The sequence below is a fragment of the Haliotis rufescens genome, unplaced genomic scaffold (genome assembly GCF_023055435.1).
Source record: "Haliotis rufescens isolate VD_foot unplaced genomic scaffold, xgHalRufe1.0.p SCAF_4, whole genome shotgun sequence".
NCBI lineage: Eukaryota > Metazoa > Mollusca > Gastropoda > Lepetellida > Haliotidae > Haliotis > Haliotis rufescens.
The window spans coordinates 24,824,357-24,896,445 of NW_025964112.1; the positions used below are offsets into that span (position 1 = coordinate 24,824,357).

The 72,089-nt window shown below is 40.4% G+C and overlaps 3 protein-coding genes and 1 long non-coding RNA gene across 11 annotated transcripts; 2 read left to right on the plus strand and 2 right to left on the minus strand.

Annotated features, from left to right (window-relative positions):
- Positions 1-8,486: 8,486 nt before the first annotated feature.
- On the minus strand, positions 8,487-38,243 carry LOC124121627 (alpha-1,6-mannosyl-glycoprotein 2-beta-N-acetylglucosaminyltransferase-like). Of its 8 annotated transcripts, none has more exons than XM_046484658.2 (4): positions 18,585-18,604; positions 16,895-17,084; positions 15,024-15,196; positions 8,487-10,651 (listed from the first exon to the last, which is right to left on the minus strand). In XM_046484658.2, the coding sequence occupies exon 4, from the start codon at positions 9,896-9,898 to the stop codon at positions 8,507-8,509; it is 1,392 nt and encodes a 463-aa protein (XP_046340614.2). In that variant the 5' UTR covers positions 9,899-10,651; positions 15,024-15,196; positions 16,895-17,084; positions 18,585-18,604; the 3' UTR covers positions 8,487-8,506. The 8 variants fall into 8 exon arrangements, with proteins under 8 accessions (XP_046340614.2, XP_048238361.1, XP_046340619.2 ...); XM_048382404.1 differs by lacking the exon at positions 18,585-18,604 and adding an exon at positions 18,524-18,544; XM_046484663.2 differs by lacking the exons at positions 16,895-17,084; positions 18,585-18,604 and adding an exon at positions 38,178-38,243.
- Positions 33,407-34,115, plus strand: LOC124121619. The gene is made up of 2 exons (XM_046484651.2): positions 33,407-33,592; positions 33,816-34,115. The coding sequence occupies exons 1-2, from the start codon at positions 33,407-33,409 to the stop codon at positions 34,113-34,115; spliced, it is 486 nt and encodes a 161-aa protein (XP_046340607.1).
- On the plus strand, positions 36,319-40,606 carry LOC124121628. The gene is made up of 3 exons (XR_006859062.1): positions 36,319-36,331; positions 37,079-37,170; positions 40,560-40,606. It is a non-coding gene; the product is annotated as an uncharacterized LOC124121628 (long non-coding RNA).
- A 6,926-nt stretch (positions 40,607-47,532) lies between these two features.
- Positions 47,533-57,445, minus strand: LOC124121629 (thyroid hormone receptor beta-like). Its single transcript, XM_046484667.2, has 7 exons — positions 57,158-57,445; positions 54,055-54,170; positions 53,137-53,278; positions 52,659-52,870; positions 51,270-51,389; positions 50,799-51,057; positions 47,533-50,509 (listed from the first exon to the last, which is right to left on the minus strand). Exons 1-7 carry the CDS (start codon positions 57,249-57,251, stop codon positions 50,253-50,255), a joined length of 1,200 nt encoding a protein of 399 aa, XP_046340623.1. The 5' UTR covers positions 57,252-57,445; the 3' UTR covers positions 47,533-50,252.
- Between the last annotated feature and the right edge of the window lie 14,644 nt (positions 57,446-72,089).

Below are 72,089 nucleotides of genomic sequence, written 5' to 3' on the forward strand. Positions count from 1 at the left end.
CTTCTCAGACGAGAGCCGTTACTGTATCTCATCAGCAGATTGCAGAGAGTGAGTCTGGCGACGCCTTGGGAAACGTTATTCGGATGTATATATTTAGATATGTATATATTTTCAGTATATATAGTCATTATATACTGAACAACAAAAGTTTCTGTGACATTGAATACGATTTAATGCAAAGTTATGTTTTTGACCAAATCAATTTCGGTTTGCAACAGATGGTTTAGTGGTTTAATTTGCCATGCTGACTTCAGAAAATGCGTGATTTCATAAAAAAAACATGAACATGCCAAAATGTCAATTTACAAACCAATAGCTTGTGTGTCCACCTCTGGTTGCGATGCAAGCAACACATCTTCCTCTCATGGAATGGACCAGGCGTCGCACAAAGTCCTCTGGGATATCTGTCCATATCTGCTGGAGCATGTTTCGAAGTTCCTGGAGTGTCTGTGGAACACGTGGTTGACGTTGAAGGCACCGATCCATCTCATCCCACATGTGCTGGATTGGTGAGAGATCAGGGCAGCGAGCCGGCCAGGGGATGACAATCACGTTGTTTTGTTGAAGAGAATTCTGAACAAGTCGAGCAATATGAGGCCGGGCGTTGTCAACTATCAAACGGGTTCTCTGTCTTGCCGTAATCCAACCTAATACCATAACGCTGCCGCTCCCGAACCGATCTTCTTCCATGACACAATGGTTGACGTAGCGTTCACCTCGACGTCGGTACACTCGAATCAGTCCATCGTTGTGGCTGAGGTGAAAACGAGACTCGTCAGTGAATAGAACTTGTCCCAACTGCATGGCCGTCCAGCGTAGACGCTGTCTGCACCACTGTAGACGTGCTTGACGGCAGTTTCCTGTCAAAATGGGACGTCTAGCGGGTCTTCTGGCGACAATCCCTGCTAATCTGAGGCGATGACGTACGGTTTGTGAAGATATTCGTCGAAGGTGCCGGGCAGCGGTAGTCTGACTTAGGCCAGCAGCGATAGCTGCTTTTGGAAGCATGGTAGTTGCCAAGCAATGGTGGCGTTTAAATATGCTACCGTGGGGGCCGGACAGCGGTAGCAGTTTCAGGCCAGCAGCGCTAGCTGCGAATCGTCCATGGCAACGGTAGCATTTTGGTATACACAACTAGCAGCTTAGTAGCCCACTAGTACCTGCACACCCTCGGCCACATGGCATTTACTATTATATTAGATATGATGTACTCTCGATCTCTGTGAACTTCTCACAGATAAAGAAATAATAATAAATAAATGCAAACCATGTTAACTCATTCAATGTTTGTAGCAATGTATGATTAACATATGGATCATGAATATAACATAAAATATTTCCTTTCATAGGAAGAAGTACATTTAATGAAATAAATGAATAAATGTAACTGTCTGGATTCCTTTCATTTGTCATGAAGAACTAACAACAACTTACTGACAACTTTTGCTGGGATAATAACTTGATGTTAATAATGGTAAGATCAACTGGGTCTCTAAAATCAAACACATTCTCTGTTCGTTTGGTTTTGGCTACAAATGGGAGATGCAATTTAGTAATAATAGTAGAAGTTTTATTTCGGAATTTGTAAACCGTTTAAAAGCCTCATCTGAGCAAGATTGGCATGCAGCGGTTTCATCTAGTACTAAATCCCAGAGTTACTCTCTTTACAAAATTTCATTTGGCTTTCAAAATTCAGAGCTGCACTTGCTCAGTTGAGATGCTCCTCCCATCGGCTGCGAATTGAGACCGGTCGATATATTAAGGAAATTAGAGAACAGAGACTGTGTTTGATTTGTAACCAGAATTTTATTGAGGACATATATCATTTTGTGCTTATATGCAATGCTTATAGTGATTTAAGAGCTGAATATATTCCTCCTAAAGATTTTACAACCCCTTCTAAAAATAAATTTAATGCTCTTATGTCATCCACTAACTTTAAAATCATACAAAATCTAGCAGTTTACGTTTACAAAGCTTTTCGACTTCGTAATAATTTGGTTTCTTAGTTAGTCACTATTCTTTTCATTGGAATGTTAAGAAGGTATGCTATAATTTAAATATTTGATTACAGTGCTTGATGTTAGCTGGAATTATTTTAATTCTCTTAAATCCCCAGAGAAGATTATCATCTGAGGTAATTTTTGTCCTATATATGTCACAAATTAGTGATAACTTATGAAAACTTAATTATCTGTTTCGAAAATTATGTACCGCATTATACGTGAGATACCAAATTTGGTATCAAGGTTGCTTGGCGCAAACCACCAACGATTGCCGAGTTTAATGATCTTAGAATACTCTTCGTATAAGGTCAAAGAGAATATTTACGTTAGTGACAAAACACTTTTCATTATAGATTTTCCATCCTTTCAATTTTGATCAAAACAGATATATTTCAGCAACAATTGATTGCAACAAATTTATTATACATTCTGATGCTCTTTGAAACTCAACAAGACATGCCCGAAGATACCGGATATTATTTGTGTATGCTTTGAATTATGATTTCGTGCCGTTATCATGATGGATTCTGTTTTTGTTGTTTGGCAAGGAGTTATTATCCCAGCAAAAGTTGTCAGTAAGTTGTTGTTAGTTCTTCATGACATATGAAAGGAATCTAGACAGTTATATTTATTCATTTATTTCATTAAATATACTTCTTCCTATGAAAGGAAATATTTCATGTTATATTCATGATCCATATGTTAATCATACATTGCTAGAAATTTATTTATTATTATTTCTTTATCTGTGAGAAGTTCACAGAGATCGAGAATACACAATATCTAATAGTATATGCAATGTAGGTAAAGAATATCCGCGCCCCTCTTTTGATAATAATAAAAACATTGTATATAATGTTATGTATTAAGTATTCTCCTTTCCCATGCATGGGAAATCTATGCTGCATTTGCTGACGACTGTTTTTTTTCCTTTGACATTGCACAGGAGATCTGTCACTCATTTGTTGTATTTGAATTCTTCGTCAAAATATAATGTATAAATACGATTGAATTGTCTTGTTTGTTTCAAGGAAACGGTCATGTGCTCCTTATCAAATTAAGTAAACCTCCAATGCAAATCGACATAATTTCAGGGTCCGGTTGCACAGAGCTCTCTTCGGTAACTCGTAACTCATTGTTATTGCAATGGACTCCTAGCTAAGCTACTATTGGATGATAAATCAATTAACCTATTTGTCGAATAGACGTACCTAATGTAATCCATCATTTTTAACCCGAGGATGGATCTTTGAGGTAGTCCTTGCGGGTTCACATGCCTACATGTACATCGCCCAGGACATTGTCATTATTTCCTTTACATCCTCCGAGCAACGTTAAAAAAATTGAAACTTGAATGATAATAAATTGATATAATGTATATGGAGATGTATAAATCAGCTTGCACACAGACTACTGCAGAATGACATGTCATCCATTTGCTAGTTTAGTTTAAACATATTTTATTCACAGAACAAAATGAGAATTGTATTGGGGACTAGTTCTTGCAACTTAGTAAACCCCTCCCCGCATAAAATATGTACAAATATACAGTTGCAAAATTAATAAATTTGCTTCAGTCAGTAAAAGTCAGACTTTCCACATTTACACATCAATATATTTGTGTAAGTTTGTTACGTTATAATTATTCCATTGTGTATATTACTACCTACTTTACCAATTGAAATATGATTCCATTAGGTTAAATTTGAACAATTATGATGAAAATCGTCAATAGGATATATTACAATTAAGTACAAAACACACAGAGTATTTCTCAAATAGATATGAAAACTAAGTTCATTGTAGTAATTAATCCTCTTCTAGACAACCATAGATATGAAATTCCAATGCGTTTATATATACATATAATTATACAACAATGTACGATAACGACCTCAATCCTCCCCCACACCCATACTTTAATGACGATTGTACGATAAACCCTGTACCAACCCTGACAAGGATAGGTTCTAGTCATTTAACGCCTTTGACACTAAACTTATAAGGTTATTACAATTTACGTAAAAGTTATTACATTTTACCGCAAGTTGAGATTATTACAATTTACGTCAATTTTTATTACAATTTGCGTATGACAATTTACGTCAAATTGTATTACAATTTACGTTGTTATTACAATTTACGTCAAAATTATTACAATTTCCTGCAAGTATAACAATTTACCTTTTTATTACAATTTACGTCGTAACAGGCTTGGTGTCGCTGATTTCTTGTCAATCTTGGCATGTGGTAGCAATTCAATGACGAATTAATGTTATCCGATCTGGATGGATTTTTATAGGGCAAGAAATGTAATGTTCACGCAATGTTACTTGGGGTGACTCTTCTTTTGCGGTTCAGTATATAAACGTCCACTGTTAAAAAGTCACGCGTGAGCTCTTCAGAAGCTATGCTCTACTCACTACGCGATCTTGGATGACAGAAAACAAAATTGCTGATTCATAATTGATACCACCTTTTGTTAACCATGCCGGTCTCTGTTGAATGAACATAGCATGTACGAATGAATGGTTACCTACATCACTGGCTATAGCGCTAAAGCACTATCCTCATGATTGCTATTGTTAACCTAAAAAAAACATCGAGGAACTTTTAATTCCTCCAAAATACTTGGTTATAAAGACCCACTATCTAATACGTATATCAACAATATCCTTGTTTAAAATGATACATGAAATATCTATTTAAAGACGCTAATGTTTGTTTTAGTTAGCTACACCAGTAATGCAGTCTTAATATTGTATTCAATAAAGTAAAACCAAACCACTCTTACAATGAATAAAATTCAATGTAATCCATGGTAGAGTGAGTGAGTGAATTGGGTTTAACGCCGCTTTTAACATTATTCCAGTTATATCACGGCGTGTCAGCTTAATGTGGGAGGAAAGCCCGAAGTGATGCAGGTCTCAGACGTTTACCACTTCGGTGAAACCCACGAGCACGGGTATGGTGCTGACAAACCTAGAAACATAATCGGGTTGAACCGGGATTCGAACCCACAATCATAGGTTTCTGGCGTGCCCAAGGGACGCAACTCTGCACAGCGAATCGCGGCGCCTTAGACGACTGGGCCACCCGTGCCCCCAATCCATGGTAGAAAGATTAACACATTACAGATGGCAATATTTAGCTATGCAATGTATTTCAAGTTATTAAATTCAGTTCATATTGTAATGTCTGGATTGTGGAGAAAACATTACAATCATTAGTAGAATATTTGAAATAAACACTTTTGTCAAGACTCATAAATGATAACATATCAGAATAAAACATCATAGATGTACAGATGTGATATTTGGTTTTTGAAACATCTTTTTATCGTCAGTTAAAACACAAGAACAGTAATTGCCCCATGCTTGCTTCAATGTTTTCTATGTTCTATTCACATGAATATCAGTCGTGAGTTTACAGTGTCCTATACATGTGATCAGAGGGCAGTGGTCCCTTTTTCCGGTGTTTGTTTGATAAAGTCACAATTAACTAATTTTTCAACGATGGAATACACATAGAAGAAAATAATACTCTCTTCAAATACAGTATGGTTGTAAAGTGTGACCTGGAAATTGTACAGGTTTCGTATGAAGCTCTATTCGCAATGTTATAAACAAGTAACTCAGTGAAACGTCGGACATATATTCTGGATCTGCATGAATGAATGTCGGCGAGATACATTCGTTGTCAACCGATCCCTCTGGGAATATGATATGATGCATCCTGTGTGTGAGCCTATGGAGATGCATAGAATCACACACAGAGTACATCACACAATGTATTAGTACCCCTTCAACTGGAGATCAGTTTTTATTGTGTCTTCATATTTGTTGATACAGTCTACACAAGTTGGGGATTTTCATAAGTTATGCAGTGATCATAATCCGTAGCAATACAAAAAGTATGTTGAATATTCTAAATATTAACAAATTAGATCAGATGCAGAAAAAGATGATGGACCAGGAAATAAACAGATGTAATATATATACATGAGTATAAATCAAGCAACACCTGATTCAAAAATATAATTCCGAAACATAATGACGAACCATGGATCTTTGAATAACGTCTGAGGAGACGTCTCGCTGACGTCATCCGTGAGAGGATGCTCCAGATGCTGCGGTGATTCCTCGGTTGAAATTAACGCCAAAAAATCGGAACCAATTGCTCGAGTCAGCTTCACTATTTGTGTGATGGTAGAGCCAGGCGTTTGTCGGTTCATGTTGTTGTTTCCAACAGTGAATCATACCAGTCATTTTGAATGTAGCACATATCCGAAAAGGTGGGTGGTGATTAATTAATGCTCAAGTATGACAACGCAGTAGAAAACATACCTTAAAAGACCATTTTTCTTTCCCTTTATGCTGTTGTTTACACGTGTTGAAAACGCACGTCGCTGAATGGTATGGTTTGGTTTGGTATATTTAACACGGCACTCAGCAATATTCCAACCATATGACGGCGGTCTGTAAATAATCGAGTCTGGACCAGACAATCCAGTAATTGACATCATGTATGGTATGGTATGGTATGGTATGGTATGGCATGGTATGCATTTACAGACCAAATAGGTATAAACAAGAGCTCAGTGAGTAATGAAAATGTGATAATTCAACAATGTGCTTCGAGACCTAATTTAATATTTAAAACCGCAAGCACACACTAAGTCATTTCTGGCAAATGGTTTACTGGTCAATGCACAATGTATGATTCAAAGAAAGAATTAGAGAAAATGTACTGCACATCTTAAATTTCTTCTGATCGGATGTGGTCTGGACATTCTATGTTTCACTGTCTCGGGAGTATTAACATCGCAGTGAGTCCATACAAAGGAGACCTCTTTATCAATGAAACTGTGCTTAGTATTTAACCCACAGTATCTAAGATGAAGTCTTGTAATAATGACTTTCTCCCGTGTCTTTCGATGACGAATTGTCTGCAAAACTGTCTGCAAAACTGAAGTCGAAATAGTTTGAAGCTTAAATTCAGACATCATTTCGCAAATTCATCTGCTGTCTCATTTATGGGCTGGAATCCACGCAATATCACAGGTAGTATTACAGTTCATATTATATCTGTATTTACATTGGTTGAAAAAAGGGTCACATGATCTTTTTTATGACTCAGTATTGCCCTGAGTCCCACCCTGCCGTGCAGGGATTAAAAGTGGCATTGTCCTGCGTGATAAAGCCTATGAACACAAAGGAGAGAAATGTTGTCAGCCAATGAGCGAGAGCGTAACGCAAGCCTTATTGTGAAGCAGCATCTACAAGGAAAGCTGTTCAACTGCGCGTTTCGCAGTCACTTGCGAAAATGAAAAAAGAGACGCAATTCGCAACTGAAATTAATATATTGCTGTGTTAATATTATGTAATAATACCATTCTTACCATAAATAGGACAGCATCATTTTTTATAGACCTTAGAAACTGAGTCTGATCTCGGCAGCTCGCCTCAGTCAGTATCAGTTTCTTGGGTCCATAAAACATGATATAGCCCTTTTAAATGGTCTTTAAGTGATGAATATACTTTGCGTTAAAAATGTTCATGATCATATTCACTAATCCACTTAGTAAGGCAGCAAAAACTGAGCTGGTCATACTTAGTACTTGCTTCTTATTCTGGCCTAGTTACGATCTACTCTGAGCTAGTTGCAACCTACTCTGGGCTAGTTACGATCTACTCTGGGCTAGTTACGATCTACTCTGGAACTTATTTCCTGCTTCTCTAGAACTTCTTACCAGCTACACTGGACAAGTTACCTGCAACTATGGAACTAGTAACCTGCAACTCTGTGCTAGTTACCTGATACTGTGGACAGGTTACCTGCTCCCAAGGACTTCTTACCTGATACGCTGGACTAGCTACCAGCTACTCTGGACAAGTTGCCTAGTGCTCTGGACAAGTTACCCGATCCTCTGGACAAGATACTTGCTCCCCAGGACTGGTTACTTGCTACTCTGGACAAGGTACCTGCTCCCCAGGACTATATAGTTACTTGCTACTCTGGACAAGATGCCTGCTGCTCTGGACAGGTTCCCTGCTGCTCTGGACAAGTCGCCTACTGCCCTGGACAAGTTACCGGCTCCTCTGGACAAGTTTCCTGGTACTCTGGACGAATTACCCGATACTCTGGACAAGTTAACTACTGTTTGGACTAGTTACCTACTGCTCTGGACATGTTACGTGACCGTCTGGGCTTGTTACCTGCTCCTCTGGACACGTGAGCTAAAATGATCTTCCGACTTTTGTAAAGTAACAATCAACGGAATACGTAGATTCACCATCTCAGTTTTTGCTTTATCTGAACTAAACAACTAAACACAAGGGCGCTTAATGAAGGCTGATAATGTTGCCTTCTTTCATGCGATCACTTACACAACACAATACTGGCAAACCTGCATTAAACTTCAATGCAGATGGAATATAGGTTCAGGTTTTCGGGAAACGCTTAGCTAGTCGAGATTGACTGACGACAAACATGTTCCATCAAGTGGTGATCACTTTATTTATTTGATTTAACATGTATACACCATCGGTTTTGTTTTCAAAGAATCTTAAACACAGCTCCTGATCACGCGGGTCGGACCAACCCCCAAAACCTTGACGAATTGATCTTGGTTTTGCTTTATTTTTAGAAGCTTTAAATTTGTGTGGAAAGAGATTTTTCTGGTACATGGATAATACTTTTTGTATGCTACTTTTTACCTGGTCTCTGTCGCATCCTTTGATGTTTCTATGGAAGCCGTGACAGGTGCCTATATGAAATACTCGCCCAGCCTTAGGTTTGAGTATTTTCATATCTTTGAAACAAGTGGATTTGCTGTGTTCGAGTGCCCAGTCCCAATTATAATCATCAAACTTACAGAATGACGTAGCACATGATTTAAAAGCTTCCCAGAAGTCTCTTCTAAAAGCCATGCCTCTTCCAATCCCGGTGAACCAGTTTGATATTACCACATCCCCCGTTTCAGAGATGTACGAGTTCGGTTTGAGCTGTTCGTGTTCGCCAAGAATGTACATGACACAAGAGGGACAGATTTTGGACTTTTCATCATTCATGAGCCTAATTACATGAATGATGTCCTCAGCCAAATAGTAATCATCGTCTAAACGCAGCAAAACTCCATTGAAGTCTTTCAGAATATGGACTCGATCCAAGACATAATGCTGCTTCCACACCCAATGGTGTTTGATCTGGGTGAACTTCCCTTCCCTGTAGTGCCCATACGTGTCCGGAAAATTGGCATTGTAACAACCTGTGGCCATAGCCTTTTCTTTCCCTATATCTCTCGGACAGTCACGAGGAATATCTCCGGGGAACTGCTTGTCAAAGAACTGTATGGCGTACGGATAAAACAGTTGTAGTACGGGACAGAAATCTATAGAAAAAACAAGTTCAAACGTTTCTGGAGAATAGTAGTCATGACTGAAGACGACGAGTGTCTGGTTGATGTATCGCACTGATTTCATTGATTCTATCATGATTTGTAGGTCTTCCAGTCTTTTATGAACTTGAATCAAGATAACAACAGAATTGTTATGAAAATGCAGTGGAAATTTCTCAATATTACGAATATGCTGTTCCGAGTTGAGTCTGAGCAAAGTATTCAGAGAGGCGTTTATATTGGCGGATATGTTCACCTTCAACAGTTCAATGTTGGTGAGAACAGGGGCGGGTGTTGACGACGACAATTTGGCCACAGTTAAATCCTTCAACAGTTTCCATGTGTTGAGGGTAGGAGAGTCCCGTGTCCCGTCCCCATTACGTCCCCAAGGCCAGACAGCGGCGTACATCTGCAGCCCGACGAATACCCCGAGCACGAAACAAAAAACACGGTGACATAAGCGCCGGGATGTGACAAGGTTAGAGGCCCGCATATTCACGAAAGAAATAATTACACACAATCTCAATATGTAGGTAAAATGAATCCCAATAAAAGTGATCAATCACAATCTTGATCTATTATAAACTGTGTAACGTGGTGTTGCAAGGTTGTAATGGCTAGCACAGCCATATGTACGGTTACAGATCATGTGACGCCACAGTCCACTCAGCTACAGTATACCAGACCACAACGGGCCATGGAAAGCTGATGTTCCGATGCCAGATGTATTGTTTCTATTATTCCCAGTTCAGACATCAGGGTTTTCAACAAACAATCTTCCTCCCATGATGCACGTCCAAATATGAATCACTCAGACATTGTCTACAAGGAGCAATGTAATTCAGAAAACTTCCAATGAACAGTTTTATTACATACCAAAACAGTTGACTTCCTTTCCTAAAGATTTCTGAGGATCGATTTAACACTGCAGTGTGAGTATGGTGGTAGCGTCTCGGGTATCAGCCCATGCATTATACATGCACCATCGATCTGCACTGCGTACACTGCCTGGCGCCCGTGATCCTTCAGGCCAATATCTTCATGTACTCTCTCACACACGATTGTAGACGGAGCTGTATACGTTTGGTTTGGTCTTGAGTATACTTTTCTGTTTTGCCAACTTTCGGCGACCACACTCTTACATCTGACAGAAGCAACAAGTTATGACGTTGACAGGATGGTGAGTGTCCCAGGTCGTCGTGCCGCCGTCAGCCACACAGCCTTGGGTCACAGCAGAGCCTGGTGGCTGCAATAAGGTCAACAACCTGAGTATTCAAACGACAAATACCAAACACAATGCTATGGAGATAAACTGTAGGAGGAGTATAAAAGACTGTCAAAACAATCTCATCAAAATCAAATCTTATATTCAGATACGATTCCTCTCTGCGATCTACCCAACCGACTCCACCTGAACCCACTGACATAAAAGGTCGCGTGAAGCGAACCCTGAGCATTCTTTGATCGTCCAATCTAAACGAAGGACGCGTGGTTTCTTTTGCACATTCAGCTTACTACAACAAGTCGACTTCATTTCTTTACCACCTCGATGTAGAAATTTCGATTTTCACAAAATAAAACCCACACAGAACACAAATGTTCCTTCGACTGTTCTACTGTTTTCGGTGTAGATGTTATGGCGCTCAGAACGGACGTGTCCAAAAATATAATGACTCAGCCTTTATTTTTTACGTTTGAAACTGACCGTTTTAGTGTGTTTTGGAGATAGCACGTTCGGTTTCAGCGTTCGCTCGTCATGCCAAAGGCCTGGGTTCCATGGGTTTAATGTATGAAGCCCAGTTTTGGTGTCCCCCGCCGTGATATTGCTAGAACATTGCTAAAAGCGGCGTAAAACCATACCCACTCACACACTCACTGAATGCTTCGCTACCTTGTACCGAACATTTGAAGCATCGACGCTGATTGGCTGATAAGGAAGTTCACCTAACGCAACCTCCGATCGAGATCTAATTTTGTTCTAATTTGCACATTAACCACCCTGTCAATGACATTGTTATATCCATTTTTACTATGGTAACGTATGTATCCGGAATCTAGTGACTGTATTTCTTGGGGAGCTCCATTGAAGCTTTACACCTTAGAACATAATTCAATACATTAAACATATATTTCGAGGCAGTACATAACTATTTAAGTTTAATGAAAGTCTTTATTGGTCAATTGTATTAACTGCGACGGGTACCGTAGGTGTCGTTTCGCTTACTTAAGAGGTCCTTAACAATGGCCTATACTGTACTGATATCAATATCGACGTGTTCCAAGTTGATATGTATCAATATACTATATTAGTTACATTTAAGTATCTTACATTGGAGTGATAATATTTATGGTAAAACGATCCGTGCACTGTACAGTGATAGTATAGGATAACTGCAAACACTCCCATCATCCAACCCCCTGACCCTCCGGGTTCGACTCCCCACATGGATTCTGTATGTGAGACCAATTCGTGTCCTCCTCACTCATATGACTGGTGTATCACAGAGTGGCGTAAAACCATACTCGCTCACTGCCCTTGAAAACACCGTACATGGTTTCTGAGGCTGTGTGAACAGCCCGGCCATCTGATAAAGTACTGCATAACCCCCCAGCAGGGCCATGGTCTAGGCGTTTGAGATTGGGTTTCAGTACAACAGCAACTCACATTACCTGCACGCACATAGAGTTATAATTGGTTAAAATCGTATGTCCCTAAGTAAAATGCAATATCAATCTTCCATCTTGTTTGCTATTTCGGGCAATGTTAGCTGGGAATAGGACACCTAACACACAGACCGAGGTCGGTTGAAATAACCCTGTCATTACTGAGTTAGACAACTTATTCACTGTACTCACCGATAAACTCTTAAACCAAAGGTCTGTCATCAGTGATCTAACGACACGCAGAGTTGACCCAAGTAGACATAAGGTAGGATAATGATAAGGTATAGCTGATTAACGTGTCACAAAGCGTACATTGAAAATGAACCAATCTATAAAATACAATATAAAAACACTTTCCAGTCATTATTGGTTGACACGACCAAAAAACGTTAAAATACAAGTTTAAAGAATAATTAGTTTGGAACACTATTTTCATAAAAGACATTAATCAAGAATACAAAAAATACCCTCCTTGAAGATGTGAATATTAATAAAATAAAAACTGAAAATATGATACTATAATAATTTAGTTATATTGTTTTCTTCGTTTAAATGAAGATTGACCATATGCCGCAAAGGAACACATAATTCTTTGCTTGACATAATAAATGTAAATTGTTCAGTGGGTAACATTACTGTGAACAGGGGCTTCATATCCGTAGCAAGGTCAAATACATGTTGCCTTACGTCTGAGTAATGAGTGAGCCATGTTTCAGTGAATGAGCACGACTTACTATGACTTTGTGACAATTCAATAAACAATATGTGTTTATCAATAATCGATCAACGGTGAGAAAGAGGAGTAAGTGACGAACGCACAGTGGCTGTGTGCCACGTGACGTGTGTATACGTTCACCACCATCTCAATGAATGGACATTTCACATTCCATTTGGCATTCTTCTTTTATCAGCGGACTGTTTTAATTAGTTCGACAACGACAGAAGCATGTGCATACATAACGCCAGAGTTATCGAAATACGTATTGTTCAAATCATACCTCCTCTTACCCTAGATTTAGTGCACAATCGCCGAGTCCATCCTGTTGGTATCCTTTACTGACCAGGCCTCCGGCAACATATTCCTAATTTGCATTAAAAGCCAAAAGCCCGTTGTATTTCAAAGGAATGTGCTGTGTTGAGCGTCGTTGTGATAGTGCAGACTGCTTATCAATCGAGATTACATATGGGACAAGTTACGGCGGAGAGTGATACTCGCCCAGCATGCCGAAATTGTGCGAATAGTACAGCCGCGAGGTAGACTCCGGCGCACGCCTTTTCTCATTCGGGTCATTTATTCGCCGTGAAATCTTGAACCTGGTCGTGTATAAACTTATCCTGCGTGGGACAGACCCCTGCAATTTCTGTTGTTCGCGACGCGGCCTTCCTTTTCCGAACGAACCCCTATCTGTCATAATACCTTCAATAGAAGGTGCAGGAGTTTACTCATGTAGGAAGGTCCTTGGACCCGGCTTTTTACTTGAGGTTCGAGGTTATTATTGTCAGAGAAGCGTCTGCGGCAATTTGTAACGAACAGATCAATAGTTCAGTGTAGGGGTAAAAAACGTATTACCTTCAGACATATACCCCTCTGCCCTCTAAATTTCAATAATAAATTGAAGTTTGTAAGACATACGCTGTAAATGTGTTTAGGTAATAGACTTATGCCATACATGTTTTACTATAAATGGGTTTAGGGTTGCGTTTAAATTCTAAACGGAAGATATGTTTTGCATATTTTATTTAAACACGTCTAGAATCTAAACACATGAAAGGGGGTAAAATATCATTATACATCCAACATATTTACTCTTTTACATTCCTACACAAGGGGAGTAAGAAATGTTGAATATTGGCTTAGTAGCATTTCATGGTTACCTTTCTTTCGCAAGTCAACATATTTACAGAATGAGAGAGTTGCGTTAAACGCCGCTTTGAACATTATTCAGTAAAGAGCCTTCGGGAGGTTCTTCGTCGGACAAAAATCCTTGGGAGGAAAGTTTTCAGTCCAAACATAACTACACATTATGCCATAGTGTGTGTGAGTTATTCTCCAGCGCTTGATAAATATCAGTAACACATATTCGAAACAAAATCTTTGATAAATAAACAACATTTAACAAATGACTTATTGAAGATTTTGTTTTAATTTCATAAACCTTTGTTTTCGAAGAAATGACCAAATTTGAATGAATCAAATATTTGTTATGGTTGTCTCATTATGTTTATTTCTACATTTTGATATATGCTGTAGTATTTATCATCTTGGCAGTGTCATGTTATGGAGGAATATGACCTGAGAGAATTATGTTTCAACCATTCAGTTCTGCATATGTTACAAAACATGAATCATTATATTATCTTGAATATCGCGAATCTGCTAAATGTTGTTTGTGTCGGGCAATGTAAACACGGGCATAAGGTGTAGTGTTCGTTATCTTTATGACTGGAGGCACGACGCAACCTAAATACTGGCTGTAATCTGTAGATTTAGGAGCCTATTATTGAGAGGTTCATGTGTCAGGTACGCGGCATGTTGCTGTGCTCGGCCACGTCAAACAACTCCTCGCGCGCATCGAATTACCCATGGCAAGCTGCTGGATGTAACAAAACAGACATTTGAAATAAAAAAAATGAAGGACAGACTCTACCACTCGACTATTTTGTAGCTTCCATTTGTTTGTATGTTTCTTGTCACGTGACAGAATGCCCTGGCGTTTTGACTTACATGTAACAGTTAGTGATCGTTTAAACGTAATTGACATGTTGATAAGAAGGGGAGAAGGCTAAAACGGCACCGTTCTCATCTGGCGAACGGGTACGGAAGGTCAAGCGAAAACAGTACCATATGTTTAGGATAGAGATAAGAACGATTAAAAGTAAAAATGCATGTTCACGTGCGTGTTTACAAGTTATTAATCAACCCCTTACTTGTATAGCACTTTGACTGGACTTACTTTGTTTCCCCGAATCTTCAACGTACTCGTATGATGTATTATCCGGTCCACCCAATAAACTGGTTGTTGGGGAAACGCCACAAGGTCAAGGTCATGTCATATGACTATGAAGTGGTGACAACGCAAATATCCACGTCGGAAGAGGGGTGACAAGGCCCGGGTACCTTTACTCTCTGAAAACATACACATATTGAAGTAACTCTGGGTACATGGCGTGTTGCTTGTCGATCATTATTCTTCACATTTTGCTTCCTGGAGAGAAACACTTTTTTACATTTGAACTGACGTTTCAACTGGTCAGTTGATGGCCTTTTGTGTTTGGGAGGCACAGTTGTACTGGATGTGAAGGTATTCATGACTAAAACAGCAATAACTTCCATCTCAAATATCCGTCTTTAATCACATAAATAGCACAAAGAGAGACCAATGTTGAATTACTCCATGAAGGGCGTCCATCGTGTCAAGTCAGGACGCAGTTGTTGAATAGTGATGCCACAAAAGATAAAGTACAATTTTGTCTTTTATCATGTAGATTATTGCAAGTCCTTCCCCTCCGTATCCCATGCAAATATCACCCACTATTGAAGACGTCCTGACGCGTGTGTTGATATTGTTTTGAATCAAAGCGATCAATATCTAAATTTAAACTTTAATCTTTTCTTGAAAGACGTCATCTTTGAATACGGTTATTGCTCATTGTTTGGTATCCATGTTTCGCTACAAAATTTGTTGATACGGAGGTATATTTCTCGTCCCTATCAACCTGCCGCTATCACCAGCGACACGATTCTATGCATGAAACACAAGAGTGAGTGAATGAGTGAGTATAGTTTTACACCGTTTTTAGCAACATTCCAGCAATATCACGGCGGGGACACCAGAAATGGGCTTCACACATTGTACCCATTTCGGGAATCGAACCCGGGTCTTCGGCGTGACGTGCGAACGCTTTAAGCACTAGGCTACCCGACCGCCCCTGAAACACCAGAGACCACGCTATGTGTGTTATCAATCTTAGCACATTCGTGTGTATGTACCGTGGTAACATATACTGTTCACACACAAGATAGTCATTTCCATATCTAGTAATATCAACTGACTCATCAGTGTGTACACCATCGCTGGCACGTATATATTTCAACACAGTTGTGTGTAAGCCAGTTTTCCACTCACGTCATTCTGGCTGTAATCCGATAATTGTCAAACACGGTCCAAAGTAAATGAGGTAGCCATTGACGTAGTGTTGTCATCGAACTCGCATGACACATCACTCGCATGACAGTACTTGCCACGACTGAAGTAAGGCAACGTGTATCCTATGCATATATTGGTAACATGTAACTTAGTAACTATAGGGGAATAACTACATGGCCAAGCGCTGAGGATAATCTGAGGATATTCTAAAACATAAGATCATCTTTTGTACAGAGCCAGCGTTTGAGAATTTTAAAGAAGACATTTTCATTATGTTGTCAAATGCAGATCTGTATTAACAATGAAGAGTCCGCTTGATTATGTTCCGTGAGCAAACACACATTTTAGAAATAATACATAAATACTATTCTGTAAATATTTTAAATGTCAACACATTATGTCATTGTTTAAAGACGTCAAGTCGTCTTACACCGTACCCCACTACAGGGTCATGTCGCTGGTCACAAAATTAACAATGAACAAATTTTTTTATTGAGACATGAAATATTACAAAACTAGTAGTTAGGTCAATGATTATTATTCGATAATAACCACCTTTCGTCGCGTAAGTGTGTGCTTCATGAAACATGATGTGTAACGCCGGGTGCCAAAGTGATGGTTGACGGACTACACCTAAACTTTGTGAACGCTGTGTCATAGAGAGGTGACCCAAATACCTGTGGGGACGGTTAGCCCAGTCGTCTAAGGTGCGGACGTTAGCTGTCCAGTCGTGCCATATTCCGATGGTTGTGGGTTCGAAACCCAGATTCGCCCTGATTAAGACTCTTCGTTTGTCCCGTTCTGGTGGCTATTGTCAGCGAGGTAGACGCCGGAGACTGTCTTACACGTCGTACTCTGACTGAAATTCTGTTCAAAGCGGCGATGAACCCAAGTTAATCACTTACTCACTCACTGTAACATATTAAAATTATTGTTTCTAATTTCATTTCAATTAACGACCGCCTCCGTGCTCTAGTAGTAGAGCTTCTGCCCGGAGACCGGAAAGCCGGGGGTTCGATCTCCGGCCGCCTCATACCAAAAGACGTTATAATATGGTACTTGTTGTTACCCTGCATGGCGTTCAACATTAAGGGGCTTAAACAAGGACTGGTCGGCTCGGAATCAGTATACTATGTATGAGTTGGGTATTCATGTTAAACTGCGGCATGGTATCTCAGTGTGCTGACACTATAAATTCAGCATTAGCCTGGACCAGTACAAACAGCCACACACACGCACACGCATACGTACACACACATGCACACGTACACATGCATGAACACCGCTATATAAGTGCAATGATCTTGAACGCGACTCTAAACCCCTTTTCACCTCAACTCATCTCATTTCTGTTCACGGATCTTCCAATCAGCAATGTTTGAATAAAATGAAGATTTCCTGATGATTGATTTATATTTAGTTCTATTTCCATCGCGTCTATTAGCATTTCAGCATTATTTCATTTATGACGGCGGCCTGTAAATAATCGAGTCTGGACCCGACAATTCAGTGAATGACATCAGGAGCATCGATCTACGCAATTGGGATACGATGACATGCATCAACCAAGTTAGCGAGCCTGACCACCCAATCCCGTTAGTCGCCTCAAGGCAAGAATGGGTTGATGAAGGCCAAATTTATCCCGGATCTTCACGTGTCTGACAGTATGTTGCGATAGTTTATTTCATTTCGACTGCTGACTCGTGTTTGGAGTATCCTTATACGTAAACATAATACCATCAACCATGTTTCCGCACATTTGTCCGTTGTTATGACAACATCGTGAACACTTGACATATTTCTAATATTAACATCCACGACCATGTCGATCGATCACAAGCTCGCGATTTGTTGGACACTGAGCAAATGGCTGATAGATACAGGAGATTGGTTCTGTTTTAAATAGCTAACGAGTTTTGTGAACTACCCACCAATGTTATGCACTAGTGAGTTGATCACGATAGAAGCTTGTCACGACAATAACATACACATTCGTAAACATGCTGATGATGGCTTCCTTCACGGTGTACTTTCTAACATAAGTCAAACTTTTAAGATAGAAATTTGCCGAGGACATATATACTTGTCTATGACATATAAACTTGCCAAGGTCATGTACACCTGCTTGGGTCATATCATTTACTTATGGCATTTTAATTTACCTATGACATATAAAACTTGCCCAAGACATACACACATTGCAGTGACAAACTTGTATAGAACATATACACATGCCTATGACATGTAAACCCGCCTGTCACGTAAACGATTGGCTATGACATGAATAATTTCCTAGACATATATACCTGGCCATGAAATGTACACCAGCCCTTGACAAATACACTTGCCTGCGACATGTAAACTTACCTGTAACAGGTAAAGGAACAAACTTATCGTGTGATCTGTGTTACGTAGCAACAACTGTTAATCACCAAAGAGGTCAGGGTCATACGCTGATGTCGGAAGAATCCATTGTGAACGAAAGGGGAACTAAAATAGTCAATATAAATACCTTCTTAAAACATACCAAACTTGAGAATTATTATAACATATCAGCTACGCACGGACCCTCAGGATTTCTTTGTCTGGAAATAGAGCTAGGCGATGATGAGGGTGATGATACACTTTGGCCTTCCAAGAAATGAAATATTCATTGTGACTGTATATAATCGAATTCAAATAACTACTCAAGTAACATTGTTGAACATGCCCTTGGATGGTACTTTCAGCTGAAATATAGAATTTAACCATTACTGATTATGTCTGGTGTACACAACTACGTCATGTCATTCAGTTCAGTTTACTGTACACAAGGCCATGATCTCACATTAAAATTATATATATACCAATTATGACAACAGAGGTACATGAAACATACTCTTATGTATCGAAACGGTTCAATCTACTCTACACCACCATGTCCGGGAGCTGTTCAATCTACTCTACACCTCTATGTTTGGTAGCTGTTCAATCTACTCTACACCACCATGTCCGGTAGCTGTTCAATCTACTCTACACCGCCATGTCTGGAAGCTGTTCAATCTACTCAACACCACCATGTCTGGTAGCTGTTCAATCTACTCTACACCTCTATGTTTGGTAGCTGTTCAATCTACTCTACACCACCATGTCCGGTAGCTGTTCAATCTACTCTACACCGCCATGTCTGGAAGCTGTTCAATCTACTCAACACCACCATGTCTGGTAGCTGTTCAATCTACTCTACACCATCATGTCCGGTACCTGTTCAATCTACTCTACACAACCATGTCTGGTAGCTGTTCAGTCTACTCTACACCACTATGCCTGGTAGCTGTTCAATCTACTCTACACCACCATATCTGGTAGCTGTTCAATCTACTCTACAATCTATGTGTTACTGTTTATTTATCTACTCTACACTAGTATATCTGACAGTTTATATATCTACTCTACACTAGTATATCTGACAGTTTATATATCTACTCTACACCACTATGTCTGGTAGCTGTTCAATCTACTCTACACCACCATGTCTGGTAGTTGTTCAATCTACTCTACACCACCATGTCTGGTAGCTGTTCAATCTACTCTACACATCTATGTCTGGTAGCTGTTCAATCTATTCTACACCACCATGCCTTGTAGCTGTTCAATCTACTCTGCACATCTATGTCTGGTAGCTGTTCAATCTACTCTACACCACCATGTCTGGTAGTTGTTCAATCTACTCTACACCACCATGTCTGGTAGCTGTTCAATCTACTCTGCACATCTATGTCTGGTAGCTGTTCAATCTACTCTACACCACCATGTCTGGTAGCTGTTCAATCTATTCTACACCACCATGCCTTGTAGCTGTTCGATCTACTCTGCACACCTATGTCTGGTCCCTGTTCAATCTACTCTACACCTCCAGGTCTGGTAGGTGTTCAATCTACTCTACGCCACCAGGTCTGGTAGCTGTTCAATCTACTCTACACCACCATGTCTGGTAGGTGTTCAATCTATTCTACAATCTATGTCTGACTGTTTATATATCCACTATACATTAGTATATCTGACAATTTATATATCTACTCTACACCACCATGTCTGGTAGCTGTTCAATCTTCTCTACACCACCATGTCTGGTAGCTGTTCATTCTTCTCTACAATCTATATCTGACTGTTTATATATCTACTCTACACAACCATGTCTGGTAGCTGTTCAATTTAATCTACACATATATGTCTGGTAGCTGTTCAATCTACTCTACACCACCATGTCTGGTAGCTGTTCAATCTACTCTAAATCACCACATCTGGTAGCTGTTCAATCTACTCTACACCACCATGTCTGGTAGCTGTTCAATCTACTCTACATCACCACATCTGGTAGCTGTTCAATCTACTCTACACCACCATATCTGGTAGCTGTTCAATCTACTCTACATCACCACATCTGGTAGCTGTTCAATCTACTCTACACCACCATGTCTGGTAGCTGTTCAAGCTACTCTGCACATCTATGTCTGGTAGCTGTTCAATCTACTCTACACCGCCATGTCTGGTAGCTGTTCAATCTACTCTACACCACCATGTCTGGTAGCTGTTCAATCTACTCTGCACATCTATGTCTGGTAGCTGTTCAATCTACTCTACACCACCATGTCCGGTATCTGTTATATCTACTCTACGCCACTATGCCTGGTACCTGTTCAATCTACTCTACACCACCATGTCTGGTAGCTGTTCAATCTACTCTACACCACCATGTCTGGTATCTGTTATATCTACTCTACGCCACTATGCCTGGTACCTGTTCAATCTACTCTACACCACCATGTCTGGTAGCTGTTCAATCTACCCTACAATCTATGTCTGACAGTTTATATATCTACTCTACACCAGCATGTCTGGTAGCTGTTCAATCTACTAAACAACACCATGTCTGGTAGCTGTTCAATATACTCTACACCACCATTCCTGGTAGCTGTTCAATTTACTCAACACCACCATGTCTGGTAGCTGTTTAATATACTCTACACCACCATTCCTGGTAGCTCTTCAATTTAATCAACACCACCATGTCTGATAGCTGTTCACTCTACTCTACACCACCATGCCTTGTAGCTGTTCAATCTACTCTACACCTCCATGCATGGAAGCTGTTACATCTACTCTACACCACCATGCATGGTAGCCGTTCAATCTACTCTACACCACCAACTCTGGTAGCTGTTCATTCTACTCTACAATCTATGTCTGACTGTTTATATATCTACTCTACACCACTATGTCTGGGAGCTTTTCAATCTACTCTACACCACCATGTCTGGTAGCTGTTCAATCTACTCTGCAAATGTATGTCTGGTAGCTGTTCAATCTACTCTACACCACCAAGTCTGGTAGTTGTTCAATCTACTCTACACCTCCATGCATGGTAACTGTTCATCTACTCTACACCACCAAGTCTGTTAGCTGTTCAATATACTCTACAATCTATGTCTGACTGTTTATATATCTACCCTACACCACTCTGTCTGGTAGCTGTTCAATCTACTCTACACCACCATGTCTGGTAGCTGTTCAATCTACTCTTCAGTGTTATGTCTGGTAGCTGTTCAATCTACTCTACACCAATATGTCTGGTAGCTGTTCAATCTACTCTACATCACCATGTCTGGTAGCTGTTCAATCTACTCAACATCACCATGTCCGGTAGCTTTTCAATCTACTCTACACCACCATGTCCGGTAGCTGTTCAATCTACTCTACACCACCATGTCTGGTAGCTGTTCAATCAACTCTACACCACCATGTCTGGTTGTAATATAGTCGCTTTTTACGGCAAGCATGGGTTGCTGATGACCTATTCTACCCCGGGTCTTAACGGCTAGTATATTCTATAGAAAGTCCCAGAGATTTTGTTTTGCGTTTGAACACAATCCCTAAATCACACACAACTATGCTCAAGGCAATATGCAGATTAAAAAGAAAAAGAAACGACAAATGTTACTTATATTTCAGTCGGATCGAATCTGCAACCTTTTGCAGCTGGGGAGTGGACCACTAGGCTACTGAAGAGCCACAAGACTTTTAAGAATCTAATTTTCCAGTCAAGTACGCTAACAAGATATATTTCACGTCCGTTTCCTAAAGTTACGTGGGTTAGAAACAGAAAATTGGTGATAAATGTTGTATTTTCATAAAAATAAACAAGAAATTGCTTTATTGTCTAGTTTTACATTCTCGCATTGAATGAAATAAAACAAACTGAATCCAAGAAACTAAGGGATATTTTAGAAGTCCGAATTTTGAACAACATTTCTCCCGAGATGGCTTCGTTAGAAATCCGAGTTATATCACTGTTGTTACTCGTGACGTGAATCTGCTGAACAAATGGGGTTCAATATTCATATCAGGGTGTCACATGCGAGTTATCCCCAAACAGTTATTAGCAGATGCACAGCTGACACTCATAGTTAATTGTCATCGTGTTCAGATCTATTTTCTTAGTAATTTGGGTGGTGGGGTGGCCTAGTGGTTAAAGCGTTCGCTCGACACACGGAAAGCCGGGTTAGATTCCATGGGCACAATGTGTGAAGTCCCAATGTTTGTTACCCCATGGGTAAAACAAATCAGGACACATATTTCAGATATTTGCACAATGATATTTCGCTTACCCCTAATGGAGAAAAAAATTAAACGTGAAACTATTATTTCAGCGTCATGATAGAAGTTACTTCCACTGTGTTTGGTTAAAAAACGTTGTAACCTTGACCTTTCTCTCAGTTGCTATATTAGTCTACTACGCACTTGTGCTTAGACAGGGTACTAGTTCATAGGGCGAAAATAACGAGAGAGTACGATCAATGTGATCTGTTATATGAGTGTTTCTCAGTTAAGATAAGGAGTTACTGCATTGTCAAAAAACTAATAAGGCCTATAAATTTGACAACAAGATCTAGATTTTTCGTGATACCGGTAATGGTGAAAAACTGAACGGGGAACTATTTTTACAGGGCCACGACATCAACTGTTTTTGGTGATTCCTAGTTCAAATTACATCTGTGGTATTAATAGAATACTAAACTCGATTCAATTTGATATGAAGTTTTTGCCCTTAGTGAAATAATCACCAGTTTGAGCTTGGTAAACTGAAAATAATTTCATTCGGGACAAAAACGTGATTTAGGAGGTAAACCTACTGTGTTTTGAAATTTGACTACATTCTCGGCAAGAGGCTTTGAAAACAGTGCTCTCTTGCAACGCATAACTACACAATGTATAAAGGTCAGCTATCTTAGAATATTCTGAAAACGGGTCACAGGTAGTTATATATGTAACAAATATTACTAAAGTTCAACATTAAAATGCCCATGTTCTAGGCTAATTCAAAATAAGTGTTCAAAACACCCATTTTTTTTAAATAAGCTGACAAATAACCCGCCAAAGTTAGTCCACGGATATATGTTTTTATTTCATCGCAACCTGCAATGCACTGTCAGGACTCACCAAGTCATTTCTTGGAAATCGAATATGCCATTTCCCATTGTTGGGGTGACAGGTTGTAGAAATAGTTTTAAAAAAACCCTGAACGAAGTTTATTTTTCCAACAAACTTTATTAATTAACATTCTACTAGTTATTTGTCAGTCTTATTAGTTAGTTAGCAATTACCCTCAAATTCAAAATAAATGCCTTTTCAGCCGAGATGTGGCACTACTTGACATACATCAGGGTTATTCAGAACTTTAAAGGGGGGCCAATGTTTTTGTTTACAATATCTGTGTCTCTGACAAGTTACACGAGAAGATGGCTACCCAATCTATAATGTGGTTGGACATTACGGTGAGCCTGATGGTACATGGTACAACGTGATTGCCAGGAACTGGAGCATGGCTGAACAGAGGAGCCGGCTTTTTGACACAAGGGATTAGAGTTGACCTGTCAATTTCAAGATTTCAGGGAATTTGACGCCAGCGTGTGAAAGAAATGTGACAGTTGTGGCCCAGAAACAGTGGTAGTGTGTGATTTGCTTAGTTGTGTGTGTTCTGAAATGAAATTCATCAAGTTTGATAAGTTGTTATGATCAAGTGCCTGTGTGGTGACTTCAGTGGTGCGGGGACATGGCATTTGGAAGGGACTAGTGTTTTCTTATGGACTTTCAAATACCCTCCTGCCAAATCACAAAACGTTTTGTAAACAACATGTTGTCATGAATAAATTTTTGTTTAAACACTTTTTAAATAATTTATTTAACTTTCATTGTCGGTTGTTTCAATGAGGAAATTGCCTGTTCGCCATCGAACACGTCTCTAACAGTTTTATAAACATTATCATTTTATGCAAAAGATATGACTTCATTAAGTCTTGTAATCTCATCATCGAAGACGTCAGGGTTACGGCCTTGAACGTTGCCAAGATCATCGCATATCAAACTACGTATTTCCTCTATTAAACGATGGGCTGTCTATTAATTTCGCGAGAGGCGTTGATCCGACGTGTATTAGAAACCTGACTTGTATCAGAGACCCAGCATGTAATAGAGGAAATATTGATACGTTTTACAGTTCCTATGAGTGATCGATCGGCAGTATTTTCTTTATTAATTGAAATGTAGGCCATTGATGTATTCATACACGCGTTTTGTGTGTGAAAAGTGTTAATGGATTTAAAAGAGGTTTCCGTAGCAAAAAGGGAGCCTCTTTTAAACCAATGAAACATTCTTCAATGTAAGGATAGAAATTTCATTGAAGCGCGTGTGATTTCCTGTAATTTTGTTACAGAATGTGCCAGTTGTTGTGCCAATTACATTGGCAAAACTTGAATGGAATTAAAAGACATTCATTGTCATATCAAAGTACATTTGATCATTTTCAGAGGAACTATTTCTGTTTTCCAATTCCAATAACGTAAAATCTCTTTACCCCCTTTCTTTCTATTATGTCCTCTTTTCTTTGTCAATTTCTAAATCTATCAGTTTCAGCTCTCTCCTCTTTTTCTCTTTGAAATATCCAATTCATCCAACACTCATATTATACTGATTTCATAAAAATCCCGGTTAAGGTAAGAGGACGTAAAAGTCCTCGAATCGTCCTCGTGTCGTTCTTATACAGGTGCAGCCAGCCTTCGGGAAAATATCGGGGGCACGGTTGTCCCAGTCTTTTAAGACAGCCGCAATTCGCTGTACAGATTTGCGCCCCTTTGGCTCGCCAGAAACCCTTTTTTGTCGATTCGATTCAATAAGGTCACGGTCATGACTATAGCCTGCCGACACCTACCATTTTTATCCTTCCCAAATTATCGAAAAGGTATGTTCTTTCACACTTCTTCGGCATGGACTCGGATAGAAATGTATTGTAGGTTATCGGCTCCATCGGTATGTGGATCGCTATCGCGATTAAGAACATTTCTGACGTTAAATCTTTGATGCGTTCTTCGTGTTTTCGAAGTGTCAATGTGAAGTACACAGATTAACAGAATGAAATGTCAATGTTTGGACGTAAAGCAGACTATTCGTTTGGCAAAATATCTATGGCTACGATTTCCTTACGATAATTTTGTGGCTACGATATTTTCGAAAATCTGGGTCCAGACTTCCCATGTAGATAAGTCAAGAGATATCTTACGGCAACCTCAGGGATTTGCTCCAAAATAAACAATAGGAAAAGAAAATTAAATATTCATCCTTATTCAAAAAAAATATTGTTTCTTGATATTATTGCATCCATACTTTAGGCCACATACGAGTGTAACTGAGAGCTGCCCCATGTTAGAATCTATGTGCACACACAGTACACGCACAGGGACACACACGCAATGTTCAAGCAAAAGACTATTGTTTAGTGAAAGGCAACAAGACGATGGATCTAGAAACAATACGTTAACCCAGAAATCTATACGCAAAGGAATTCAGTGAGAAACCAACACACAACCAACAAATGGTATAAAATTAACAATTGCATCATAAAATTAACAAGGTTTACAACTTAATAGAATGGCGGGGCGGTCGGGTAGCCTTGTGAGTAAAGCGTTCGCTCGACACGCCGAAGACCCGGGTTCGATTCCCGACATGGGTACAATGTGTGAAGCCCATTTGTGGTGTCCCCCGCCGCATATTAGTGAAATATTGCTAAAATCGGCGTAGAACCTCACTCACTCACCAACTAATAGAATGGCAGTACATAATAGAGTGGTACTACAAAATCCAAAGGCAGTACAATTACAATGGCAGTATAAAATACTGAAAAAAATGTCAGTTATAATAATATTCACCAAGCAGCAAAAGTGGCCAAGCTTACAAAATAGACCTCGGCTGGAACACAATGATCTACACACATCCGCTAGTATTGATGTAATGTGAGATGTAATGTGAGATGCGAGAGGCCAGTACTTGCGCCGTTATATAGGCTAAATATCTCCCATAAGGTTCTCTACAGTGCTGAACTAGCCGGACTTTTCCAGAGAATTCTAGATGAAACTTGACTCCAAAAAGCATCTAAATATACTTTAACGTAACTGCATAAGATAATAATTTGACAGTCCTGGCAACTAATTATTGTCAAAGCACAAAGCAATGAACGTACGCGTCTACTGAATCTGTCTACATTAATGACAACAATCCATATGATTATATATACAGTCACACTGTTCAATGTGTAGCCTAGCCAACATTGAAACAATAATCCAGAGATAGTGACACTACCACACACGAGTAGTCCATGTAAGATGAGTACTCGACATCCCGCGTAGGGAAATTATCCCAAATCTATAATGCTTGCGCAATAAAAATCACTATAGAAGCATGGAAGGCACAGCAAATAATCGATGATAACTGAGTCACTTGTGTGCGCGTTTGATTTCGTGTTTTTGAAATATATATCGCTGACAAATCCGAGTTTGTCTAGCTATCCGAGTTTGCCGCTTGGTCGGCGAGTCGGCGCTCGCCTATATTAATCGGTCGGAGGATGAATCGAACGCAAAGAGATGGTAAATTACGTGTTTAATGTTTACTATTTATGAAAAAGGAAACGCCAATGAGCCAGGAAAGTATAGATCTATTACATTATTGGAAGTTGCAGGAAAAATATTTGCGAAAATGATCTGCTCCAGATTAACATCATGGGCTGGTATTGAGGATAACATGATGAAGGAACAGTTGATTTTCGGAAAGGATTTCGAACCTCAGATAATAAACTGACAGATAAAGGAAACCTTACCATAGTTTGAAATTAGTCCAGTTTAAAAACCACAAAAGATATATGCATGAAGTAAAATGCATTGAAAAGATCAAAATCTCAACGAAATCAGCATGTAAAGTAACAGTCATACAACAACCGATATTGGCATATCGACAGTTGGCCGAATTGAGGTGGGGCAGCAAAAACAAGCTTTCATGGTAATGGACACACATCTAAAATCGCTCAAGTTCAATGACACGTCACATTATATTAATAGTGTGTATGACTACCCCCTGCTACAATACACGCACAGAAAAAGTCAGTCGTCTGATGACGTCACGTGAGATACGTCGCCAATGGCTAATCGTCTTGGAGGGTCTGGATCAGTTGTTTTGGTGGAGGATGTCTCTGTCGAACACGACGATCCATGACATCCCAGAGGTGTCTATGGGGCACACGGGGAGTTTGCGGGCCACGGAAACACGTTGGCGTTGTATGATTCGGGCCATATGAAATCTGGCGTTGTCATGCCGATAAAGGACACCACGTGGGAGTTGTTGTCGAAATGGTAGCACAATCGGGCAAAGAATGTTATTCATGTAACGCCAACTAATTCTTCCCTACACCACAAAACCCCCTCCACCATACGACACGACCTCCTGGACGCACAATGCCGTCGTTCGTCCTCCGTTTCGGCGGTAAACAGGCTGTCGACCATCAGCTCTGAACAGACAGTACCGGCTTTCATTAGTGAAGACGACCCTCTGCCACTCACGACGCTGCCAACGACGTACAGTCCAGGCCCATCTCAATCCCTGAAGACGATGTTGCGCTGTTAATAACTGTCCTCTGTGGGGTCTGAAGGTCCGAATTTCTTGAGCCCTGAGTCACCTGGCCAATGTCAGTTGACTAACCATATGCCCTAAGGCATTCGTCGCTGAAAACGTCACTGTAAGGAATCGATTCCGGAGATACAAAGTACGCAAGTGCCAGTCTTCATTGGGCGTAGTTACACTGTTGCCTGTTTGTGGCCTGTCCGATGTCTGCCCGGTCTGTCTGTAACGTTGCATCAGATTAGTCCCACAACACGGGATCAACCAAAAGTTCCAGCAATGTGGGTATGGATGGCTTGTAGCTTTTAGTATCACTAGATACTGGCTATGCCGATTATTTTTATATGCAAATAAGGATTACGGCAGGGCTTCCAAATGTCACTTTTTTTCTTTTTTCTTAATGATATTGTAAAACTTTTTAACACAAATGAATTACAATGGTTCTCTTGGAAATGTTTATATTGCTGTTAGCTGACGATATTGTCATGGTTTTCATTGGTTCATATGTGTGTTAATATATGTGTGACCTTCCATAGGAGTTCACGTGCATATGTAATAAGCTAAATATATGTCTGTGGTTTTCATTGGTTAATGTGAGTGACCTATCATCAGAGGTCACTTGCATGTGTAATCAGCCGAATAGTACGCTACATAATCTCACATATGAGAGCTGAACATGTTGGATTAAGTTTTTGTTCTATACTTTGGGTGTTTTTTCCAAGTTACCACCTTGTTATTCTTACCAGATATCCACACCTTTCTTGGATTCTAAAGTAATGCATTTATTAATAACAGTTACGTATACAGCCTTCACCTTCACCTTCACGGCGGGATAACTAGTTGCGGTTATCGTTCGCGTAGTATCGCTGGAAGCACATGCGTCTCTCTGGCTCAGCTGCAAATCAAATTTCTAGCGTAGCCCCAAGACACTTTGCGTCTAAAGAGTTGGATTCGTTTTGTTGGATGTTGTTGCATGCTGTTCCTGTTTGTTACTGTAACTTATTTTGCATACTATTATTCTTTTCAGCAACTGTTTTCTGCGTTTTCTCTCTCGTTTCAGGTCAGGACACGTTACATCTACAACGCAGTAATGGCGGTAAGAATTGTACCAGTATTAACTATATGCAGTGTTAAAGTACAGTTATATGGTTTACTGATATCCTATTCGCATTTCCTTGCAAAGGTTTATGTATTTAACTATGTTCAGACTCATAAGTAATATTATTTCATGTTCATTGCGTTACTAGGCAGGCGCGCGTGACAGGTGGCGCCCAAAATTCATGGCGGCTACAAAACGTTTAGAATCTACCATTATTAAAGGACTACATATTTCAGATGTTATTCCAATTTATATGAGCTGTGGGTTCTGGTGGAAACACAATTTGCAAACATTTGGTGCGTTTTTTGTCATATCAGGCAAAAATGGGGTTTATCATGAATACCCAGTGTAATTAACTAACAGTCGGGAAATGGTGATCATGACTTGTTATAAAGTCTATCAGCCTCTCTGCTATCAACAAACATTTACAAAACAATCACTTTCACCAGCACTTTGAGAATACCAGGGTCACGTGATTGTATTTTGGAGCATTTTAAGTTGTTTTGGACTTCAGAGCTTGAATAAATTTTCTGCCTCCGATGCATACTGCTGAAATGTAAACGAAATACGATATATATATATATATATATATATATATATATAATTATTTAACAACCACAGTATATTTCAAATGCCACTTCTACATCTAGAAAGCTAGCTGGTTACAGGCTGAAGTTGCTCTGCCGTAATCTTTTCATTTTGTCTGTTGAGACAGAGCCCGGCTTGCATACCGTCTATGTAGACTCGTTGACCAATGAAAATCAAAGACATGTTCCTTTGCCGTTAGCTAGTAGTAGCAGTAAATGTTAGTCTCCAGAGACGAAGTGACCGTCTTTGTACCTACTAGTCACAGCTCACAGTTGCTAACAAATCTGTGCTAGTAGTAGGTAATATTTCCTGGATCGGGTGACGCTGATCACTGTGTCGGATTAACGAGACTTTAAATGAGTGATTTCAGTAATTCGTTGCAAATTAGGTGTGTCGGAGTCGGAGTGCGAGACTGTCGGATTAAGGGGCTAAATAGCATTGATTTAATCGGTTCCTATCATTAGTGTCGGATAAAGCCGTTTGTCGGATTAACGAGTGTCGGATTAATGAGATTTGACTGTACTTAACAAGAGCCAAGAATATCACTTTTTTGTATTTGTAAGACAAAAAAAAAAAGAACTCTAAACATAACATCACACTATTGCAAGATGTCGGAGATAAGTGATTGTGAGCATTTCCGAGAAGGATCCAGGCCAAGCTCAGGGAGGATAACTGGATCAATTTTATCTACTCTGACACGCAATGTCAGTACACACAATGCAGAAGCATATTGCTACGGATTTATGATTCTGTTTCTTGATGTGTATGTCTTTCCATGTCTTGCTATATCAAATATGCAGATATTTAGAAGTCTGCTTCAAAATACCAGGGCCCGACTGTACTTTCAGTATCATTCAGTATTATAAATATTTCTCTTAAGGTCGTTCTGACGTGACCCGTAATGGGATGTCCTCAGATCTTTGTTGAGCGATAGCGAGAACTAAGATCTGATTTTAATGAGATTACAGATCTTTTAAATATGTTCACACAAACAAAAGCATAAAATTATTAAGGTATTATTATTAAATTATTATTATTATTATGAACTTCATACCTTGTAGCATGCAATGACATCGGTCCATATAATGAAGTATGCAGATGATTAAGCTGAAGATTGGAATTCTGAAGAAACTGCCTTAAACATACAAAACACCAATTAATACCACTTTGTTATTGATATGTGAAACAGTTTTGTTGATAGTGATATTGAGTAAGTAATACAAGTGATGGTCATGATTGTATAATGCACCTGTTTTGAATATAACTTGCATGAATAAATTCAACATGATGTCGACAAATTATGAAAGATGATTATGAAGGCAAGTTTTATCATTAGCAAAAATATGGTACATATTCTTGAAACACCAAATACATAATTAGGAAATAAAATTAGGACAATGATGTTTCAAATGAGACGCAACAAGCATACTCAACGAGCTATCAACATGCAGAATGTGCAAACATATTTTGAATGAAATATGCCTTACTGGTCCTTCACTTTTCACATCATTTGCACTGAATCAATTTATTGTCTTTATACGCGACTTGATTAAAGTTGAAACACGTTTTCCAGTATGTTAATATATATACATAAAATATGTTAGTGTTCGGCTACAAATTCCTTGGCGATTTATGAGATCGGACGGGCAAAATAAGCTAAATTAGTAAATGCCGCGTGTGGACGGCAACACGTGGGCGACAGTAAACCTGTAGACATGGTGAGATGACATTAACATTGAGATTGGGGATACTATTCTGCGATATAATAAATCAAAACTAAAAACAGTTAGGCTACAATAAGAAGAACATTATTGTGCATAGCCGAACAAATGTATAAAACGCCTTACGCTTTGACTGACGGAGCGCTGATCCTGGATGAGAAAGGAGAGGTGAAGGTCATGCCCAAGCGGCCCGGATTTGTTGCGAATAATGTTTTTTTCTAAGTGGCAACTCTTGAAAGCATATGAAACAGTTCATTCCTACTTAACAAAATTTAGTTGTAAATGAATACATGTTGTTGTTTTTTATGTAGTATTTCTAAACTGAAGCGATGGAATTACACGTCGATGTTAATACGGTTACAGGCTGCATAGGCTCTGCGATTATGTGCAAGGCGTAGAGACGAAGCACAGCCTATAACAGACAACAACCCAAACGACGTATGTAATTAGGTACACTGTGAGTGGTGCTCTATTTGTCTGCCATGTTCACCCTCCAATGTGCTGGAAAGACTGAGGATGATGGGATGTTAGCTGCCTTTGCCCATTTCCCAGTTGATAAAGTCAAGAGTTTCTTGGTCCGCTTTCGAACTCAGCCGCCATTTTGGTTTGATAACGAAGCGACCTCACTCAGCGATTGGTATGATTGCAAGCGGCTGAAAGTTAGCGTCCTGTTAGGCGAATTGCTGTACATCGCTTGCAAGCGATTGGCGCTTTGCAACGCCCCCTTATCCGTGATTGGAAAATCAGTTCTATTGTTATATGGCGTCATGCTTGGGATGACGTCACTACACATTGCCTGTGATGACGCCATGTAAGTTACTTACCGACAGACACAGCGATCAGTCGAAAACGATGGAGCCGGATACCATAGAAAATGAAGGTTTTCTTATGGGGGATTCATATCGGCAGAGGAAGAAACGGTACACATGCATTAAACCGGAAACCTACCTTCCATATTGGTTTAGATCACGCGATATTCATATCCTATGATAATCACGCGCAAAAAAAGGAGAAAACGAAAACGGAGAAAACTAGGTAAAAATTAACATCAAATTTTAGCTCTATGCACGACTTCTGGTCATTAAACTAGACTGTGTTTCTTTAATTCTGTTAAAATGGAATAAAAACGAAAAATGTAATGACTTTGTATGTTTTTCTTACTGTGGAATTGTGGCATGCTGAACATCGGACCGTCAGAAAATTCTGAAGGTAAGTGGTTCCTGATTGGTCAATTCAGTTCAGACGTCAGTGCATAGTAACTGCCTTATTTGGTAAAGCTACTACTCAGAGTTTACGATGAGCGTCTCTTTTACACGAAGCTGTTTGAACTATACGAAATAACGAGAGAAAAAGGAGACTTTTTGTGGTATTTGCGTGTAAAATTGGGACGGAAAAATTTGTGCCAAGTGCCGGATAGGGTGTCGTGCCTGGTTAGCGAAAATCCAATTTTCCCTAGTATCAGTAAAGCGAAAACCCAAGTTGGGGTATTTGTCCTACAAAAGCGAGAAATGAGTAATTGCTATAAAAACACCGTATAACCGTAGTTTAGACTAGCGCCCGTGCTGTTCAAACAGGAGAGGAGAGTAGAGGAGATTTACTAGAGAGTCGTTGCGTAATAATACAGTTGGATGTTTAACACAGGAGAAGAGATGATCAGTTTCTTAATTGAACAAACAATTAGTTTCTCAGTTGATATGGGTTATGATACCGATGAGTTTAGAGGAGAGTCGTTTCTTAAGAATACATACAGTATGTATTTGATGGTATATATAAAGTGTGCCACTGATTTATCTATGGTCAAAATGGCTAACGCACAAGTTCGAGTGCCCATGGTTGATACCGTGCGAGGTGGTCAGCACTTATTTTATGAGGGATTCAAGTTTCGTTGTAAGAAAAAGGTCCGTGAGAAGAAGTATTGGAACTGCGTTGTTGCTGCCTGCAGAGCGTCGGTGATCACTGAAAACGGCATTCTTCAAGCGGCTTTGCAGGTAAGAAAATAATGCACATGATCATGATGATAATAATCTTAAAGACATAGACTCAAATGACTTTGCTTAACAAACTATTCAGTTATTTATTTTACTTATTTATACTTATTTATTTTACTCTCTGCTCCCGAACAAGTCCGAAGATACGTACACCAGGACATTTGAACATTTACGTCTAATGGCTCAACAGCAGAATTGTTACTTCAATCCAAGAACTTTCCAGTTAGACTTTGAAATCGCTGCCCACAATGTTGTACGGAGTGCCTTTCCCAACACTTTGATCAGGGGCTGTTATTTTCACTTCACCCAGTGCATTTGGCGTCGAGTACAGAAGGAAGGTCTGGCTACGGACGACAAGAACGATGATGAAGTGCGACGACTGGTGAGAAGAGCCGCAGCCTTGCCTCTGCTTCCCTTGGACAAGGTCGACGACGTCTGGCTCCAAGCCATCGCTGACAGTCCCGCGGGTCGCAGGGTCGCAGCCTTCATGGACTACGTCACGACAACGTGGGTGGAATATTAAAGTATTAGAGTTATTAAATTTGTTAAATGTCAAGTACTTTTGTGCAACTATACTATAATTCAGCATCTAATAAATTACTACTGTAATTACGGTATACGCATTTCTGTGTTTTTCTTGTAATTTGAGAGTCCCGGTATAGCAATATCCCGTGTTTACTGTAGCGTGACCTGTCGTACTGTAGCTTCACGAAAGCGAAGATATTTTAGAGTTGATTATGGCTAGGTTTCGCTCTTCCGGCCCAGAACCCCGAAGCCATGGGACGAGAATCGTAGGAAGAATTAAGGAATTTAAAATAGATATATTGCAATGATTTGATATTTTCAACAGAAATTGTCAAAGTTACCGTCCTGTATGACGCCATGACTGACGCAAAATCACGCACAACGACAACGGTATTTATCGGAATTTCTGCCTATTTCTGTGTGTTTCAATGAAAATTATAACAACAAATAACAGTACATAGGTTGTCATTTTGTAAAAGTCGGTCACAGTTAGTGATGTCATACGTCAACATTGTTGTACATATTTGGTAATTTCTTTGAGGTGAAGGTCCTTGAATGAGAGTGCACACGATCATTGTATCATGCTGTTTACAGTTTCAGTTATGATGTAGATTTTGCATATCTTTTATACATTTTTTCACACAATTATTTCACTTTGGATCTTTTTTAGTGTTCAAAATGATATCATACATAAATATAGGCCACGACATGTATGAACGAATCTTTGATCATCTCCTGTTTGTTTGAGCATTGTTTACATAACAATTGATAGCTAGGTTTATAGTGCCAAATACGATATTTCTTTTCTTTGGACAAGTGTTACAAGATGAAGTATAAATGTAACTGCAGCATTTACGTATTTCTGGGGATGTGTAATAGTCAATATTATAAGTTCATATCACCAATGTCCATGAATAGCCGTTTCATTTTATTTTATAACTAAAACTGAATATATTACTTTAACAAAATGGATAATATTTTTCGGTAAAATATATGCACACATTTCTGAAAGAATTGTCTTGGTCTTGGAATTGTTTTTTTTATGTCGTTTGAACAGTGATATCTAACGATTCGCCAGGTGCGTGCGTTAGTCACAAACATTTTACGAATTATCCCTCTCGTTTTGCATTATATAATCAAAAGGTTCATTCTTTTTTCAATGTTGTGATCACAGGATAGGAAACATCTAATGGTAATATTATTTGAACACATGTGTTGTGAAAGATGCTTCTGAAGAGCAAGTTATGCATCCATACGCTCCTATGTCAACTCTCTTTTTGAGGATCTATTTTATTCCGCGATATAGCTGGTTGTTGTATGGCTGTCAGTGTAAACATTGAAGTCACACGTACTAAATAAAATTGTGTTAAGATCTTGGCCTACATATCCTTTGAGGTGTGAAATTGTGATGAAAAAATTATAAGAATTGACTTTGACTTTGTGTGAGTTCATTGGAGTATGAACCTTCATAGAGTGGGGGCCAAACTGTATGAACGTCGGAGCTTGCGACTCACACAAAGTGAAGGTCAATTCTTAAATAGATTCTCGCAAACTCTTAGAAGTGTCTTTTTATAAAACAGGTTTAATATTTGCAGTTAAATTTACACCATCTGACAGGAAATTTAATATTCCCCACCTCTGCGTAATTGTATAGCCAGAGGTAGATCTAGTGCCCCGTGAGCTCAATCCTACATTAGGAATAAACATTTAGCGAGCCTTGGCGAGCTGAATACATAGTGTTTATTCCTAATATAGGATAATTACCATCTTCGAACACACAAGCGTGATAACCTCTTTATCACATAATATCATTCATTAATTCTGTGCTTCAAAATCGCTTTCCCTCTCTCACAAACATTACCGAAACATTGCAATTTTTTCCTGGAATGTGCGCATTAATATTTATTACGTCACAGGGTGATGTGTCAGTCGGACAGTGACAGTAGCCAATATAGTTCCATGCAACTGAAATCTGTTTCTTATAGAGTGTTGAAGCAACATATATACGCAAAACAACAATTGTTTTTAATTGCATTTCGCGGCAATCCATCGGTCTGTCCGCAAGAGTAACAGCCCTTTGTCAAAGGGAAGCTACTCTAACCCTAGTCTATCTTCGAGACATCACGGCCACGTTCAGACGTTGCTGACAGTCGGTCTGTCCTGTCATAACTTTTAGAACTGTAGTCAGATGTAAACACAGCGACAAAACGAAAGGTAACAATTCAAACATATTTCTACCAAATCCAAATATTTTAATTTGTGGAAAAGGTTTTAAGCCGCAGAGGTCTACAAGCACAGTTATGGCTACGGATCCTGCTTGGCTAGGCCTAGTGCCCTAGCAAAATTGTTTCGGAATTTATATGTCCAAAGTTGCCAAAACTTATAAAATGCCTTAGCTACTTCACAGTTAGACCCTGATTTTCAGTATATTAGACTGTTCTTTTGATAATGATAGCAATTATCCCTGTAGTTTATCCAGAATCCCGATGGTTAATTCTGACTCGATTGCCGAATGACGAGGGCGACGCCATGTTTGTTTTTAAACAGCGAAAGTAGTCCCTACTTGACCTTTGATATTTGCATCTCTATTCGCATATGACCCCCAACGGATTTCGTTTTTATCCGTTGGCTTTATCCTGCCGAGAAACCTACCCATTATATGATAAAGAAACATATCAGACCAGGCACTACAATCCTTAGCGATTGTTGGAGAGCGTATACTTGTTTGAAAGACGAAGATTTTGAACATTTGACAGTAATTCACTCTCTCAATTTCAAAGACCCATTTACGGGCGCCCACAACAATACCATAGAATCGTCGTGGGGGAACTGAAGAGATCATTACCCAAAACGGGAACAACCACTGACATATATTGTTCATATTTTGAGGAATTTTGTGTGCGCCGAAAATATTTAGACCAAAGACAGGATAAATTTGAAGGTTTTCTTGAACTTATTCAGCTAAAGACGATGACATCATCATTCGCTAAAGGCCTCTAGCCGTTGTTCAAGACAACATGAACGACAGTTTAGACGATTTTCAACTATAAAAGGTAAGTAATTTTAAATAAGGTAAACTTACCCTAAACTTACCCTAACCCTAACCCTAAAGAAGATAATAAACCGGGGATCCAAGGGCTAAAGAAGTCAGTATAAAGAGGTAAGGATACTTGTAGCGGCAGTAAAATGGCTGCGATAATTCAGGCGCCTTGGCTGCTGAGGGAGTAGTTCGCGCACATTTTGTGAGCACAATAAAAGATGGCGTAAGTATCCGGTGTAATGCATTCTTCCCGAAGAAACCAGTATCGAAAGACTCTTAAAGCCGAATCTTTTTACAATAATTTTAAAAAATCCAAGAAGTTCCTCGTGTCAAGGCTCTGCATCCCGAAGTGGGGAAGCCTGAAAATATTCAGGATTTTGTCAAAACCGGCAAATCTGATGAAACTTCGGGGAACGTTTATAACAAAAAGTACCGATATGCAATCCCTGCACCGACGATACGGTTCCAAAGATGAAATGATAAAAATAATCCAGAGAATGCGCCAATATCTGCCCCACATGTAGAATCTGACATAGATCTGAGAATCCGCCAATATCCGCCCTATTTGTGGAATCTAACATAGATTTGAGAATCCGCCACGGCCGCGGATCAGTGTTTTTTTCCATGGATCTGAGACCCAGGGAATGAATAAACAACGGATTTTAGAAGGCCATGCGAAAGATCTCATCGTAAGGAAACAACCTCGAATGTCTTTCTTGTATTACGCTCTGCATAGTATAAAAATAAAATTAACTGCTGCTTGTATCTAGTCTATCATCTGTGTATCATTGGCGTGTTTTTCCTGTCGTAGTTGTGATAGGACATTTCCGTTGGAAACCCTGGTATCTAAGAACCTGTAAAGACGCAAAACGTCCATGGTTTAGTCAACTTCGCCCTCCCGAATACCATGCAATCTGTCAACACCGCACCTCGTAAAGTCATGTTTCACTCACCGATGGCATGACACGATAGCATTGATGGATATGACACTTGTCGATGTGACTATCTGTCGGTACTTACATTAGTGGTAATAGTCGGTTCCCTTTGCTTTGCTCTCCCAGTTCTATTAGTTGTACAACACCCAGGCGCCCCACCTGCAATACCCTCTCACCGAGGTGTAGGCAAAACTTTAAGCGACAATGTCACTGGTAGCACGTGGATACAGAACTATATTAGCCTGTCGACTTCAAAGCGAGTGACGACAATATGTGTGAAGGAAGATTCACCAATTGTCGACTGTTGACAATTTCTCAATAAGTGCGCTAAAATTAAAGGTAGAGCCACGTCACAGCTGGAATGGAATTAACTCTGCAGTCTCTCATATCAATAAACTTATTAAAATCGCTCGGGATCTGTAACCAACGACCCCCTCTCGGGTGATGGTTCATTCCACACGTACTTATTAAATGAATAAAATAAAAATAATTTCCAAGCTTTCGTGTCACGGCTGACGTGTTGTATTTATCCATGTAAGAGATTGATAATTTGTGGCTACCAAACCACATAAAGTTAACTCGTCGTGACAATGAGCAGATGTCACGTCAACACGGGAACCTGTTCACAGTGAACAAGTTTTATCGTATTGACATTTTCGCTTCGGTTTTATGTCTCACCTAAAAAAAATCGTGTTTAACCAATACCAGCAACAATTTTCACGCAAAGAAGGGAGGAATAACGTTGTTTCAAGAAATATTTGTCTATTCTATTGACACCATAGATTAATTATCGTTGAAAGTATTCCGTCTGACAAATAATTAATCTGCAATACTGATAGGGTACCCTGACCAATTTGGCTGCAGTGTAAACTCTGGACCTGCATCGTTCATGACCTAACTTATATGATTGGAAGTTCCATTCACATGTCAATAATTAAATTTTCGTTGTGTTCATTGAAATTGCTGCATTCTGATTAACTGAACTGGTCACGTGTTATTGCATTCATTTCCCCACTCTCCTACCCAGAGCTCCATGCGGCCGGCAGCTAGCCAGCATAGTACCTCTGCCACAGACCAGCGCCATGTGACGATTCGTCACATCTTTCACAGTCCATTCAAGATATTGCATATGCTTTTCATCCGTTTCATGTTTGACAAAGCTACACATTTTCATAAAAAAATGTCAAAGAATGGTTACGGTTCAATAAGAAAGTATCCTAATACGTGAAAATCTACTTGTTTTTGCGTAGTTATCCTTTGTTTACATTGGTTGTACGGCTCCACGTGCTGGCATCGGAGCCCAACAGAGAGCTAGCGAAACGGTCACTTTGATGTATCAATATATATTGACATGCAACTCACTGTCGCAGTTGTAGTAGCATATCTATATATTTATGCAAAACAATATGTAAAGCGCCCCCAAATACTTGCATTAGTCCGATCTATACTGATTTCTGAAAAAGCGCGTTTGTTTACAAACAAGAGAAAAGTCAGATCACGTGTTATGCAAATTAGCCTGTGGCAGTGGTGCTATGCTGAGTCACCACTTGCGTGTATCGTCATGCACAGGACATTTAGCAACATCCATGCACATTCTTTGTCCAAACTACCCTTTGAAACCGAAGGCCGGAATGAATGAAGGAATGAAACAGCAAACGTGCACGCTCGCGCGCCTGTTTTTTTTCATATCTTCGGGTTTCATTTCTAACTAACATTTTTCAAACTGTGTTTTCCCATTATCAGGGAACTAATGTTCGAATCTGACGGTAACTGACCATGTCATTTGAAACAGCCGCCTTCTCCGGACATATTTCTTCCGGTTCATTATGTACAGCCAGACTGTTGCAGTTCTTCTTGCGTCTTGTCTCCGTTGATTGGCTACTGACTGTGTAGGCGTGTCAAGCTATGCGCATAAATTAAACGATCGCCTGATTCATGTCACGCCACAGTATGTATTCATACACCTAGAATGGAATCAATCTCGTAATTTTTGTCTGTTTTGATATATTCAATTGTTTTTGGTTAAACTATCGTAGATAAAACATGTTTTACGTTGTCGAATTTAATTATAAGCATTGACGATTGGCATAAATTAAACGATCGCCTGATTCATGTCACGCCACAGTATGTATTCATACACCTAGAATGGAATCAATCTCGTAATTTGTGTCTGTTTTGATATATTCCATTGTTTTTGGTTAAACTATCGTAGATAAAACATGTTTTACGTTGTCGAATTTAATTATAATTTTTTGTCTGTTCATTGAGGTATGAATCGAAAAACCGATGTGCAAACTTTTGTGCAAAAATGGAGGAGATAATATATTAAGAAAAAAATAACGATAGTCCGAGACATTCTCATGTCTGAAGATAATATTCTATTGAAAATAGTGTCAGAAGAAGGGACCAACTTCTACACATGGAAATATGTCAACACATCTAAACACTCATTGCACAATCGTCTCAGGGGTTTCAAGACAGAGACCAGACCGAGGTTCCAGGACGACGTGAAATCAACCAAGCGGGTGATTGTGAGAATCTACGTTCATAGAAGATTTCAGTGGATGAAGTTGAAACTGCCCATGTGATACAATATATTGAATCCTTACTGACATTGTGTTTCAATTTGGAGTTAAGCAAGATCATTGGACGTCTCAGTGTTGAATTCTGCTGTGGTTGCTTGATTAAGAAGGAGAACAAGTCTACTCTTGTCGTGACGTGTATAAGACAAGTCAATCAATACTTTAACATGGCTCTGTCTGAGGGCAATGATGACCACGTGACTGTTTGTCAATATCAATGTACCGATTATCGCAATGTACAGTTTAGGACAGCTCTATTAATCGACCAGTTTAAGAAATGTGTTGTAAAAAAGTGTACAAATAAATAAAATACATTGCCTGCCGTGCCCACGGGGAGACATGAAGGAAATAGAACGTATGATTTCTTCATCACTTCAGCATCCATTCTGTCAGCAGTATCTATATATCGGCAGGGTCAAACTGAAGTACACCTTTGACATTTTAATCAAACTATAGAGACTATATGACAGAACCAGTAGCACAGCGGATTTAAGCGAAACAGGTGTGGATGTTCGCCAATGGTCGTTAGATATAGGCTGGCGGATACACCGAGGTAGGAGCATGGATATCCCACAAACACATTGAATGTACATGCCGACAAGAGGCAATAAATCAAGATAACACATCCATAAACGAGAATAAATGGGTAAGGGTAACTTGGCAACATGAGGTACGGTGAATTATCAAATGAAGAATAGAGGTGTTCGGTCAGTACACCTACAGATAATACAAAAGAAAACATGAAAAAGAGATGAGAACCATATATTTCTAAATGTTCGTAACATTAAATGCAAATTAACACGTGTCGGCATTAAACGTTTTTAATTTGGTTTTATGTAATAAAGACTTCTCTGTTCGTCGTGTTGCTCATGCTATGGGCTTACGCACTGAAGCGTGTCCAATCTGCAGATGAAGCAGGTGGGGTCGCGGTTCACGGGAATGGGGCAATTTCCTTGTGTAAACTACGGTTTGGGCAGTTCCGTAAATTACACACGACATATACAAAGTTGCAGAACAGTATTGTGTGTTGCCTTGGGAACCACAAAAGTAAAAAAAAACGTTAAAAAATCCTGGTCAGCAAAGGCATTTTCAGAACTTCAATGATACTTTGAACAGTTTATGAGTTACGCTATGGCAGAGAACCCTACTCCAAGTTTAACTCACCGTAAATCTTAGTAAAAATGCCAGATCAAAACGACGCAACCAAGAGGCTCGAGGAGAGGCATTTGAAACAATATTATAAAAAACACGTGATACAAAACTTTGCCGCGAATAAACGCCGGGTTAAAGTACCTTATTCGGACATTATAGTAAGTCCCGTATTCAGCCCCCACTCCCACCCCACCTCTAAAAACGCGTACAATGTTACAATGAGCTGAGGAACTCCGTAAAAGAGAGAACGTATACGTACTGCACATATAATTTATTACGTACATCCCACGGTGGTATGACCATTTTACATTGCCCGAAATGCGATTTTATAAATTAATTTTGCACTTTAAAAATACTCACCAAGGCATAACCTGAATATGTCGCGCAACTGAAGTAACCGAAGAGGTGCGCGTGATGACGTGGGGATTCCGGATTAGAATTAGCCACCTGCAACGTATGCTTGGTGTAAGAGTCTTCAGCAACCCATGCTTGTCGGAAGATGCGACTAACGAGACCGGGTGGTTGGTTGATGCATGTAATCGTATCGCAATTGCATGGATCTATGCTCATGACGTCACTGGATTGTCTGGTCCAGACTCGATTGTGTACAAACCGCCGTCGTACACCTGGAATATTGCTGAGTGCGGCGTTACACAACAAACAAACAAAACATTGATTGATTATTATTTACTGGAAATACAATAACAACTACACTGGAACACTAGACTGGCTGTGTCCTGTGTTAGCTTAGGATTTCCGAATGATGACTTTAGTTTCCAGGACAACAATTCCTTATGTCACAAATCTTACAGAGTGGGTGGAATGGAAGTACCACCAAGAATTAAAAGCCTTGAATTGGTATCGATACATTAATAGCACAGTAAATGTTCAAGCTGTTGAACCAGGGATGCAACTTAACCTGAAACATTCACAAGCGCGCATAGTGTTAACCCATCAAGGCAGTTTTAGGACACAACCTGCAGTTCTCCTAGCACTTATGATATCTTTAAAATTAGATACACTGACTCAGTGTAATATCAAGGTGTATCTGTGAAAACAGTATAACTACAATTACATGTAGAATCCAGTGTCCCTCATCATGGAGGTACAAGACATTTTGTCTTCCCTGGCACCAGTTAATATCCGAAGCTTGCACCAGTCTTAGACACGTAATTGTACACAAAAGGACACATAACAAAGCACTTGAACAATTTGGTACGTTTCTATGACCCACTACAAAGTTAGCCAAATATGATGATACACTTTACTCTACAGTCTTTCGGCTATAAAATCTGGTTTAAAAAATAAAAACTGCTCATCAACAAGAGAGAGCAATTGGTATGGTGCAGTTGGGGGGGAAGGTACGCGCGGAGCGCAAGAATCACGATCACCAAGTTGATGAAGAACTGCAGACAGGCCATGAAGGCCGCACCTTGTACCCACGTAACAAATTCCTCCCTGTGACGTCACCTGCACTGACTGAACATGGACGTGTGATCAGTCGTCACACCATACTTGACCGACTTCGAGAGCCTGGTTTCAGAGCCTATCGACCAATCAGAAGAATTTCGTTGACGAGGCAATATCGGCTTTGGCGTTAACGGTGGGTACGCCGAGTTCACCGTTGGAATGTCGTAACTGGCAATGTGTGCTATTTTCCGATGCGAACATATCTCAGCTGCTCTGGGCCGACGGGAGAACTGGGATCTACCGACGTGTGGGAGAAGGAACGGCTCCTTATTGTATTCAGGAGACAATGGGATATTTTCGGGTGGGATATGTGGCCGACAGAGGACACATCTGGTGGTCATTAATGGAAATCTTTATCCCCAGTGTTACATTGACCTCATGTTACGTGTATCCCGTCGTGGAACCGTTTGCAACGCATCCCAAGGATCTGGGTTCAACAGTACACTGCAAGACCTCACACAACTCGTGTTGTACAACAGTTTCTGGCAACGATCAACGTTTCGCCATGGCCAGCCCCTATTACCAGACTTGCCTCTCATAGAACATTTTTATGATCATTAAATCTAATTAAAATCCGATCTTAGTTCTTGCTACCGTTGAACAAGATCTGAGGACTATGCCCAGAAACAACATGTGACCAATAATCAATCAGATCACCCCTCAAAATCAGAGTTTCACCAGCTTACGGTCTCAAGTACACCCCCATATTGTCATCGATGTAGCGCACATCTTTCACCTCTACTGATCCCACATCAAATCATGATTGAGCCCCCTCCATGTTCGGTTACGATTGAATCCTGAAAACTTTCTTCTTGTTTACGCGAAGTTTGGGCACGACATTCTTTGAAGTCTAGGCAGTCTGTCCAGTGGAGGTCTGCCCATTCCAACCTACCTGCTTGTGGTTTTGGGTCAGTGGGATCAAATGCATACCCTCCGTGCCCGGAGACCAGCCTCACAGAGACGATTAAGCACTGTCTATGTAGAAACGTTAACGCCAATTGCGTTTCGCCGGTAATTTCTGAGCGTGGTGGCAGCAAGTGTTATCTCGTCTTGCTGTAGTCATGATAAAACCTGTCTTCCCGCTGTGTGGTGAAACGCTGTCGACCACCTGCATGTCGCTGGGTAGCTGATCCAAACGTCTGGTATCGATTCCATGCCCAGCTGATCACACTTTGGCTGACACCAAAGACGTTTGCGACGTGACGTTGTGTTGAGACAGTCTCAAGCTTGCCTAGGCATCTGCCTAATTCTTCGGTCGTCAAACGACGTCTTTGACGCCGAGGGGTCAGAAGAGCATTCAGTTGTTGCAAACCTTAGTAGAAAATGTTTTGTGATATCTGACTATGATGCGCACAGATCTGTCACGATACATCCAAACACAGCTTTTCAAGCACCAGTGTGCAACCGTGCCCACGACTGCATGCCTCTGTCTGTTCATTATGAAACTGAGGTCCTGTACGGGTTACCCTACCAATGTGTCCCGGGATATTTAAATCTCTATTTGTTAGAGGATTTTTTATATCATCAAAATCTTGATCCTAAGCAAACTTCGAGTGGTAGCAGAAAAAGTAAATTTGCTTCATATAACATTGTGTAAATAATATCTGGTTTTGCATCTGTAGCGTCGGGCTGCAGTGTGGTGATCAGTGAAACGTAGGACACACGTAATCATCGAACACGCAGATGTGGTGCATAAAGATGAATTTCGAATGGTCTGCCGGAAAATAAACATAAACAATGTCCCTGTATAGATGGGAGTCATGAGGAGAGATTTTGGATGGGTGTCGTTCATCTTTGGCGTCATGATCGGCTTCCATCGTCAGCGTTCAGACTGTTACACATTAAATTTATTAACTACTCTGACTTGTACCGATATCCAGATTGCCTTTTTACCTTAGACAACCGTCTACCTATGGGTAAAATGCGTTGCTTGTTCACATATCACCATTCTTAGGCTTCATTATAATGATACATTGTACTTAGTTTCATTGTTACGCAACTCCACGAGATATTTTAATTCCATTTTTAAACAAGTTATTTCTGGATATTTAAACTTCCACTTGGAGTGAACCTGGGATAATATAAAATAACAGGATTGAGGTTGTCGATTGCCATCTGTAAACCATCAATAGTGCGCATCCTCCCTCTAATCTGGACTGACATGTCCATGTGTCTAGCCGTACTGACATTCGGAGTACAAGATCACCATAGACAGGGGTCTCGTTTTACTGCAGAAAAGTTGGTCGAGACTTGAAGTTTCTACGTCGCATGTTTCATAGACAACTTGTTGCTACAAACTGACTGGGAAACATGGGGCCACACAATAACAACTGCTACAAGCAACAGCTGAAGTGGAAGGAACAATATTAATATCAAGACTTATTAACTAATTAAAAGTCATCCACGTAGTGGGTCTTATAAATAATGTTAATAGAATATAGAATAAGCCTACCATCATATACATGTCTTCGTTGTAGTGCTGTTACTGTAATGTCGGTATCAAACGGGTAATTACAGACTGCATGTCACTCTTGTGATGAACAATCTCTAACTCTTTGTTTGAATACATTTACTTTAAAATTACAATCAGCAACTTCTCGCACATTTTGAGTAACCATGAGTCCAAAGGACTAATATGCATCTACAGTGTCGAGTAAAATAATCTTGGCTGTCCAATGTTCAGACCTATACACACGTCCTCGATCATTAAACACAATATTTGTAGATATTTTATGTATTAATATCCATTACCCATTTACCGAGGTACTCATGTTCAATGAAGATGCTGCCGTAGCTTTAAATCATAATCAGCTGCACGGATAAGGTCATCAGTATAATTATAACAAAGCAATAATGTTTAACATTTCCTCGGAAATGAAAATACATTAAGCAAAACAGCAAACCATATAACCAGGAAGTTGCATTGGTGGAAAACAATAACGGAGTATGGGTACATGTTGGCATTGCGTACACCACCAGAGCACCTGAAACAGTTTCATAACGTTCTACCTTTAGCAATAATAACTGCTGATTTAATATTGCCAAGCATACTTTTATAACATTGTATAATTTACCTTGAACACCATTCTGGAGCGAAATGAGCAACTTATTTATATTAACGGTATCAAAATCTATTCTAGAATCATTAAATGAACAATACACTTCCCCTTTACGTGTAATATATTTTTGTATCACAGCTAGAACAATGAAAATGTGATCAGTAGTGAGTAACCCTTCCTAAATCTTGCTTTTCCTGTTACATCGTAAGAATGTGGACACAAATCTTATCTAATATGCTTCTACGCAAAGATAAAATATCCATATATCTGTTCATGAAGCAGATTTCATCTGTACAAGTTAAACATGTTTTCATGTTTGACTGTGTTTTGGGATATAGATTTATTCATATATGCGTTCTGAATGTTAAATAACTGCTGATATGCTCTTTATATCTAATTCCAAATATTACTTAATTCGGTGGTGCTTACCGTTTGCTTAAGTGTTTATCTTACATTGATCTTCTTTGATAGGCATTTAGAAGTTGGAGTACAAAGTAAGGATGAGAATTTATGGATGAACAACTTCTTTATTACAATTAAGATAACGGTGTTAGAACCTGCACCGAAACGTCGCTCTTAATTGTAATAAAGAAGTTGTTCATCCATAAATTATTATCCTTACTTACATTGATCGCTGCTCCGCCCGTCATTGGATTGTCCGGCCCAGGCCGTGATCTAACTGGAATATTCCTGACTTGGGAGATAGTCATCATTGACTCTGTTTACATGGTCAACGTCATTAAAGTTCAAAATCTAACAGAATGCCGATAACACGTCTCAAACAGCGTTGCAATCTAGTCTTCCAGGAACTAACAGGAGTTGAAGCGACAATTTATGCAGCAATTGTCTATTAGAATTTGGCAAGATAAAGACATGACTACAGTATCAAGTGAATCTATGTAGAATGAAGTTGTGTCAGTGAAGGTGGATGTACTAAACATATTCCCATTTGGAAAACTTAACCTCACTTGCCTTGGGTTGGTTATGAGGAATGGGGTCGGGTGGGGTGGGGAGGGGTATCTGGGAAAACTGTAATGAGGGCCACAGCTTCAGCTGATTATTGTGCTGATATGTACTAATTACATCTGATAATATATTAACTGTATACTGCAAACTGTGACAACCCTATGACAAAGTTGCGTCTATAGTTGATGAATGAAGAACAAAAGTACAAAAGCAACATAAATGTGATTTATTGTATAAATACAGTCTTGCGCCGAAGCCAACCTCGATGCAGACCACATCCGTTCTATAGTCATACCAATTGCATTGGAATTCTCGATCCTTCTGCTGTTGTCTGGATCCAAAACGCAGCTGTTTCCGATCAATGGAGATGAAATCCATACACACATCTGAAGCTCACCACAGACAAACACTCTAAACAATCAACAAACAACAGTGCACTAGCAATAAAAGAGGAAGAAAAACGGACAATAACTTGAATTTGTGTTTTCCCTTAACAACAGTCGAAAACCTTCGGGAGGTGATGAGCAGGTTTGGCTGCATCTATAATGACGTCAGTGTGTCACATCTTTTGTGAAACATTGAACACGATGTGAGTTGGAGGAACAAAGACAAGCTGTCGTTTGCAAGCACTTGAAAAAAGACAACAGTGTCATCGCATTGACTCTAACTCATTATAAACAAAAATAGAAAACATATACTTGGCAAAAGCACATTTCCCGATCAAGGTCCTTGCTTTGTGGCGGCTGGTGTTTGAAGGTAAACACACAGAACAAAGTCCTGGTCGTATGAAACTACTGATAGGGACGACATATATTAAGTGAATACACGGACAATAGACGTATTTGCAAATATGAATAAATAATCAGCGATAGAATCCCGTCGATAAAATAAACAGTAATATATGCATCATATATACAGGTAATAAGATGTAAAATATCTTTTAATATTTTGTCACCACACCGAGATTTTATGTTCACATAGAACAAATTATTTCAACACCGGTCACGTGACGTTCCTTAAAACATCTCTATGGCAAAGGTGGCACAGTGGACAGTGTTCCATACACACACCGGGGACGTTCTAACCCCAACGCAGTAAAGAGGGTAACGATTGTGGCCTAGCTATCACGTGATACACCGGATCTCATTCAAATTTACATCATAATTATTCACCACTATTGAGTTCAATATTTTGATACGACAAAATCTCCATCTTTGCTCCAATAAGTAATGTTACAAACATGTTATGTTCACACTCGCAGTACCGGGAACTCACTTCTCCTTCGTGACAGTACTCTGTGCCCAGAACATGTGCTACACCTCGGCAAATACACCAGTATACCGAGGAGTTAATGAAGCGACTACGTTACTTGAAAGCTGAAAAAGGTCAAGTACTTGCTATCGGTATTGAAATACCCTGCCCACAAAAAGTACCAGTATTTGAAACAAATTCGACCATATTATACAAAGGTTGAATTTGAAACAAATAAAAAAGGTCCTGACTTGACATGTACATACTTCACAAAAAACGTGAGAGATCATGACAATTTTAGGGATGTTATTTGTGAAACTGTGCTCAATCTTTACTACAAAATCATATTCCCCAAATATTCATGATCCTAAACATGTTTTGTTCAGTAATAGATTAGTGCCTCATGCATAGATAATTGTTAGCAGATTGTTATTACTGGGAACGAAAGCGTGGAAATGTTAAGCAGAGAAGACGGACTACATAATCACAGGCAAGTTGGGAATGAATACGTGACATTCAACCTCTGACTAGCATATTAACAGCTATGAACCAAAGAATTTTTACAAACTCTATACACATGAGGTAGGTGTGTTGTATAGTCGGGTGGTAACCCAAATGACTACCACATCAACACTACAATGAATGAAAGAACATCACGGAAATAAATACATTTTCAATATGCAAATTTCTATAATAATTATAACAGCATAGGAAATGCGTCTATGAGAGGACGTAACAAAGTTGATCCCTCGTGTAGGCACAAGACAGATTCTCTTCTTAGTAAGTACTATAACCTGTAGAAGGCATTGACAATGAACCGGGATTGTATATTATGGCAATTATTTATGGTTAGCACCAAGGGAGCTAAGCACCGTGGGTTTACAGCAGTGTGTGTGGTTTATTTGTTAATTGAAGTCACACACGCAAATTTCACGCATATATATTGATCGCTGTTGCAGTCGTCGACTTAGGTTCACATTGGCAAAACAACTCTCCCACAATGGGCAGTGTCCTGTAAGCAACTGATTGTCTCGTTCACGTCCCTGTGTGTTTATACGTTCAGAGGCGCAACAGCTTCCACAAGAATATATAAACTGCCCTAGTCAACAATGTCTTTGGAAACAACGTGAAGGCAGTACCCTTGGCCCTCGGTGGAATGATATCAATAAATCCGTGCAAGTATCTGCAGAAGCGACTATTTTACCCGATGTATTATGCCTTGTAGCGCATTTGTGTCAGCACAAGTATACGGGGAAGCCAACATGGGATATGCGAGATCATTTTGAAGCATCCTTAAGTGTCATTTAGGAGCTCAGTGTCAATAAGACGGGTTACTGTAAGTACTATTCCTTATCGGCTGAAAGGCTTGTTTTCACTTTATAAGTATAAGTATTTCAAGTGGCGAGGACTATAGCATTCAGGGCGACTACACCTGATATGTAGGACTGTTTATCATAGTGTACAATATCGGCGGATGGGTGTTAAAGCAGGTTGACAGTGTCCTTACTCATACATTGGATGTTGAAATAGATGTCTTCTTCATCACAGTCACTTCATCAGCACTCCGGCGGGACTTGGTCCTCGATGCACTATTCTACTCCGAACTCCCTGGTTCGAATCCAATGTCCAAATTCACTAATACTGTAACATGACCCAGAGGCCGACAGAGTGGCATGCCTGTCAGGATTTGTCGGTATCATTTTCCCGGAACATTTCTAAGAACATCGGTGGTATATCCCCTTTAGATTCAAGACGCACGCACAGCACGCGCTCTGCGTGCCTAGTGCTGATAGTACGTAGATCAGTGACCTTCATCAGGACTTTGGCCCAGTGAACTGGTTGGTGCGGTCGATTTTCGGCAATGTAACGCTTGTATGCTCCCAAAATGGCATCTTGCAATTTTTCTACGGCTTCGGGTTCTTTCAATCCGGAACGATCTGAAATGAGAATAAATGATCAAAATATAGATAGGTGTTTCAACGTCACTACTTACCTATGAAATCGCTCATTGAAGAACACATTCTGTCAAATAATTTTTCATTGTTCCCTTAAACAGTTTTATTGAGAAATATATTCATGCTGTAAGGCATATTGTCAATCTATATTAAGACACATTTAAGCATATCATCAATATTAGATGAAGAATTCGTTTTCTCATTTGACCTGTGCAATAACATTAGCCTAAATTCTCCCCCCCCCCCCCCACCACCCGATCATAATGCCTACCTGATTGCATGAGCAACACTGCGGCAAGGAGCGCCACCTCCGTCTGGTCAAGTTCTAATTTAGCGAGCCCAAGAGCGAACTCAAATATAGGTTCCACCAGCACCCCAAGAGAGCCTTTGTGGAGGGCCGATTTGTGCACAGTCAAACCGTTGGGTAGAATGAGGGACTGAGATTGGGCATCGAACCTGCAGGCAGCCCTCAGGCACATGACTTCCATGCAGCACGACTTGAGAAGCAGAATTTGGTCCTCTACGTTTAACTGCAATCATAGAGAGTGAAAAATTACATCCCAGTATATTTGTGTCGACGTTTTAAAGCTTGTATGACTGTCTATAATGGATGGTTTTAGCTGTTCCTTGATAATGTTTTGTAGAAGATGGGTGTTGTAGTGCAGGTCTGCACGGTTGTGGCGGATTAGATATAAATATGTCGGAGCAGCAGTGATTGTGTTGCATATACGTCTCGGCATACCTCTACGAAACCTGGCACTCCTTTGGCGAACTCTACAACTTTGACGATAGACGGTGTCATCACTTCCGCCAACTGCTGCCACGCCTCCGCCTCAGAGTTCTGACTGGTATCGTACTCCGGCTGAAAAAGTTCATTTACGTAAGTGGTTGTTCATTGGGGCGTTAACGTCGCTTTGTACATTAGTTACGTTATGTTATGTCACAGCGTGTCAGCAGAATATGGGAGGAAAGCCCGAAGTGATGCAGGTCGTAGACATTTTCCACTTTGGTGAAACCTAGGAATATGGTTAACTTGCTGACGAATGATAAAAAAGCACAAATATCTTCGACACTGCGACCAAGGGATGCAACTGTGTTCAAAGACCACTGGACAAACGATACGCTATGCTATAGTGCTCGGCATACATTTGCAAGTAATGATACAGAAGTTAAATCAATTAGCACTTAATGTAATCAGGGCAGTCGGGCAGCCTAGTGGTTAAAGCGTTCGATCGTCACGCCGAAGACCCGGGCTCGAATATCGACATGGGTACAATGTGTGAAGCCCATTTCTGGTGTCCCCCGCCGTGATATTGCTGGAATATTACTAAAAGCGGCGTAAAACCATACGCACTCACTCATGTAATCAATCAGTTGTGTCAATATCTTTGAAACGGAATCGTTGACAACATGCTGATTTCCAGGTCAGAGATGAAGAATATGCCTTGCCTCGTGAACAACTCCGAGGTGATGATATAGCTCTGTATCAATAGTGTTGAATGTGGAACCATTAGAAATCTCTTTTACTGTCGTAAAGGTTGTAGTCACACGAAATGCTATTGTAAGCAGCTCTTGTTGCTCAGTCATCAGTGAGAAACGCGAGAGACACAGTTTGTCTGTACAGTGTACAGAGATACACATTAGTCTCCGTTATGCGGTAGTAGTAGTAGTAGTAGTAGTAGTAGTAGTAGGTGAGAGTAAATGTCAGGCGGCAATTACACCAGTGGTCGGATTGAATTCGATGGACTTTTGATTCTTATGTCCATTCTGACATATCTTTATGAATCTCCTTATATGCATACTTATTGTGACATGGATATGTTGGGCCAATATGTCTCATGTCTTATACTTTCACAAAATGTCAATATTATCCACGACAGTCATAATAACGTCCGTGGTGGGCAAACACAAGTTGATGAGTGAGTGAGTGAGTGGGTATGGTTTTACGCCGCTTTTAGCAATATTCCAGCAATATCACGGCGGGGGACACCAGAAATGGGCTTCACACATTGTACCCATGTCGGGAATCGAACCCGGGTCTTCGGCGTGACGGGCGAACGCTTTAACCACTTGGTTACCCGACCGCCCCTCACAAGTTGATGAGCTACACGTGATGTGATAATTGACTAACCATAGGAAAACGGACGTTTGGTGCCTTAATCCTTGTGGCTTCATATGCGGCACAAATGTCTGCTATGAGCGACCTATCCCTGTCAGACATATGTTCCGGGGCAGTGTCCGCAGTGTCCAGTCTCAGACCCTTCACGTGGTCCTGTTTCCTGCGTTCTCGATTCTCTTCGATCAGTTTCCGTTTAGCTTTTCGTTGTCGTTCGTTTAGAACCACTACAAACAAATGAACAGGGATGAAACATGTCAATATATAGTTGTTTACACAAAACATATTTTAAACATACAGAAGTATTTTGTTATTGATTTAGATGTTAGAATTTAGTCAGTGCGGCGCATTCATATATGTGTATGTTAACGATTCAGTTTGTACAAGCTACAACCCTCAAGTAATTCAAATTACATACATAACATTTAACTTTAAAAAGAAATAAATGGATTAAGTCGTGTTTGAATCCGCCATAAAGCCAGGGTTTACTTACAGTCAGTGGCCATGCCAACCCTCACACACTTCTGGAAGCGGCATTCTTGGCACTGGTTCCGTGTTGTTTTATCGATGACGCAATTCCCGTTCCATTTACAATGATATTTCAAATTCTTCTGAATAGTTCGTCGAAAAAAGCCCTGTCAAAATTTTAAAAAGTTAAATCATTATATTCACAGTTAAACTATGTGTCAGACTACATTCGTCTTTAAACCTTTTCTGTTTTGTCTTTGTTGTTTAACGCCGCACTCAGCAATATTCCAGCTATATGACGGCGGTCTGTAAATAATCGAGTCTGGACCATACAATCCAGAGATTGACATCATGAGCATCGATCAATGTAATTAGGATACGATGACATGCATCAACCAAGTCAGCGAACCTGACCACCCGATCCCGTTAGTCGCCTCTTACGACAAACAGTCATTTTTTACGACAAGCATGGGTTGCTGAAGACCTATTCTGCCCCGGATCTTTACGGGTCTTAAACCATTAAGTCAGAGAGTAAAAGAGTATGGTTTTACACCACTTTTTTTTTGCAATATTCCAGCAAATTTCGCGGGGACTCCAGAAATGGGCTTCTCACAATTCACCCTTGTGGGCGTTCAAGTGAGTGAGTGAGTTGGGTTGAACGCCGCTTTTAACAGTATTCCAGTTATATAACGGCGTGTCAGTTTAATGTGGGAGGAAGTGATGTAGGTCTTAGACGGTTACCACTTAGGCGAAACTCTCGTCGTAGAAGTAGTACGAGAGAACGTTTTCACCACGATGCTTCTCCCCCGCTCCTCACTAAATCAGATCTGAATGGGATACTAGTATTCCATATTCTTCATGAACATCGGGTAATATCCTCGACAAGTTGCCAAATAAACGAGTAATAACTGTTCTTCCATGTTGCAATCCTAACGTGTGTTACCTTGCACCCTTCACAGGTCATACATCGGTAGTGGTAGCCGGTAGCCGCGTCGGAACACACCACGCATGGCTCGGGTCCATTGGTCAGGTCCATGTAACTTGGAATGTATGGGACGCCTACAAGACAAACGTCATGTCTTAAACCAACAACTCCCCATAAATATATGGCAATACGTTATCGAAGCATTATATACGCTTTGTGAGCAATCGTGTCTGCTCTTCGGTGTGTGTCAACACAACTCCATATGTTCCAACTTGATTTTAAAACAAACTAGTTATTACACAACTTGTACGGTCAAATAGAATAACCACAAACTGCATTTTTTAGTTTTTCTTTTCAAAAGCCCAATTGTGTGTTTCATTGTGTATCAAACGAAACTTAGTAGGGGGCCACTGTTAACCACTTCCCTTATGCCTCCATGATCATTGTGCCTTCAACTACGAATACTTTGTGCAACAATATTATGTACTGATCAAGTTTGAAACCTGACCGATAAAGATGCGGTCAAAAATCCGTACCCTCTCGGCGATTCCAACCCTACACATAAAAAGTTGCATTAACGAAAATATAAGTAGACATGTTTGAAGGCAAGTGGGAAGCGAGCCGGGGGTTGGGGGACATTACGATTCATGTACGTTATGGCAGGACTGAACCTTCTGTACAGACCGTAGGTATATGTAGCAACATCAACAGCACAGAGAAACGGCATTGGGTCACTTGCACAAAGTGATCTTAGCGCTAAGACTCTCTTATTCCCTGTTGGAGTAGCATCGCTGAGATCGCTTTGTGACAGTTGGGCTGAGATACAGCATTGAGATACGGTTACCGCGGTTAAGCGCGTAGTATCAAGCTGTATATACAAGTTTCGTCGATTAGGTTGTTTGGTTTGTATTGAGATCGAGTGCATCTATATGTGCCTGCTAATGTCATCTGCAGTGCAATGTCTTCGAAGTGTTATCGAGAGATTCTACCACAAGCGCCGTGAACCTAGGACATACCTGTAGTTCAAGGTGCAATATTTACACAGCATTCCCAACCAGACAGACATGACACCGTGTTGTATTGGTGCAGGTCGGGACCGTGGCAACTCCCGTATCTCGACCTCAGGTGTGTAGCTAATTAGAAATGTAACATATCTGGTATTGGGTCGGATCTTGTTCAGTCTGATACATTAGTGTCACGTCAATAATTGTATTTCTTGTTGGTGTCAATTGCCACTGTAGCCTTGGTATACTGTAGACAATAATTAAATATTCGTGGAGTACATTGTATTCAGTGATGTCGAAAAAGGTGCCGCCATTTGTAATACATATGAACCATGGTTAGCTAAGTAACTACATGTGAAAACCCCACTCTTAGTCTGCACATTGATGATGTCTTAAATCACTAAAACGACAAACGGCTTAAGTTGAATATAATTTATTCAATAAAAAGTACAAAATCATAAGAAATTCGCGAAGAAATGAACCCGCAAGCCCGCCAAGCCATGTAACGCCACGTAACAATCTCAACTGACACCACCTTGGCTGCCCTCCTCTGGTCATTACAACACACGGTATTGACTCGTGGGATGGGTCAGCAGCTCACAGCTTGAACACTAATGGTCAGTCCATTGTCCAACACATGCTCTGCCCACAGGGTCACGGCAAACACGCTCACGGCTCGGGCAGCTATTATTAGCTCAAGCTGGCCGACGGGGAACGACCTTCACCTTTGGTTAACTGGCTGAACAGACATGGGGTCAGTGTGACCCAGCCGGCCAGATGCCGCTGACAGGAGCAATATTGTTCTTTCTGATATGCTCAAGCCCTATCTTCTCAAATAAATGTTTAAGATGTCCTAACATTACAACGTTAATACACTCGAGAGCTAGAACAGTGAAAGAACATAATTTTATGCACAAGTATATTGTTAATTTTTCAAATGGACATTTTGTTTCATCTGTTAGACTATTCACTTCAATAAATATCAGTGAAGATAGTTATAACTATTTTTATTTCCCACTAGAATTCCTAAAAAGATCAGTCAATTAATACTGTCTGACTACCGTGCAGAATGTACAGTAACCTGTGATGTAATATTGTGAAACCTGCAGGAATATAATTATATTGCGTGCTGAAAACTTGAAAAATTAAGCAAGTAAATAACTTCCAAAATATTCCAAGTAGTAAAATAGTTTTATAAAATTCATCGAATGTATCAATAATATTTAAAGCTTGATTATTAACGAAAAACGCCATCAATAACGCATTCCAGTTGCGTATGGGAACAGCTGCTCAACGTGACCTTGGATAATGAACAATGACTGGAGTCCCGGGCTGTGTTGTCACGTCGTGACGCAACGATAGACGTCACCGCGACTCGAACACACCATAATCAGTGATGGCGTAACATTGCACGACCACTCTATACGCGAACAAAGACCTCAGCACCGAGCACCAGAAGCGGCAACACACGTAATCTGCAGAAGGCCAACAAACTGAGAAACACGTTGTCTTTGTCCACGTAAACTATTCAGTGGTAGAAAGTCAATGCATATATATGCGCTCCCTATCTCTTGTTTTAGGCATAAGCAAAGCAGTCCGACACACACCCTTTACGACAGTACTAGTCGGCTGTTAATGTTGCTACGATACACTTTCCCTCTGTCGGCAGTCATGAAATACGCTGTAAATAGATTATGTATCACCACCTGCTACATTTGCTATTTTCAATGTGAGAAGTTATGAGGGGTTTATTCTAAAGAATTCAAATTTCATCAGTTTTGCCCTGGACTGACAGAAGAATGTTTTTAAAATAAAATAAAAAACACATGTCAATCACAGCCACACCTAGGGCGTTCATAAATGAAATATATCGTCGAAGGCGTTTTGTTAAGTTTGAAGTATAAACAAAACAACTATGGTTATGCAATAAATTATGTGATTCTGACGATTAGAAACTGAATATGCACCTCATTGGGGAGGGTCATCTGTATAATTGTTTGTTGTGGAGGAAAACTCTCCTGCGCACCATAACCATGACGAGAAACCGACAGCGGAATACATGGAATATTCAACAAGGAAATAACGCAACGTGACATTGACCAACTGCTGGAGCTCACCTTTCCGCCTGATGCTTCCCCCCGAGGTCGACCCGTCGGTAGAGCTGCTGTCGGTGTCCCCCGATGTATCCCGTGACAGAGACGGGGAATCCATGCTGACCCTCCCCCAAACAACGCCGTCCGCTCCGCTTGACCACCGTCCACTACACTCGCCCCTTTGGCCTTGTATGGCTTGCTCCAGGTTGCAACCGGGGGATATGCCTATGTCAGCGCCACTGCTGAAATATTAATATGAACGTCCTGAACATGAGTACACTCCACTCTCGCACCGTGGTCAGTTCGTCACGATGTCCACACTTCAACTGAAACTGACCATTGCGAGCTGGTATGACCACCGCTGTGATGTAACAATTAGGAGCTGAATACTAGGTTCGACCACTCAGAAAGAGGGGTGTCAAGATATCTTCTTCGTTTCCGTTACTATAATCCCTGCGGCATCATTGAATGTTTAAGAGCTAATATAAACATAAGTCACTGTGTGACTCCGATGTTGCACGAAAATTATTTATCACTTTCAGTGATCAATCGAAAACGCTATTGTACAGTACTGGAACCCCTTGGCTTAAATGAACCGATCCAGATCGCAACAATATGGCGGCCGTTTGTTAGTAAGGTCCACTTGGTGGGTCAAGACTATTTCACTCACAACAGGGAATATAAAAATTAATAGATTTATATTGCTACGAGGTGTCTTCTGAAGACAAAGATATTCGTGATGAAAGACACGTGCACATTAGCCCCGTACAAAACAAATTGAACATATGCACGTCTCAACATAAGTGATCATTTTTGACCCCTACAACTATCATGGTACAGTCCATTCCCAATGCAGAGTGGCACAAAAGTTAGTCATGTCTTGCAGAACCGATCATAGTCGCATGCCCTCTGAGGTCAGGGAGGCGTGGTCAAACTTGACCTACGTCAGAAAACAATTGCACCATGTTATACATGGCTTACGTAATGTCGCCACTATCGGAGACCAACGTCCGTTAGTACATGGACCACTGGAGACGGAAAAATGACTGACCCGGCGATGAAGCGTGACGGTCATAGCCCTGACCGAAGTGAGCCAATGCCACTAATTGGGTAATATGCGCAACGTTAGATCACTGCCTCCGGCCAGCACTGATTAACACCTTGAGCTGAGTGGTATTGACTTGGTGTTATTTCTTGCACCTGTAATTTGATGAACACTCAGATGACCCGTCTGAAAGTAATCACTATAGGTAGTTTACCTCTAGGTGATGTGTTCAGCAACATCATCGAACACATTTAAATCCTTAGACTATTTATTGACAGAACTAAACGAGAGCGGTAATCTGTCTGTACTCCCACAATTTCATGCACAATGTCATCACATCCCTGGACTCTTGTAACGAGAGAGCTTCAAGGGGGTAATGTTTAGTGTTTTCGTCTAACACTGTAAAAAGGCCAAGTATATTATCAACATAAATGTTAATCATAATTCACATGGGACCCGTGAAAATTCGGGGTAGAATAGGTATTCAGCAGACCATGCTTTCTGTAAAAGGCGACTCTGCTTGTCGTAAGAGACGACTAACGGGATCGGGTGGTCAGGCTCGCTGGCTTGGTTGATGCATGTCATCGTATCCTAATTTCGTTGATCCATGCTCATGATGTCAATCACTGGGTTGTCTGGTCCAGACTCGATTATTTACAGACCACCATCATACAGCTGGAATATTGCTGAGTGCGGCGTTAAAGAAAGAAAGAAACAAACAAACATAATTCAAATGGAATACGTGTAGTATACAATAATCTGTGTTTACTCTGTGAAAATATACGCTATCATAATACTTACATGTCACTTGATGAATTAATTAGCGCAGTTAGCCTGTTTCATCTCGACAAGAAAAACAACATGCTCCTCCGTGCTCGACACCACCCTGGCAATGAACATGACATGGGAATAGGTGAGAGGAAAGAGATGGGGACGACCTATGTGCACCCTGCACACACCGTTGCATGGGTTGCACGTGCGGATTGGCCTAAGTGACCCCAGGCATACCCTCGTGAGGTGGTTGTTCTTTTGACTTGAGGATGGCGTTCATGTTGTATCCGTGTCAAGGTCATTTTAAAACTTTTAACCTGCCACAAACTAGGCCACCCGACAGGTTTAAATTAAGCACAGACGTTGAAGCCATCTCTGTACATTGTTTATATCATTATGAAGTCGTATTCTAAAAGTTCATTCCGCACCAGACACGGACTTTATACACAAACATCTTCACACCATCGCTTCGCTTTCTGTGCCATGATATGGTATGGACATATTATATGCCAGGCCATACACATACAGAACTCAATTACTGAAGTATATTCCGTCACATGCTAGTGCCAGCAGCAGATGGACAGACTCCGAATTCCGAGCCACCGCGGTAACAAAATGCTATTAAAGTGAGTGCGGTTACAACATCGTACAATATAACCACCCAATCACTCCCTGTTACTTGGTTCTCAATTCCGACAATCACATAGATGGGGTTTGGGGGATCTATCATGACCCTGATTTTACTGGTATAGTATATATTTTATGATGTAAATTGTTGACATATACTTCAGACCCTTGACGCTCTACACACTTACACGTCACAGGGGACTGCGCTTGTCGTAAGAGGCGACTAACGGGATCGGGTGGTCAGACTCGCTGACTTGGTTGATGCATGTCATCATATCCCAATTGCGTGAATCGATGCTCATGATGTCAATCGCGGGACTGTCTTGTCCAGACTCGATTATTTACAGACCGCCGTCATATAGCTGGAATATTGCTGAGTGCGGCGTAAAACAACAACAAACAAACATTGGGCAATTGACTCGGTGAGCTCGTCCGTTTGAGATTTCAGAACAGATATATAAGTCTGAATTTCGCAGGACACATCGAGGACGAATTCAACAAATAAAACTTTTTTTTATAAACACAAAGCATCTTGCGGAAACAAAAAAGCATTATAATAACTAATACTGTAGTCCTCTCCATCACTGTAATGATGTGACTCGCTTTCTTGAGAGGGTACCGAATTCCTAAGGACGGGTGTGTACATGGATGCCCATCCGATCATCTGAAGGTTTCAAATATTCTCATGAAAACTGTATTAAAACTTTTATTATTTGTTGCTAGGTGACAGTGCCATCGTTATAATTGAACAAAACAAATTAGAGAAATTCTTGTAAATATGATTATCAACTGCCCTTATTCTAAGTTGAAATAGAATACAATAATGTTTACTTGTTTATGCAATCGTATGATGATATTTAAGTCATCGTTGTGGCTTGAAGGTATAGTGCTGCGCACTGTATAACGGCAAATGAGAGTGTGTATGTTGCGCCTACATTCATTGTCACAACGTAACTATTTAAGGCATTGAATCTACTCACACATACACACATAAAGATTATTGCAAGTGCAAAATGTGTGCAAAGCCTATAAACTGTTCTTATTTTATTGCTTGTATTGATCAACAATTCTTTATTATTGACATATATAACGTCAACGCAGAGGAATAAAGGGTAAAATAGCTGTAAAATTATATGAATGGACCACTGAAAATCAGTCATGACACCAGGTGTTTGCGAAAAGGGTAAGCAAGTCCTGCCCTGCCGGTAGTAATGACATAATGTGTTTTAACAAATATATGAGCCTATATTAAACGTTATCAGTGTTTAGTGAGTAGTGTCTTCTTGTATTCTATACAGTGTCTGAAAACAGACACCCGGCGAGTAGGTACAGAACTCATCCCTGGAATACGATGGAGCATACATTTTGGAAAATGTGTATCCACCTATGCAGCAGACAGACCCCACACTGCCAGAAACTTCACATTTTTAAAAGTAATCCCATATATGATATACAACGGACAAATGTATCAGAGAAGGTAATTTTTAATCATTTTAATCCAAAGAAGGATTTTAATTAAGGGTGGTAACCATAATTTGTTCCAAGCACCTACGGTAATCGGTAATAACATCAACAGTTTAAATTATAAGTCCCAAGCACGAGAATCTGATGGCACACAAGTTCAGTAGCGTGTATGGGCCACCATGTGCGTTGACAACTGCCACACAAAGCCTCCGCATGGACCTTGTGATGCTTGTGAACACATGATTGGGAAGACGACGCCATTGTTGCTGCAAAATGGTGCCAAGATCTTGCAAATTCTGTGGTTGGTTCTGGAGAGTGCGCAGACTTCTGCCAAGAGCATCCCAGACGTGTTCGATGGGATTGAGGTCGGGAGACCTTGACGGCCAGTTCATGACGTTGACTCCCGCATTCTGAAGGAAATTCCTTGTCAAAATTGCTGTGTGGGGTCTGGCATTGTCGTGTTGGAAGATCAAACTGGGTCCATGTGCTGCCATAAAAGGCAGAAGTTCTGGTGCCAGTACCTGGTCGCGGTAAGCAGCAACGTTGAGGTTGCCACGGATGACAAGAAGCCTGGAACGTGCATTGCCACAGAAAGAATCCCCACACCATGACACTTCCGCCTCGAAATCTGTCAACTTCCTGTACACAACACTGGGCGTAACGTTCATGACGGCGCCTCCACACCCTCGCCCTACCATAAGCAAATCGAAGATTAAATCGGGACTCATCACTGAAGACGACTTGATTCCAATTCCTCTGAGTCCATCGTAAGTGTCGCTGTGCCCACAATTGACGTTGACGTCTGTGTAATTGAGTCAGAATCGGCCCGCAGTATGGCCGTCGTGCTTGAAGGTGAGCAGTTCTCAGACGGTTTCGAACAGTTTGCGCACTCAGTCTACCCCTAAACAGTTCATTTCTGGTTGATGTAGCCGTCAAAAATCGGTTACGGAGGTGACGTTAGACAATCTGACGATCCTCTGCATGTGACGTCACACGTGGTTGACATGGCCGAGGGCGATCAGCGGTGGTACCCGTTTGCTGAAGACGCGTCTGTAAATCATAAACAGTCCGTCGACTACAACCCATCGTCCTTGCGACTTCAGCTACGGACGTTCCCGTCTGCAACATGTCGATGGCACGTTCACGTTGCACATTTGAAAGACGTGGCATGACAAATGGCCGTAAAGACTTTTGTTTTCTTGTGTTTTTCTTTTTTTGTTAATGACTGCTAACAAGTATGGCTGAAAACACGTGCGGTATTATGGCCACGTGACCAGTTGCACGTGAAAAACCACTTTTGCCACTAAAGTGCTGTGCACATGATTTTGATCGATTCACCTGCACAAAAACGGGTGTTATCTGACAATACGTGGCCATAACTGTTTAAATACACAATAAGGGCCCACAATGATAACTGGTCAAAATGTTAAAATTTTAGGATTGTGAAGTTTTTAATTTGGTTCAGTATAGTTAACTTTGTAAGCTTACCAACTTAAATAGTGAATTTTACTGTCCACTCAAACACCGACACGTTGGTAGACTTTACTTAGCAGAATAGTAGAATTCACTAAATTCTGTGCACCATTTATGCATGAATTTGGTTAGACTCTAGATGTCACGGTGTGTCTTCTAAAAGGCCGTATATAGTCAATGTCTTAGTTTATTTGATTCAACCCTGGAGGGAGTGAATGGGGGAGTTGGGTTTTAACGCCACTTTTAACAAGTTTCAGTTATACCACAGCGTATCTGCTTAATATAGGAGGAAAGCTGGTCTCAGAATTTTACCACTTTCGTAAAACTCACCAACACAAGTATAGAGCTGGCAAACCGGGATTCAAACCCGCAATCATAGGTTTCTGGCGTGCCCAAGGGGTACAATTCTGCACAGCGAATTGCGGCGCCTTGAAAGAATGGGCAAACTCCCACACTCACCCACCCCCACCTTCCTCCACACCCCACACCTACCCACACCCCTCCCCCGAAAACAAATCAGTTAAAAAACAAAAAAGGGGGAATACACATAGGCCACAGTATCCCAAAGCCACAAATATAGGGAATCCAGTCGCATTAATCGTGGTAGTCTCTCTAATATATTTCATAAAACAACCATTTCATTCTCGTCGCCGTCTCATCTCTAGCAGCCTGCACTCTTTCCCGTCTCACGTCTCAACTAGAATACTCGAGGGTTCATTTATAGAATTACCTGTACCTAACCACAAACATTACTTTATTCGCGGGACCCGTGAAGACTATGCTTGTCGTATGAAGCGACTAACGGGATCGGGTGCTCCGGCTCGCTGACTTGGTTGATGCATGTCATCGTATCCCAATTACGTGGATCGATGCTCATGATATCAATCAGTGGATTGTATGGTCCAGGCTCGATTATTTACAGACCGCCGTCATATAGCTTGAATATTGCTGAGTGCGGCGTTAAACAACAAACAAACAAACCAGCAAAACTTTATTCGGGGACTCTTTGGTAGTCTATAGTCAAGGGTGAGACTTGGCCCAACCAGATGTACAGCGTTGCAGCCCATTAGCATGCCAGAATCCTATGGTTGTGGGTCCCACCATGGATCTTTCCAACATGCTAAATGTCTAAATTCTTCACAACTTTGGTCTTTCCTCCCACATCAAGCTGTTACGTCGTGATATACCCGAAATACTGTCCATAGCAGCGTTAACCCTAACTCCCTTATACGCCTGTTAAGGTCAGATCTTTTCTATCTTAGCACGTGATGACAGTCTATAAATGGGACGCATCTGCAGAAACCGCATTATTTATATTCAGGTAAATAAAAAGTAGTGATGCGTAATATTTCGGAAAATGTTCAAAGAAAGTATACGCGACAGTAGGTTGACGAGAGACAACCATTTTCTGGTCTTAATTCGCTGTTTGGTCTTTCTCTAAGTGCGTTGTGTCCTATGTGGATATTCTGTACATACAGATCAAGGTAAAGTTTGTGTAAACGAATCTGATTTATTGCAGTATAAAATGTCAAATATTTACATAATAGGTTTAAAATAGCAAGGGCAATGCTTACAGGACACTTTGTCATTTTGTATTTGGGGTATTTTTGTGAAATACCAGCATGTGACTCAGTGACAGTACTGCACGTCCCATGGTGCAGTCTCGCTACACTGTCAAGTCTGTTATGGGCATCAGTAAGGGTGCACACAATCTTCTTTCAAACAACACATTTCTATTCAAAATGTTAACGTTTTAATTAACGCCTATGCCCCGAGGTGCGGTTAACCATTGCATTAGGAGGAGGGGTAGCCTTCAAAAGTAAGGTCACCGAACATGACCCATATTCATCTGGGCACTTTTGTTCGTGCAGGGGCCTGCGTCTTGTCCGTGAGGTGGACAGTGTCCAGATCAGCTGTGGGTCAAGTCAGTGACATCTCGTGGAGGGATGCGGAGGTGACACAGCGTCCACATGAATAGGACAGATTCAAGCAAAACGCTACAGATTGAATAGAATGAACTTGAGCAAAACGTTGAGACCGAGTTGGATTCTCTTGTCAGGCAAATTGATGAAGTTCTCTAAATGCCTCTTTTCATATCTGAGTTGGAACGCCAGGGGCAAGATAAATAAGACCAGTGATCTCGAGTTTGCTGCGATTCATTCTGAGAATTGTCAAGATACGTTGGCTTTCTTTCTAAGGAAACAATGGTTGTGGTGTACAGGAGATTGGCGTGGTTATCACTGTGGGCAGATAGTATCTTCTTCATCCAGTCATTCAATGGCGATGGCATAACTAGCTAATATACTGGTTGTTTGCCTTCGTCAACATACGTTCCTCCGTAGTGTCCCACACAAAGATATGAAGGGTCAGAGAAAGCCGAAAATATATGCAGACTCAAGAATATGAACGCTACGTAGATTGTCCAATTTATTAATTTTGTCCACATGATATTTTATTACTAATATTACTGATTCCATTCTATTTGGTTTTTTAAATTTAACGCTATCATTAACATGTTTTAAGAGACAGAAGGAGGCTGGCAAAATATAATTTAATGCAACCACAAAAACATGTACAAGGATTTGTTTTCAATATTTCGTTCAGTTTCCAAGTCTTGCCTCCTTATACAAGTGCGTGACACTGAGAAAATAGGCCTTCATTCACAAATATTCACTGTTTTGTAAGGAATCTACCCTGGGGTCTGTTGTATGATGTTTGTCACTGCGTTGTAAGGAATCTACCCTGGGGTCTGTTATATGATGTTTGTCACTGTGTTGTAAGGAATCTACCCTGGGGTCTGTTATATGATGTTTGTCACTGTGTTGTAAGGAATCTCCCTGGGGTCTGTTATATGATGTTTGTCGCTGTGTTGTAAGGAATCTACGCCGGGGTCTGTTGTATAATATTTGTCACTGCGTTGTAAGGAATCTCCCTGGGGTCTGTTGTATGATGTTTGTCACTGTGTTGTAAGGAATCTACGCCGGGGTCTGTTGTATGATGTTTGTCACTGCGTTGTAAGGAATCTCCCTGGGGTCTGTTATATGATGTTTGTCACTGTGTTGTAAGGAATCTACGCCGGGGTCTGTTGTATAATATTTGTCACTGCGTTGTAAGGAATCTCCCTTGGGTCTGTTGTATGATGTTTGTCACTGTGTTGTGAGGAATCTACGCCGGGGTCTGTTGTATAATATTTGTCACTGCGTTGTGAGGAATCTCCCTGAGGTCTGTTATATGATGTTTGTCACTGTGTTGTAAGGAATCTACGCCGGGGTCTGTTGTATAATATTTGTAACTGCGTTGTAAGGAATCTCCCTGGGGTCTGTTGTATGATGTTTGTCACTGTGTTGTAAGGAATCTACGCCGGGGTCTGTTGTATGATGTTTGTCACTGCGTTGTGAGGAATCTCCCTGGGATCTGTTATATGATGTTTGTCACTGTGTTGTAAGGAATCTACGCAGGGGTCTGTTGTATGATGTTTGTCACTGTGTTGTAAGGAATCTACGCAGGGGTCTGTTGTATGATGTTTGTCACTGCGTTGTGAGGAATCTCCCTGGGATCTGTTATATGATGTTTGTCACTGTGTTGTAAGGAATCTACGCAGGGGTCTGTTGTATGATGTTTGTCACTGCGTTGTAAGGAATCTACGCAGGGGTCTGTTATATGATGTTTGTCACTGTGTTGTGAGGAATCTACGCCGGGGTCTGTTGTATGATGTTTGTCACTGTGTTGTAAGGAATCTCCCTTGGGTCTGTTATATGATGTTTGTCACTGTGTTGTAAGGAATCTACGCCGGGGTCTGTTGTATAATATTTGTCACTGCGTTGTAAGGAATCTCCCTGGGGTCTGTTGTATGATGTTTGTCACTGTGTTGTAAGGAATCTACGCCGGGGTCTGTTGTATGATGTTTGTCACTGTGTTGTAAGGAATCTCCCTTGGGTCTGTTATATGATGTTTGTCACTGTGTTGTAAGGAATCTACGCCGGGGTCTGTTGTATAATATTTGTCACTGCGTTGTAAGGAATCTCCCTGGGGTCTGTTGTATGATGTTTGTCACTGTGTTGTGAGGAATCTACGCCGGGGTCTGTTGTATAATATTTGTCACTGTGTTGTAAGGAATCTACGCCGGGGTCTGTTATATGATGTTTGTCACTGCGTTGTAAGGAATCTCCCTGGGGTCTGTTATATGATGTTTGTCACTGCGTTGTAAGGAATCTACGCCGGGGTCTGTTGTATAATATTTGTCACTGCGTTGTAAGGAATCTCCCTTGGGTCTGTTATATGATGTTGTCACTGTGTTTTGAGGAATCTATCCCGGTTCTGTTGTATGATGTTATTTCAATGTTGTGAGAATCTTCTATGAAGGTGTGATATTTGGGACTGAGAGACTGAGTAAATGATGACTGTTTTTTTCAGGTGGGGGTGCTACTGTTGACAGTTTGAGTAGTGGTATCGTGAGCTGGATAGATGCCCCTGGAAGTGTACACTTAGCTCACATTGTTTGTCTGATGCGCCTATCCTTATGTTGTGGGATATTAACAATTGTCAAATTGTGTGTACCTTGTTTTTGTCAAGAAACGAAAGACAAAGCACTATACTTAAAGGATTGTGTTGTGCCACAGCTTCTATAAGGGAACACGTTCCAGGTTTTTAATGCAGATGTTCAAAGACAAGTCGCAGTTATCACAATTGTTATTTTTGTTATCTTTCTATCAACCGACTGACCCCTCTGATATTGATCCAGGGCGACATCTAACCATATCATGTTCCAATTAACATCTCTGTCGTTTTATTTCTGTTCAGATTTGCCGAGTTATTGTAATGCAAAGAAAATCGACAGAGTTATGACCACGACAAATGCAGTCATGCTCACACAGATGCAGATGCAGTCGGGCATTATGTTCTGACTGCTAACAAGGTCTCCCACTCCAAATACTCCAGATCGTGTTATGTAATTCCGTTGATGGCAGAGTAAAACATGTGTTTACTAAGGGTCTGTTTAAACATCGTGTAGGCTGGTGCAGATGGGGTTGTTTGGACAGGAAGGGTCAGTGTTTATAATCCGGACCTGGAGTGCAAGGGGTCAGCTCCTCCACTGGTCAAGTCCCCGAGGAAACACTGGGCACTGGCCGAAGAAGAACGTTGGAACAATTTGAAGATCACTCCAAAAACACATGTTTCTATCTCGTGACCTTGACAATGACCTTCCCATTGGCTGTCATATTCAAAATGGTATTGCCATGTGTGTTAAATGGATAAAAATTGCATAGACACAAATAGATAATAATATATCAATGATATATTTACAGGTGTCCAAAACCGATATCTGAGTCTTAATAAACTTAATAAAACTTACTTAGGGCATTTCAATCCATTAAACTACTTTTTAACAACAAACAAACAAACAAACAAACTTCAAAGAGTTCTACCTCATCATAAGCTTTGGAGATAATTTTTAAGGTAACAATTACTAACCTGTATGTCATTACACGTGTTCCTCGATAGACACACAGAATAAGTGGTCAAAGCAAGGGTTATGTACACAATGTACCAAACGCTGCTAAACTATTTTATTAACGAGTATGTTTGCCATCAAAGATGCTTCAGATCATAGCTCCTATTATGGCGTTATTTTATTGCAAGGACGGTTGCAGTTGTAAACCTGACCTTTGAAACCACTATTCCAATCAAAAATGTATTTGCGTGTTACTTTCTCTTTGTCAAAATAACCATTAAAGGAAACATACATTTTTGTAAAAACTATACCTACATTTCGCTTAAACGTATTTATTGTTCTACACATGAAATGCCCGACATATCTGTGCCTGCCATTGTATTCCAGTAATGGAAAGAGCTGGCTATCCCACCACTTCAATAATGCTGTCAATCTATAATCATGCATGTCATCGCCACTTATTGCGCAATAACCATTTGCGTTATGACAGTGAGGCTGATGAAGTGATGTCTGGCGCTGGCCCCTGTGAGTACGTGCAGTATGGCAGAGTGGTCTCTTGTCACAATAGAAGGGTAATTATTATCCTTTCCAGAGTTCTGGAGATCCACACACTCTCTTTATTGTGGAGAACAGAATGATACCCTCTTGACAGTTTCCAAGGATTAACTCAGTCAGTGACAAAGACATTACGGGCTGCAGCTCCAACACACCAAGAGACGTTCGACCTGCTGCTTGACATCAGAGGAGCAGTCACCATTTGCTTTGTGCCCCCAACAAGGGGACAGACATTATGGCAGTTACCCGTGATATTAATAACTTTTCAAGTCTTCAATTTCTTGGTAATTACACTCAGGGTGCGGCACACGAAATGTTAAATGGAGACCTCGGTATTCTTATACCTGCTTGAGCAATTGACCCGATGTTATCAACGGTTTCATGGGTTCTTCAGTTATATGAGTGTTAGGAACTTGATGGGATTATTTGCGTTGATTAACTTGGTTCAATGTAGTAGTACTGGAAGGTGAAATTAGAGGGTTTGTGGTGGGGCATTGTTTGTCGTAAAGCGTTAATACTGAATACAATTCGTGTAATGATTTTGCCATTGGCTCCAAAGCCAGTACCCAATTAAATCATCCTTCCTGAAAAGTGTGTGTGTTTGTGTGTGTTTGTGTGTGTGTATGCGTGTTCGCGTGTGTGTTTGAGAGAGACACAGAGAGAGAGAGAGAGAGAGAGAGAGAGAGAGAGAGAGAGAGAGAGAGAGACAGACAGACAGACAGACAGACAGACAGACTGTGGGGTGGTTCGTAATGTTTAGAAAACGTTCATTAAATGATAAAATGTAACATGTTATTGTCTGTAACCTGAAACACAAACATAAAGAAGTCAGCAAGTGAATTGTGTTTTTCGCCCTACCACGACGTGTATGTTTTTTTTCAACACTTTCAATATGTTTGTTTGCGTTAAATGTAACTAACCATAACCACGGACCATATACCGGTATATGGTCTCTGTTCTACCTTAAAGCCGGTGTGAACAGTATGTCAGCTATATGATGGCGTATCAGCTTACTGTAGGAAGAAAATCACTTTGGTTAAACCAAAATCAAACCGAGGATCATATGGTGAGATCGAATCTGAAACTCGAATCTCCGGATCCTGCCACGACTCACTCTGCCTGGCGAATTCCGGCATCTTGGAAGCCCATGCTCCCTAACCATAAAGAAAATGTATTCCATTCACAGATTGTATAAAAAGAGCTAACAGGAGGCGCCTGTCTCCACATAGCTCCCAACTCATCAATCTGCACAATCTGGTGACGGCCAGATCAAGGCGCGTGCTAGGCATCTGATAACTACTGTTCATTAATGGTCAGTGCTTTTGAATTATTTCTTTGTATTAAATGGGTTGCTAAACTCTACTGGGCAGTATTTGCCGAAATAAACAGCTTTCCTGTTTTGCATAAGGGATTAGTGTTTCACCATACAGAGGTGCTGTTGAAAGGGCAGGAAAAGCAATTGCTTTAACAGCAATGTAATTACACACCACGTGACCTGTACACAATATCAGTCCCGCAGTAAATCTTATCAGCGGATATGAATGGAAGATATCCATACCTTCCTTTACATCATTGTTTTATGTTGATCGTAGCCTGAACGAGCCGCTAATTTGATAGCGCAATTAGATGAGGGGACACTGATAGCGTTAGTGCCATCAGTTTCCAACACCACCGTAATTAGACAAATTTATGGCGACGACCATGACAGATCGTGTGTTTTATAGGCCTGCAACGGCTGCAGAAAATAGGCTATGCGTTTTCTGGTTTTTATTTCAGCGCAGACACTGGTGTGTGGCGGGTATCGTGATGTAGATTGTTTTGTTGTGTCATGGATTTAAACAAGATAGATATCAGCCAAGTTGAAATTGATTACGATATGTGTAAAGGGCACTATTAAACACGTGGTTTGTAGATATTTCCTTAAATAATATTTGTTCAGCAATATTTGTTGGTGCCTCTCAACTGGACTTTCAATATCCACTTTGCTGCTGTTGAATGTGAGTGATTTCATAAACTCAGTATCATCCATTTGTACATATTTATTGTTCTGGCCTTCTAGTGAGTCTGATTATTTACACCCGTCTAGTCTACTGGATGATCCGTTGTCTGTGTATTGTTTCAATGTACGTCCTTCTGGCCAATCCACCCTGGATAAAAAAATATCCAAAATATTCCAGATACGCAAGTCTTAAGTTCCTGGAAGAGATTCCCCGGACTGGTAGTCTGACGCACACTTCAATAAGTTCTGTAAAGTGAAGGTTGTGCGGGAACTGCAATCGCGCGGTAGTGAGTCTGCCTTGAGCTAACTGTAACACTACACAGAGATGTAGGGTACTAAATGTATTTGAGGGTAAAATGAATGTCAAATTTAAGATTGATTTGAAATATAATGCCGGTGACATCACACAACAGAATAGTTGCGGCAACATTAAAAAACTAAGCAGTGACTTTGTTTGGTCTCTTGGGATGAACATTGAGTTTTATCATATAACATTAGTCCTTTCGATATCCAGGGAGTTAATGACAATTTAACATTGATATCTCTTAAGATATTTTCATTTCATGTTAGTATAACTACACCCGTGGGAATTCGAACCAGGATCTCTGGCGTGCCGGATGGGATCTTTAACCTGAAGGCTACCAACCGCCCGGGAACGTGGTGACTTCACCCGCAATGATCACCGTGCTGGTTGGAAAACATTGGGAAGCTATGGTTGGCTGGCTCAACCGATTCGATCTTATGACGTCACCATGACTTGAAATTAATGTTTACTGGTTTCTATTAAAATAGACGTGTTTGGACGGTGTCTTCAAAGGCGGGGCCCCATTCAACCTCTCTGTTCCTATCAGGTCATATGTTGCCAGGTCAATGTGACCTATGTCATAAATCTAGTAGTCTGATAGACACGATAGCGGCCAGTGGTCTGGTTTGTGTCAGTGGCCAGCTGATAAGTTGAACGTGATGGCACGGACAGAGCCAGACATAACTCAATGTCAGTGGTGCGAAACATACTAGACGGTGTGTATACCAACAGATACGGTCACAAGTTGATTAAGTTGTTGTAAGGAAGTGAGTAAATATATAACCCAGCCCTTACTGTAATGCTATTGCCCTGAATGAAGCAAGTCTAGATTTTCCCAGGTTGCATAAATAATGAAATTGCTAATTTCAAATATAATATCAGACACCAAACGTTAGTCTACACTATTCCCGTGCCTTATGGAATAGGATTGGATCAGTCTCACCTACAATGATATTATGATAAGAAAAGACAACTTATATAGTTTAAATATCTTTATTGGACATTCATAACAGATATATATGTATAATTCGTCCATTTCTTACAACCCTTACATTTCACACAAGGCTCCATCACATATAATTATACACCCTAGGATACAGATTTTATGACAATATGTATTACGCACATCAATTTATCAGTTACATAATTCCACTTTTCCTCCTAACTTTATAACATGTTCAACTGCATCTAAATACTGCATGTGCGTTCTCTGTACTTGGTCCGGCTTTCGTCTTCCCTGGTGAAAGGGTCTGTATAGCACCTTCG

What these genes read in the sequence shown, in the direction of transcription:
- LOC124121627 (XM_046484663.2), bottom strand. Translation starts at nt 9,898, where the DNA reads ATGCGGGCCTCTAACCTTGTCACATCCCGGCGCTTATGTCACCGTGTT.
- LOC124121619 (XM_046484651.2), top strand. Translation starts at nt 33,407, where the DNA reads ATGGCTAACGCACAAGTTCGAGTGCCCATGGTTGATACCGTGCGAGGT. An exon ending in TTCTTCAAGCGGCTTTGCAG is followed by an intron (nt 33,593 to 33,815) that starts GTAAGAAAATAA and finishes AGAACTTTCCAG; the next exon opens with TTAGACTTTGAAATCGCTGC.
- LOC124121629 (XM_046484667.2), bottom strand. Translation starts at nt 57,251, where the DNA reads ATGGATTCCCCGTCTCTGTCACGGGATACATCGGGGGACACCGACAGC. An exon ending in GAGTGCCAGGTTTCGTAGAG is followed by an intron (nt 51,058 to 51,269) that starts GTATGCCGAGAC and finishes CTATGATTGCAG; the next exon opens with TTAAACGTAGAGGACCAAAT. An exon ending in AGTGTTGCTCATGCAATCAG is followed by an intron (nt 50,510 to 50,798) that starts GTAGGCATTATG and finishes TTCTCATTTCAG; the next exon opens with ATCGTTCCGGATTGAAAGAA.